The sequence below is a fragment of the Papaver somniferum genome, unplaced genomic scaffold (assembly GCF_003573695.1).
Source record: "Papaver somniferum cultivar HN1 unplaced genomic scaffold, ASM357369v1 unplaced-scaffold_133, whole genome shotgun sequence".
NCBI lineage: Eukaryota > Viridiplantae > Streptophyta > Magnoliopsida > Ranunculales > Papaveraceae > Papaver > Papaver somniferum.
Genome location: NW_020622492.1, coordinates 2382773 through 2454861, shown reverse-complemented (window position 1 = coordinate 2454861; position 72089 = coordinate 2382773). Strand labels below are relative to the sequence as shown.

Genomic DNA, 72089 nt, shown 5'->3' with positions numbered 1-72089 from the left:
AATTGCTTCCGGAAATTGTTTCCTTGGTAACATATCAAAACAAAATTACTTTGTAGTTTCGTTTTTGATATTGGTTATCTAAAATGGTGTGTGGAACCCTCATGCTTAACTTTTATAGGTTACAAGTCTCTTTGTAAGATTTGTAAGATCCTTTCGGTTTGTCCTTTATTTGCTCATACCTTTGTCATTTTGTGACAAAAAGGGGGAGAAATATATGGAGTAAACAAGTGATATTAATATTGATTTGTATTGATTTGGTATCACTAAGGGAAAGGACAATGGTGCTTAAACGTTATATCTAACGAAAGAGTAAAGCATAGACTAAGAGGGAGTAACATATCATATGATGATGGAAATAACAAAGACGTGCGGATTGAAAATATACATATCTTACCTTTAGGGGGAGTATTAGATTTGTTATTATAATGTCCAACGGCATTTAAAAGATTGAATGTATACAGGTTATTGTGCTATTGAATTTGGCAATCAAGCATATGTGTAATGAATTCTTGTAATTTTTTTATCCATATGATGTAAGAGTTTTGTCACTAAAATTGACAAAAGAGGAGATTGTTAGAGCATAGCTCGGTTGAACCCACCAAGCGTTGGTATGTCAAGATTGGTTTGTCATATTTTAGTGAACCAAAAATCATTTAAAGAGTCGCTTGATTATTTACTAGAGTCAACTTCGTATAGGTTTGCTTGAACGTATTAGGATATGAGACATTACAAGTATTACGTGAAGACTTGAAGAATGTGAAGAAGTAAGGAGCTTCAACGACGACATCATCCTTCCACTTGAGGTTAGTAATATTTGACTTGAACTGTTTCATTCCCTAACATATCTTTCAAGTGGTACATATTGAAAACGTAACTGCGAAGCTGTGAAGGATTATACTCTAGTTAGACATAGTATTAAGGATTGAAGATTTCGTCCTAGGAGACAATGTTTTACATTCGTTTAAAGGAAGTAAATTCATAAACTTGTTTTGTGAATAGAAAGGGAAATCGCCAGGCTTATTGGTATTGTTATTCATTGCAAATCTTTTGAATTACCAATATGTGTGTTTAGTATAACCGCTCATAACTTGTTTATGTATATTGGTAAAACTATTCACAAGGCCTGACGTTTTTATTGGTATGACTTTTATTAGTGAAACAAATCTTAAGTAATCACCTAAGATGGTAAGATCGATATCTTGAATTTGATATGACCAATTACTAGCCATTGGGTAATTGATCCTAGTAAGAGGTGTGACCAATCACAAGAGAGAGTATAATCGATCCTTGTAAGAGGTTTAACAAGTTTTAGTAAGTTGGTGTAACCGATCCTATAACTTGGTCAAACGATCACAAGTTTTACCATAAGAAGTGGTAAGCGATCCTAGTACTTAGTTAGACATTTTATGGTAACTAGTGTAACCGATCCTAGTACCCACTTGGAGGTAGAACCGAAACTTTGTGTTGAGGTAGAACCGTGAAACCCATTAATGGTGATTTGATAGGATAATCAGTCACATAGTTCTTAGAAGTCAGATGAACCAATTCTAAACTTGTTTGGAAGTGTGGCAAATCGGTTCCAAGATTGTAAATATGGTAAGGATTTACAAAGTAAAGATGTCGACATACTTTGAACATGTGCAGTAACTCTTATCTTTTATTGTTCAAAGATATTCCTTAATAGCTAAAGGAGAATCCCGGATCGAAATAAATTGAGAATCTTTTAATTAAGGTTTTTAGTTTTTATATGCTTTTAATTTCCAACAATTAAAATGCATATCTTTAGAAAATAAAAATTAGTAATGTGCATTTACTAGTTTGAGATTTTCTACTGAAGGTCAATATTTGGACAAAGCATTTCCAGGAATTATGAAAACCGTTTTTTCCCTTATTGCGTATCTTTGAGAATATTCAGTTTTGGAAATTCCTTGTGTCCAAACTTCCTTGTCTATAAATACTGAAGTTTTTCATTTCTAGCAAACTAATCCTCAAAGCCAGCAAAACTACCTAGTTGCGTTGTTACTGGTGGAGCCGCCTAATCGGAGAGGAAAGTATCCTAATTAGGCGAAATCTCTTACGGCTGCTCGGTTTAAAGAATTCTTTGGGATTGAGAAGCTCTATTAGTACCGTTGGTGGGATACTAGGTAATTCCAGTTTATTATTAGTTTTCGAATGATTTGATAGACTAACAGTTGTTGAACTTTGATTGCACCTAGTTTGTTTATGCTTGAGAATCTTCTCTTCTGAAATAAGATTCACTCAAACTAGATCGAAGTTTCTACGAGGATATTTAGACTGTTTGTAGATCTAAAGACGTCTTGTGATAATCCATTGTTACCAGACTACGTTCTGTATGTGATTTATCACAAGAGATTCAAGTTTATTGTGTGCAGGTGTTTATTGAAGATTTAAGAAGATTTGAAGACGAAGAAGATTTCTGATTTGGGTTCATAATCTTTGGTGTGCACAATACTTGTTTTGGCTGGAAAAGGATCCGACTATAATCGATTTATATTTGTGATAAATTTGATTGATTAGTTGAGTAGATCGACATCAATATAATTATTTGAAATTAAAAGTATTGGTTGCAATATATAGATACAATTACTTTGGTAGTTGTTATTGGATAGATCTAAGGACCTGACAAACGAGTTTATTGGGATAAATGGAAGAGCCTTTTGTCAAACTCATATCACGTTGTTTGAAAAGAGTTGTTACCGAACATATATGTTGTTCCTTTACTGTTTGGAATACGAACCAAAGGAATTGTTCCAAGTGTGTGACTTATTGTGGGGATACAAACGGAACTAGGTGAACTATAGGTTTAGTTTCTTGGTATCAACTATACGAAGTTGGTTTAGATTTTGTATAACGGCTTAATCCTGAGAGTATTCAATTCTGGACAAGGTCCCGGGGTTTTTCTGCATTTGCAGTTTCCTTGTTAACAAAATCTTGTTGTGCCATTTATTTTTAATTTCTACATTGTAATTGTTTTATTATGATTTAAGTAAATTGCACTTTGTACGTTAACAGGGCACTTGAAATTGATCCCATTGGTTTCGTTTATTTTCGTACCTTTTATCAAGTGATCACTTTGTTGTTGTATTGTCTCGATTCCATATCCATAGATAATCACACAAAGTGTATTGGTTTTCTCAACTTTCCTTTGATATTTAATTCACGAGTTAGGCCAGTTCGGACTAACCCTATATCAAGTGGACATTGTGTTGAAATATTCCTTGAGTGATTGTATCTCCAAGAGGTTTATACACAGTGGGTCTTGTATAGGTTGTGATCTAAATAAAAGATTGTGGTGTATTTGGGTATCCTCGTCTTTTCAGTATCGTCTCGATCTTGTATCCATAGTCAATCACACAAGTGACCTTGTTGTTGTATTATCTTGATTTTGTATCCATAGATGATCACACGAATTGTGAACCGAATTTGTTGTATTGTCTCGCCTCTGTCCATAGACGATCACATTCGGTAGATGACTGATAGGTTGACAAATAAAATATTGTGGTGTATTTGGGTACCCTCGTCTTTTCAATTGGTATCAGAGTGGGCAAACACGAAAAGATCTAAGAATCTGTGTTTGGTGCCCCCCAACCTATAAGATTTGAATCTAATGTCTGATTCAGTTAATGTTATGCAAGATAGCGAATACTCAAAAGTTGAAGATGTCACTACATCGTTAACTCATGATCCATGATCTAAGGAAATTAAGAATAGATCTGAGTCTATCTATGATGATAAATAAGATGCTGACAAAGAGTTGGTGAAACTCCTAAAGCCTATCAGATCTCTGTCTAGTAGGATGTTATTATTAAAGACAGAATCTAATCTTCTTAAGCAAGAGATCAGAGAAAAATACATTCAACTAAATATTCTAGAAAAAGAGAATATGGATCTCTATGTCAAAGTAGAAGCTTTTGATGAAAATTACTGAAAAGAAAGAGATTCATTCGAAGACTCTAACAAATGATTCTGTTGTAATTTATTCTGGAGAAGAAACTAAAAGTCCTTGCTCGACTTGTACAGATCGTGAAAACAATACTTGTTTGATCACATCTTAAACAAATCAAGATAATGGTAGTTTATCTAACTACATCAAGTCATAAGAGAATGAAAAACCATCTTCTACAACCACTGATGATCAAACGAAATCTTGTCCAAAGGAAACTTTGAACCAGTTCCATGAAAAAGATCTTAAGGAATACAACTTTCAGTCACTTGATAGGAAACTTATACTTCTTCAAAATACTCTTAAAAGTATTAAAAGAAGTACCTTGTCTTAAAAAAATGAAAGATCATTCCTTAGAAGAAAGACAGAATATATCCCAACTCGATAAAATCAACTCAAAAGGATCAGATGAAAGAGTTGATTATCACTTCTGAAAAAAGGTTCCACCTCATCATGTCCGAACAACCTCTGTTTACATGAAGGTAGTTCACCTACTGAGTGTTTTCAGAAGAAAGGGAAGGAAATAATTTCTGCCAAGAGAAATTGTTAGAGCATGGCCCGGTTGAACTCACCAAGCGTTGGTATGTCAAGTTTGGTTGTCATATTTTAGTATCAAAACTCATCCAGAGTCCCTTGATTAAATACTAGAGTCAACTTTGTTTAGGTTAGACTAGAATGTCTAGGAATGTTGAGACTTACAAGTATTACTCCGAAGACCTGAAAAATGTGAATAAGTAACGAACTACAACGACGACATCATCTTTCCACTTGAGGTTAGTAATACTGACTTGAACTTGTTTCATTCCTAACGTATGTTTCAAGTCGTGCATATTGAAAACATAACTGCAAAGCTGCATATTGTATATATTGTATATTATACTCCAGTGATGTGACATGATCATAATAGTATGATCATAGTATTAAAGAATTAGACTACGAAGTATAACGCTTATATTTTGAACTTCGTAGATATGACATCGACATAATCTCTTATATATTATCATGATTATGTGTATGGGTTATGGTGAAGATTTCATCCTAGGAAACAATGCTTTACATTTGTTTAAAGGAAGTACATTCATAAACTTTGTTTGTGAATCGAAAGGAAAATCAATAGGATTATTGGTCTTGCTATTCATTGCATATCTTTGGATGACCAATATGTGTGAGTTGGTAGAACCGATCTTAACTCATGTTATGTATCTTGGCATAACCAATCACAATGCCTAGACTTATGATTTGGTATGGCCGCTCCTGGTAATTGGTGTAACCGATCCTAAATAATCACCATGTGATGGTATGATCGATCCTTGTAATTGGAGTGACTGATCGTAGTAATTGGTGTGACCAATCAGAATAATTGTGTGACCGATCCTTTTAATTGGTGTAACCGGTCCTGGTAGCTGGTGTGACTGATCACACGTAGGTACCATATTTAGGTATAATCGATCCTAGTGATTGGTATAACCGATCCGAACCCATGTATGTGACTTGGAAGGACCGATCACAACTAACCATTGTGATTTGGTATAACCAATCACATAATAGTTTTGGAATACTGGCAAACCAATTCTAAACTTGTTTGGAAGTGTGGTATAACTGATTCCAAGAAAGCAAATCCATGTAAATATGAAATAAGGATTTGCAGTAAAAAGATAGAAACATACTTAGAACACGAGCAGTAACTCTTATCATTTATTGTTCAAAGATATTCCTTGGTACTCAAGGTGATCATGTGTTGAAATAAATTAAGAATCTTTTAATTAAGGTTCTTGATTTTATATACATTAATTACCAGAATAATGCATAGCTCTAGAAAATAAAAATTAGTAATGTGCATTTACTAATTGGAGATTTTCTATTGAGAGATTTCAGAAATATTGGACAAGCATTTATTGGAATTAGGAAAATCGAATTTCGTCATTTATTGCATATCTTGAGAATATTTTCGGTTTTGGAAATTCCTTGGTGTCCAAACACCCTTGGTCTACAAATATCTAAGTTTGCATTTCTTGCAAACTATCCTAAGAGCCGGGAAAAATTCATTTATTGTTGTTTTTGGTGGAGCCGTCTATTCGGAGAGCAAAGTATCCTAATTATGTGAATTCTCTTACGACCGCTCGTTTAAAGACTTCTGTGGGATCAAGAATCTCAACTAGTACCATAGGTGGGAAACTAGATAATTGCAGTGTTATTAGTTTTTGATTTGATTTGTGAAAAGATGAGGGTACCCCAAATATACCTCAATCTAAAAGAATTCCACCTATAAGTCCTTTCTCCAAAAGTGATTGTCTATGGACTGAGTCGAGACAATACAATGACACTTTCTGTGATCGTCCATGGATACGAGATCGAGACAATACGACAACAACATACTTTCGTGATTAACTATGGATACAATATCGAGACAATACAACAATGAAGTATGATTACTTGATAATAGGTTCGGACTTAACCAAACACTATAGGATTTCTATCAAATAATTAGAAATTAACGTTTGTGTATTTTACTTCTAATTATAATGAATCAATTATAATTGCGGAAATAGAAAAGTAAAAGACACATCAAGATTTTGTTAACGAGGAAACCGTGAATGCAGAAAAACCCCGGGACCTTGTCCAGAATTGAATACTCTCTGAATTAAGCCGTTATATAAAATCTAAACAAACGTCGTATAGTTGAGACCAAGCAACTAAACCTATAATTCACCTAGTTCCCTCAGTATCCCTGCACCTCCAACTTGTAATAAGTCACGCACTTGGAACAACTCCTTTGGTTCGTATTCCAAACAGTAAAGTAACAACAAATCTGTTTGGTAACAACTGTTTTCAAACAACGTGATATGAGTTTGACAAAAGGCTCTTCCGTTTAACCAATAAACTCCTTTGTCGGTTTCTTAGATCAATCTATTCAACAACTACCAAAGTAATTGTTTAGACTATGCAGTAAAACTATGAATAACAAAGAAATGTATTGATGCCGATCTACGAAACTAATCAATCCACTCTATCAAAAGATAAACCGATTATAGTTGGATCCCCAGCCGATCAAGTTTTGTGCACACCAAAGATTATGAAGTCAAATAAGAAATCTTCTTTGTCTTCAAATCTTCTAAGATCTTCAATACACACCTGCACACAAACCACTTGAATCTATTGTGATTAATCACATGCAGAACGGAGTCTATTTACGATGGATTATCACAAGACTTCTTTAGATCTACAAACAGTCTAAAGATCCCCGTCGATACTTTGATCTAGTTTGAGTGAATCTTATATCAGAAGAGAAGATTCTCAAGCATAAACAAACTAGGTGCAATCAAAGTTCTCCTTTAGTTATTAAGGAATATCTTTGAGCAATAATAGTTACACGTGTTCAAAGTATGTCGACATCTTTACTTTGTAAATCCTCTTTCATATTTACAATCTTGGAACCGATTTTCCACACTTCCAAACGAGTTTAGAATGGTTCATCTGATTTCCAAGAACTATGTGATTGATCAAAAAAATTCAATCATCATTCATGGGTTTAACGGTTCTACCAAACACAAAGTTATGTTCTACCTCCAAGTGGCTACTAGGATGGATACACTAGTTTCCATAAAATGGCTAACTAAGTACCAGGATCAGTTACCACTATCTCATGGTACTACTTGTGATCGGTTGCACAAGTTATATGATTAGTTACAACAATTACTAAAACTTGTTAATACTACAAGGATCGATTACACATCTTGCGATTAGTCCCACCAAGTGCTAGGATCGCTTCCCCAATGACTAGGAATGGTCACACCAATTAAAAATATCGATCATACCATCTCAGATGATTATTTAAGATTGGTTTCACTAATAAAACTCATATCGATACATAAGTCAGGAATTGTGAATAGTTTTACCAAGAACACAAACAAGTTATGAGAGGTTATACTAAACACATATGTTGGTAATCCAAAGATTTGCAATGAATAACAATACCAATAATCCTAGCGATTTCCCTTTCGGTTCACAAAACAAGTTTATGAATTGTACTTCCTTTAAACGAATGTAAAAACATTGTATCCTAGGATGAAATATTCACCCATAACCATACATAATCACAATAGCATTCATATGATTATGTCGATGTCTTATATACGAAGTTCAAAAGATGTGCGTTATACTTCGTATTATAATTCCTTAATACCATGTCGAACTAGAGTATAATCATTCACAATTATGTTTTCAATATAGCTGATGTAATTTTTAATTGTTGTAGTAAATAAGATTCGAATTCTAAGACTTGTGAAGATTGAATTTAAATATTTAATGAAAGTAAAATAATATAAACAAAAGCGAGAGTTACTGGGACTAGGATTCCACCGAATTCATATCATAAGGCTCAATTATTTATTCTTCAGCAAATATCGCTCAATAAATAAAATAATATCGACTCTTATTTTTACCAAGGTAGATTCTCAAAATATTAGCTATAAATCCTAAGCACGGGACATCAAAACATCTAAGCAAGCATGACCCATCAAATGAAATGATAACTAATTAATCAAAATCATTATTCTATTTTAATTAATGCAAAAGTCATTTAGAGAATAAAATAAATCTACCATGTATGAAATTCGGATTCCTCTGTCGACCCAGTGTAGGGATCTAGCTCCATGTCGTAAAAACACACTCAAAAAAATATCTCATAGCTCAAATGATGATTTTATTGAAGAAGAGTAATAATACAGGTAATTTGCATCGCTTTATTGTCGTCACAGAATCCACCGTTACAAGAGTTGTTGCAAATTTAAAATAAGCGTGCCAAAATGACTGTTACGAGTACTATTAATAAATGATAGTTCTCTGCGACAGTCCATGGAGTTAGATTCTTCTTCTTCTTCTTCCTCCCTGGAAATGCAGAACTCGTCTGCAACTTCTTCTATGAACCAGAACTTCACCCCTAACTCTCCATGACCTCTCCTATGACTTCCACCGATTATTTATAGCCCAACAACACTGAGAAATCTATCGTATTCAATGCTGCCATTTACGGTAGAATATTTTATTTCCTCTTCTCTGCATATTACGGAGATTTTTATTCTCCTTTCCTCATCTTCTATACGTAAACAGGCTGTCAAAATATTCCCATCAATGCAAAATATACTCCCATGAATATTATCTCATCCAAAATTCTTTGATTGAACTTCGAAATATCTTCTTTCATGTTTTATTCTTTTTCCGGCCAGCCACGGGGAATAACTTTTATTGCTTCTTCACATGTTTAGGTGGTGTTGATTTCTCCCTTTTTATCTCCTTCCTGCTGTAAAACTCCCCAAACACATGAAGCGGTTACTTTGTCACACGCAGAACACAAATAAACTCGAGAAATCCCGTGAGATTCTCTGTTTTTTTCACTCGGCAAATGTACTCCTTTTTTCTCGAACCGAAAAGATTACCATCCCTGTATGGTTTCCACACGACACTACCAATCAAACTGCATGAGAAAATATCTGAGAAAATCGATTTATATCAATCCAGGAAACTCGCAGGAGTAAACAAACTTTCTCGCCAAAAGTATGTTTTATGTTTTGCTTCAAATCGACCATTCTAGACAAATTAGGTCCAATCAAACAACCTCACCAAGCATTTTTAACCCAGAGGAAGATACCCATTAAGTTTTAGCCATTGATTCTTACTCGAACACTTCCAAAATCCAAACCCTAATTCTGCCACCATTTTTCCCGCCATTTTCCAATTTTGAATTTGGGAAGAAGATGTCCTCCCCCTAATCCTGTACGGGCGTCCCTTTTGCACTTGCCTAATGGGGTGTAAATAGTCAGGAAGGTTCCCCTTATCTGTTGAGGTGTCCCTTAGACAACATCGAGAGTCCGAATAACACGTGTCCTCCGGGTGCAAATAACATTTTTTCGAGCCAATTCTCCACAAGAGCTTATTCTTCCAAAAACAACTAAAACAAGTTTATTAGAGAAATAGTGAGTCCTAGCTATTTTAATTATGGGTGAAAAAGCATCGCACTTTAGTGCTTATCAAATCTTCCACACTTGCATTTTGCTAGTCCTCGAGCAAAACAAAAGAAGACCCGCTTCACAGCTGGTCATATAACAAGAGAGAGAGACCCGCTACACAGCTGGTCAAATCATATTTTTTTCCTGACCCGCTCAATAGGTGGTCATAAAATGAAAATTCGAAAAAGAATGAAAAAGACCCGCTACACAGCTGGTCATAATCTTAACAATCATAATATTTTTTTTTTGGACCCGCTAAAAGCTGGTCATAACATACAAGGCAAAAAAAAAAAAAAACCCGCTACACAGCTGGTCATAACCCTTACAATTATAATAATAATTTTTTTAGACCCGCTCTACAGCTGATCATAATATACCTACAAAACTCCGCTCGACAGCTGATCATGATTTGCAACGAAATTCCTAAAAAAGAAAAATAAAAAGTTAACCCCTCCCCCACACTTAAAAATTACATTGTCCTCAATGTAATTGAGTCATCCAACGCAAAAATTAAGATGGGAAATGTAAAAAGTAAACGAAAATATATATGAAAAATAAAATAAAATGAATATACCTACTGGAATGTACAAAAAGGATCCCCATACACTAATAACCTGAAAATTTTGGGATCAACCCAAAATACAGTATTTACAAATGACAGCTTCGCACTTATATTATGATATCTTGAAGAAGGTGAAACTACCAAAAAGAAAAAGTTACCCCCAAACCTGGTTTTTACTTCACAAGGAAGTGCATAAATAACATAATATGGGGATACTATTGGGACTGGGAAATTGTCAATTGGCTCATACACGGTATCAGAAACAGGGACGTCCTCTGGGTATTTGGATGCAAAGTAATCCAACAAAATTTTAGAAGCACATAATTCTAACCCTAAATTAGGTAACTTTCGTAAGTCTAGGGGTCTAGAAACAACCTTTAAGTCGGGTGAAAGATCTTGTGAGATAGATTCTTCTATGAAATTAGACAAATCATCTACACAATCATCCATAGGGTTTATAAATTCTGTCTGGAACAAAGAGTCACTACAAGACTGATCATCATCATCATATAATTTTTGGCATTCCAGAATTCTCAATCTTTATTCCAAGGTAAGTAGTGTGTGTTTGTAATACTTCTCATATATCATTAGAGGCGACTCTTCACTGAACTCATGTGGAGTAGGGACATCCCTATGCCGTGACGCAGTCATATACTCCCTAAGTGTCATTTCAGGTGACGACTTCTGAGAATGTTTACTTCTATGCATATATTCTCCAAGCGTCATCTCAGAAGAAGTCATCATCCTCAAAAAGTTCTTAAAAAGAAACGCATAAGAAGGAAAAAGAAAATCTAAAATGAAATGAAAAAACTGTACAAATAAAAATAAACTTAAAAATTAATCTAAAAACAACTCTGGGTCGGCGACGCCAAAATTGATGTAATTTTTAATTGTTGTAGTAAATAAGATTCGAACTTTAAGACTTGTGAAGATTAAATTTAAAGATTTAATGAAAATGAAATAATATAAACAAAAGCGAGAGTTACTGGGACTAGGATTCCACTGAATTCATATCATAAGGCTCAATTATTTATTCTTCGGCAATTATCGCTCAATAAATAAAATAACATCGGCTCTTATTTTTGCATAGGTAGATTCTCAAAATATTAGCTATAAATCTTAAGCATGGGACATCAAAACATCTAAGCAACCATGACCCATCAAACGAAATGATAACTAATTAATCAAAATCATAATTATATTTTAATTAATGCAAAAGTCATTTAGAGAATAAAATAAATCTACCCATGTATGAAATTCGGATTCCTCCGTCGACCCAGTGTAGGGATCTAGATCCACATCGTAAAAACACACTCAAAAAGATAACTCATAGCTCAAATGGTGTTTTTATTGAAGAAGAGTAATAATACAGGTAATTTGCAACGCTTTTATTGTCGTCACAGAATCCACCGTTACAATATTCGTTGCAAATTTAAAATAAGCATGCCAAACTGACTGTTACGAGTACTATTTATAAATGACAGTTCTCTGCGACAGTCCGTGGACGTGACTTCTTCTTCCTCCCTGGAAATGCAGAACTCGTCTGCAACTTCTTCTATGAACCAGAACTTCACCCCCTAACTCTCCATGACCTCTCATGTGACTTCCAGCGATTATTTATAGCCCAACATCACTGAGAAATCTCTCGTATTCAATGCTTCCATATACGGTAGAATATTTTCTTTCCTCCTCTCTGCATATTACAGATATTTTTATTCTCCTTTACTCATCTTCTACACGTAAACAGGCTGTCAAAATCTTCCTATCAATGCAAAATATACTCCCAGGAATATTATCTCATCCAAAATTCTTTGATTTAACTATGAAATATCTTCTTTCCTGTTTTATTCTTTTTCCGGCCAGCCACGGGGAATAACTTTTAAAAAGGCGAGGGTAACCAAATATACCTCAAGTTAAAACTTTTCCTATCTATAAGTCCATTCTCCGAAAGTTATTGTCTATGGACTGAGTCGAGACAAGGCAACTAATCTGTTCACACTTTGTATGATCGTTTATGGATACGATATGAAGACAATACAACAACGAAGTATGTTTACTTGATAAAAAGGTTCGGACTTAACCAAACACAATAGGATTGCTTATAAAGTAAATAGGAATTAACGTTTATGTAATTTACTTTAATTATAATAAAACAATTATAATGCGGAAAATAAAAGTAAATTACACAACAAGATTTTTTTAACGAGGAAACCGCAAATGCAGAAAAATCCCGGGACCTTGTCCAGAATTGAATACTCTCAGGATTAAGACGCTACACAAAATTAAACCAACTTCGTATAGTTGAGACCAAGCAACTAAACCTATAGTTCACCTAGTTCCATCTGTATTCCCGCGCCTCCAACTTATGAATAAGTCACGTACTTGGAACAATTCCTTTGGTTCGTATTTCAAACAGTAAAGGAACAACAAATCTATTTGGTTACAACTTTCTTCAACCAAGTGATGTGAGTTCGACAAAGTCTCTTCTGTTTATCTCAATAAACTCATTCGTCAGGTTATTAGATCTATCTTATTCTCAACTACCAAAGTTAATTGTTCAGATTTTGCAATCAATACTTTTAATCACAAAGAATTATATTGATGCCGATCTACACAACTAACCAATCCAATTTATCACAAGGATAAACCAATTATAGTTGGATCCTCTATACCGAAACAAGTATTGTGCACACCAAACATTATGAACCCTAAATCAGAAATCTTCAATATTGTCTTTGTCTTCAAATCTTCTTAGATCTTCAATAAACGTCTGCACACAACAACTTGAATCTCTTGTGATCAATCAAGCACAGAACGGAGTATGTTAACAATGGATTATCACAAGACGTCTTTAGATATACAAATAGTCGAAAGATACCCGTCGAAACTTCAATCTAGTTTGATTGAATCTTATATCAGAAGAGAAGATTCTCAAGCATAAACAAACTAGGTGCAATCAAAGTTAAACCACCGTTAGTCAATAAAATCAATCGAAAACACAAGATAAACCGCAATTATATAGTTTCCCACCAACGGTACTAATAGAGCTTCTCAATCCCAAATAAAACTTTAAACTGAGCGGTCGTAAGAGATTTCGCCTAATTAGGTTACTCTCCTCTCCAAATAGGCGGCTTCACCAGTAACAACACAACCGCGGAAGTTTGCTGTCACGAAGGATTAGTTTGCTAGAAATGCAAACTTCAAGTATTTATAGACAAGGAAGTTTGGACACCAAGGAATTTCCATAATCAAAAATATTCTCAAGATATGCAATATATTCCAAATTCGGTTTCCATAATTCCTGGAAATGCTCTATCCAAAATAATGACCGAAAATCTCTTTGGAAAATCTTCAACTAGTAAATGCACATTACTAATTCTCATTTTCCTAAAATAAAATTAAAAATCTTAAATAAAAGATTCTTAATTTATTTATGTTTCGATCCTGGGATTGTCTTCCTTTAGCTATTAAGGAATAACTTTGAACAATTAAAGATAAGCATTACAGCACATGTTCAAAGTATGTCGACATCCTTACTTTGTAAGTCCTATTTCATACTTACAATCTTGAAATCGATTTGGCACACTTCCAAACAAGTTTAGAATTGGTTCATCTGACTTTCAAGAACTATGTGATTGATCAAGAACACTCAATCACAAATCTTGGATTTAACGGTTCTACCAAAACAAGTTTCGGTTCTACCTCGATGTGAGTACTTTGCATAGTCACACTAGATTTCGAAAATTCGGTTGACTAGGTACTAGGATCGGTTCCCCACATATATACGGTATCTAACTTGTATGTGTTTCACATTTCCATAGGATCGGTTCCCCTTTCTACCAAACCATGCTGCACCTCATACAAGGATAGATTCCCCTTTGTGATGTGTTGCACCTCTTACTAGGATCGGTTCCCTTTACCCAGAGACGGTCTCACACAAAATCACAAACTCGATCATACCATCTCAGGTGATTACTTAAGATCGGTTTCACTAATAAAAGTCATACCAATACATAAGTCAGGCCTTTGTGAATAGTTTTACCAAGAACACAAACAAGTCATGAGCGGTTATACTAATCACACAATTTTTTTGTTCACAAGATATGCAATGAATAACAATACCAATAACTCCTGGCAATTTCCTCTTCGATTCACAAAAAAAGTTCATGAATTTACTTCCTTAAAACACATGTAAAACATTGTTTCCTAGGATGAAATCCTCACCTCATACCCATACACAATCACAATAGCATTTAAAAGATTATGTCGATGTCTTATCTACAAAGTTTAATGGTTAAGCAATAAACCTCGTATTGTATTCCTTAATACTATGTCTATCTATAGTATTCATGCTTCGCAGTTTTGTTTTCAATATGCACGACTTAAAAGATACGTTAGGGAATGAAACAGTTCAATTCAAATATCACTAACCTCAAGTGTAAGGATGATGTTGTCGTTGTAGCTTCTTACTTCTTCACTTCTTCAAGTCTTCGCAATACTTGTAATGTATCATGTCCTAATACTTTCAAGCTAAACTATAGAAGTTGACTCTAGTACATAATCAAGCGACTCTTTAAATGAGTTTTGATTCACTAATATTGACAAACAAACTTGACATACCAACGTTTGGCGGGTTCAACTGAGCTATGCTCTAACAAGTTTTATTGCTTCTTCACATGTTTTGGTGGTGTTGATTTCTCCTTTTTTATCTCCTTCCTGCTGTCAAACTCCCAAAAACACATGAAGCAGTTACTTTGTCACAAGCAGAACAAAAATAAAATCGAGAAATCCCGTGAGATTCTTTGTTTTCTTCACTCGGCAAATGTACTCCTTTTTTCTCGAAACTGAAAAGATTACCATCCCTGTTTGGATTCCACACGACATTACCAATCAAACTGCATGAGAAAATATCTGAGAAAATCGATCTATATCAATCCAAGAAACTCGCAGGAGTAAACAAACTTTCCTGCCAAAAGTATGTTTTATGTTTTTCTTCAAATCGAACATTCTAGACAAATTAGCTCCAATCCAACAACCTCACCAAGCCTGTTTAACCCAGAGGAATATACCCATTAAGTTTAAGACATTGAGTCTCACTTCAACACTTCCAAAATCCAAACCCTAATTCTGCCACCATTTTTTCAATTTTGAATTTGGGAAGAAGATGTCCTCCCCCTAATCCTGTATGGGCGTCCCTTTAGCACTTGCCTAACGGGGTGGAAATGGTAAGGAAGGTGCCCCTTAGACAACATTGATAGTCTGAATAATACGTGTCCTCCGGGTGCAAATCACATTTTTTCGAGCCAATTCTCCACAAGAGAATATTCTTCCAAAAACAAGTTTATTAGAGAAATAATGAGTCCTAGCTATTGTAATTATGGGTGAAAAAGCATCGTACTTTAGTGCTTATCAATAGCACGACTTGAAAGATACGTTAGGAATGAAACAATTCAAGTAAAAATATTACTAACCTCAAGAGGAAGATGATGTCGTCGATGTAGCTCATTACTTCTTCACATTCTTCAAGTCTTCGAGTAATACTTGTAAGTCGCATATCCTAATAACTTTCTACTAACCTATACAAAGTTGACTCTAGTAAATAATCAAGCGACTCTTTAAATGATTTTTGGTTCACTAAAATATGACAACCAAACTTGACATACCAAATGTGAGAGCACTGCTCGGTCGAACTCGCATGCGTTGCTATATCAAGCATGTTTTTCAATGTTAATGATCAAAACTATAAGTCTTGATTTCTAGTCTATTATATCTAAGTCTTCGACTAGGATAGTAAGTGTAGTTGAGCTCAAGGACTTCATGGCGATTCATCATACAAGTGGAAGAACTACTCAAGGAACCGGTGGAACTTCTCGACAAAAAGGTATGTGAAGACTTGAAGTTATCTGTCACTCAAAAGTATATCTATTCTATCTCCTACTTATTGAGACAAAAGTCATATTCTATATATATAGACTTATATTATACACATTTGGCATTTCGAGCCGAGTATACCTCTCCTATCTATATCTCGAAATATGTGTTTGTAAGTGTTTCTCTTTAACAATGTTTTTCTTTACCTAATGACTCAAGTCATGATATGTTTTAGTCATCTTGAAAATTGCTTTGACGAGAAACAGTGTAACAACTATATAACGTTATCTAAGAATGTTTCAATGATTGGAATGAGAGTTTAGATTACATAACCAATGATGGACATAAGTATGTTGTGGAAACACATATCTGCATAAGTCTTATACTGGAAGAATGGATAGTAGCCAAGTCCGCAAACTGCCGAAGTTCTGAAACCCGAGAATTTCTGCTGGAGTTAACAAACTGCTTGCATGAGCCAAGTCCGCGAACCCAGTCCGTGAACCGGCGAAGTTCTCGAACCCGAGAATTTCTGCTAGAGTTTGTAATCTCTATCCAGTACCTTAAGTCCTCGAACCTAGTATGCGAACTTGAGAAAGGTTATATATCTGAAGATGATTTCTGAACTTAAATTTATAAAGACTACGGAATTCTTTTGCAAACCGTGGCTATAAAGTTTATGAACCGATTCATGTGAATCAAATCATCTTTGATTCAATTGTGTCTTGTGTGGTACATGATATTTCCTTGCAATTGAACAACTCTTTAACTAGTTCATATGAGTCATTTGAACTAGTTATGGGGAAGAAGAAAATTGTTGGTATGAAATGCTCAAATTGCTAACCTTTTGGTTGACTATTGTTGAACCGACAATGCACACGTTTGGGTACGGTTATCAAACCTAGAAGCGTGCACTTCATTTGTGTATAACAATCTAAGATTTCGATCTAATGGTTGAGATTTATTAGCTTGAATCTAAATCAGGTTTTCATCTAACGGTGGATAGTGTTTGCTTTGTGAGCAAGGCGAAACCCTGATTTGAAAGACTATATAAAAGAGACATCTACCTTGTGCAAAACTAACCCCCACACCTTACGTGTGATACTAGTTTGCGTGCTAGAGTCGGTTCTCCTTTAATGTTTGGTTTTCTTCTTCTAAAAACAGGTTAACGACTTAAAGACTTCATTGGGATTGTGAAGCCATACCGATACTACTTTTATCGTAGTTGTGTGATCTGATCTTGCATCTTCTATCATATGAGTACAATAAGATTGATTGGCTTGAGATTAATATCTCCAATAGGCAAGATATAAAAAGTAATCACAAATATCTTCGTCTCATTGTTTGTGATTCCACGACATCTTGTTTCGCTACCATACGATCAAGATTGTTGTGAGGTGATGAAGCGTGTCGTAACCACAAAAAATTAATTAATGTTTTTCCACATAATTAACAAGTAATATAGTGTAGTCAAGTTCGTTCCCACAAGGATCAAGAGGTTTTAGTTGTTTAGTTGTCACAAAAAAGGGGCGATTGGTTTTAGATTTAAAAAAAAAAAAAGTAAATAAAACAATAAAAGTTTATCTTGAAATTAATAAGAGAGATTAGATCAAGGAATCCTTCTTCGTTGCAAAACAATGATTCAAGTTATGTTCTTTTCCACTTTTTATTAGCCACAGATTATCACCATCCGTAGGTAAAGCATCTAGCTCAGTGCTAAACCCCTAAATCCCTAGTATCACCGGATACGGAAGTTCTCGACTACCGGATTACATTCACCAAACCACCTAGTAGTATCTCACTCAAGATGTAATTTAGTTAAACGCATTAAGATTTATGAATTTATTAGGTTGATATTAGTATTTAGACTCTTAGCTCAAGGTCTACTTTCTAACATTGTTTTCACACACAATTGCTCCACGGAATCCCTCCGCAAGGTCTCGTGTTTGCCACTTGTGTAAAGAGTCAAGAAACGATTACTTATCCCCTAACTTTCACTATCTTTAGATCAATTAACAAATCAATTTAGTATGCATCCTAAACGACCTATCAATCAACCATGAATGTATAAACATTCCTATTAGTAAAAACAAACGATAATCATGTGAAAAACTTCAAAGTAGATTTAAAAAAAAAACTCAAAACATGTTAAGAACTACGAATTCATCCTCAATCAATAAAATTAGATAATCATGCTAAGGAGTTCACACAAAGAATAAAGAAAAGAGAAGTGTTGTATGTGTAAAAGTTGTGTAGAGAACTTCTCTATTTATAGGCTTCAATTTTCTAGCAATCCTCTTAGGAATAGAATCCTCATTCCATAATAACACCACTTTCCCTTTATAGCTCAACTTCCAAATCCAAGTCTTTCTCAAATCTTCCATCTTCTCTTTTCAAATCGAAGCCCAATTCTTCAAACCCATGAGTCTAGATGAGTCTAGAAAATTCTTCATTAATTGAGTCGCCTATGAAATGATAATATTTCCCATTTCGCACAAATTAGGTGATTTCTTCTTCTTTTCTTCCGTGCGACTCCAAAATACCTAATAACTCAAAAGCATGCGTAAAATACATAATTTACAAAAAAAATAGCAGAGAAAGCATAAACAATAGATAGTAAATAGGGCGTATTCTACACCCTATCAAATTCCCCCACACTTAGACTTTGCTAGTCCTCGAGAAAATCAAACTAAAACTTACAACTTCAAAGCGTTTCAGCGTCCCAAGCATCCAAAGAGTTATGAGGACATAGAATTTCTGCATGCTAGTAATAAGAAGTTAGAAATACTAAAGAACATATTCTCATTCTTAAATGTTGAGTGAGAAATAATCACACCATAATGAGAGAACGCGTGTTTGATAAGCGATCAATAAGCATTTCTCCTCGACTTCTGCCTCACCAAAAGGATTTTCTGATAATTGCACTCAATAAGACGGCTTTTTTTATGGGTCTCACATGTGTGCAAGTAGGAATGAAGAGAGAATTCCTGCAACACGTTGAATGGTGGGAAGGAAAACTTCCGAAATATTTTAAAAACCCACATCTTTTAACATTTTGAAAAACCATTTTTCTGACGATCTCTAAGAAAGTAAATCAACCACTATTATTGAGGATGAGATTACTTACTTACCTTCACATCTGATTGCCAATTATGATAACACCACTCTCACGGCATCCAATAGAAACGTCGTCGCTCCTCGTTTTCATCTTCGGATTCAACTATTGATGGTAAACTCTTGAATTTCGTAGATCCTTGACAATTTGTAACTTTTTACCTTAAATCCTTGTCGCTTGAAACTTCCTTATAGATTTTTCTTCCCCACGGCTTATTAAATAAAAGATAAAAAAAATAATTCTCTTGCCATCATTTTTTTTTTTTAAAACAAGAGAGATAAAATACAAAACAAAGTGAAAATAAAAACAAACCATGGCCGTGGGAAAAGTACTTTACCGCTTGATTCTTCATAACTTGTATCGTCTTGAAATCATAAACTTCAATAACTCTCATATTTTTCTTTTCTTTGCTCTTGTAAATAAGTCTTCAACTTGGATATAAAATTACACTCCTTATATGTAAGTCTTCAACATGTATATATAAAAATCCCTTCATTATATGTTGCTTTACTTGGATATGAAATTTACTCTTTTCTTGTTCCGTTGCTTGTAAACCTTGAACGTTTTTAACTTTCCTTGTAGATTTTGATGTCTCTCCCTTGTTGATGATGATGGTGTTTCTATGGATCCGTTGTTTTCGAGAGAGAGAGAATGGTGCTAACTGCAAATCGAACTACAAGAAGGAGGATTTCATCTATAGACGTCACCCTCATGATTGACAAAATTAGCAATCAAGAGATCAAAGAGTAGTTCTTCTATTGGTGGGAGGTTGGGTAGCTCACCATTCTACCCGGAATTAACGTACAGTGACACACACTCAAAAGAAAGCTCTTTAGTTATTTATAAAGAAATCTGGTCGGTGCCTCGCATGACATAAATAGGGTAGTCTCCACTAATGATTGATCAACAACTCTAATAATGCATGTCTCCCTGCTCCTAATTTGCATCACCGACATGATTAAATCCATTATTTAACACTCTAACAAGCAAGAAATCCGAACGTAGTTCCCTAACACTTCCAAGTTCAGTTAGTAGGTCAGAATTCTCTATGTAAACATACCTAGAAGTCTGCTAGTGACTCTAAAATCTCTACAAGTTGGACGTTTTATGCAAATATTTGTTGTTTTTTTTAATATGCTTAACCACTCCCCCACACTTAAACCTTACATTGTCCTCAATGTAATTGAATCGTCCAAGTAAAGTCAAGGTGGGAAATCCTAATATGATATGGAACAAGAAAAAATAAATAAACAAAAAAATAAAATAAAATAAAAAGTAAAAGGATAAGAAATACAAAACCTATGGGTTTCCTCCCATTAAGCGCTTGTTTTAAAGTCGACGGCCCGACTTGGCTCTTGTAAGATTCATTCCCCATATGCTAACAATCTGAAAATTTAGGGATCCACCCATAGTACCTGTTTTGCAAACAATAACTCCATACAAATGTTAGCACAAGAAAATAATAATAATGTTATTGCTCGATAGAAATTTCCCCCACACTTATTCTTTTCCACACTCGGAAGTGTATAAAGAACATAGAATTTTGGAATTTCTATAGATTCCTCTTGGCAAACCTGCATAGTGTTAGTATCAAGTGTTTCCAATGGTGGATATCGAGAAATAAAATCATCCAAAAATATTTTCGAAGCACATGCATTCAACCCAATAAGAGGTAAAGGAGAAGAATCAATATGCAAAGGGTTAGACAAACCTTGCAAAAACTCTTGTATTATGTAATCCTCTTCATCCTTAGAAAATTCAAGTGAATTACTTACCTCTTGTATATCGTGGTCCTCTATCAAATCTTGCAACCATTCTTCGTTATTTTTTACCTTCACCAAAGTCTCGGCATCATTAAAATCATTGGAAAGTTCAATTGGGTCTTCCACAAAATCAATGAATTTGGTTTCATCCTCTAGCATCATCTCTTCAACATTCTCATCATCGGAATCGGGCCATTCACTAAAATGATTTTCATCGGTATAAATTGTAAGATCTTGTGAGGGTGTTACACCGTTTATAACAATAGGTAAGTCACACCAATATCCTCCTTTTGAATAGGTGAAGAATAGTTATTATGATCCGGAGTTGGAATAACTTTATCCTTGTTACAATAATTTTCATAAGGTTCAAAATCATCATCGTAACCCATATAATAACGTTTTTCACGCTCTATTCTTAAAGCTTTTTTAGCTTCAAGAATTTCTTCATCCGATGCTAGGCCTTCATCGATCAATTGATAAAACCTTCTCTCAAGTTCCCTCAAACTAGGTTGCCTTACACCGAGGAGATCACACATAGATTTAGAAGCATAACTATCCTCCCCTCCTAGTGATTGTTAACTTACATACCCGTCATAAGGTTGTTGATATGTATGAGAATATCCATAAAGTCTGTATCCTAAGGATGGTTGGAAGTTGACATAATGTTGAGGTTTAAAACTGTATTGATTGTTGTAATATGCTTGCTCTTGTCCACCGTACATGGAAAACTGGTACCTGAAATAAAAATTCTAGAAAACAAAGTTACAAACAAAAATAAAACGAAAATAAAACAACTAAAGCTGCTCCGCTGCTCCCCGGCAGCGGCGCCAAAATTTGATGCGTGTCGTAACCACAAAAAATTAGTTAATGTTTTTCCACCTAATTAACAAGTAATATAGTGTATTCAAGTTTGTTCCCACGAGGAGCAAGAGGTTTTAGTTGTTTAGTTGTCACAAAAAAAAGGGGGGATTGGTTTTAGATTTTAAAAACAAAAGAAAGTAAATAAAGCAATTAAAAGTTTTAAGTTGAAATCAATAAGAGAGATTAGATCAAGGAATCCTTCTTCGTTGCAAAACAATGATTCAAGTTATGTTGTTTTCCACTTTTTATTAGTCACAGATTATCACCATCCGTAGGTAAAGAAGCTAGCTTAGTGCTAAACCCCTAAATCCCTAGTATCACCGGATACGGAAGTTCTCGACTACCGGAATCTATTCACGAACCACATAGTAGTAGCTCACTCAAGATGTAATTTAGTTAAACGCATTAAGATTTATGAATTTATTAGGTTGATATTAGTAGTTAGACTCTTAGCTCAAGTTCTACTTGCTAACGTTGTTTTCACACACAATTGCTCCACGGAATCCCTCCGCAAGGTCTCGTGTTTGCCACTTGTGTAAAGAGTCAAGAAACGATTACTTATCCCCTAACTTTCACTAGCTTTAGATCAATTAACAAATCAATTTAGTATGCATCCTAAACGACCTATCAATCAACCATGAATGTATAAACATTCCTATTAGTAAAATCAAACGATAATCATGTGAAAAACTTCAAAGTAGATTTAAAAACAAAACTCAAAACAAGTTAAGAACTAGGAATTCATCCTCAATCAATAAAATTAGCTACTCATGCTAAGGAGTTCACACAAAGAATAAAGAAAAGAGAAGTGTTGTGTGTGTAAAATGTGTTGTAAAAGTTGTGTAGAGAACTTCTCTATTTATAGGCTTCAATTTCCTAGCAATCCTCTTAGGAATAGAATCCTTATTCCATAATAACACCACTTTCCCTTTGTATCTCAACTTCCAAATCCAAGTCTTTCTCAAATCTTCCATCTTCTCTTTCCAAATCCAAGCCCAATTCTTCAAACCCATGAGTCTAGATGAGTCTAGAAAATTCTTCATTAATTGAGTCGCCTATGAAATGATAATATTTCCTATTTCGCACAAATTGGGTAATTTCTTCTTCTTTTCCTCCGTGCGACTCCAAAATACCTAATAACTCAAAAACATGCGTAAAATACATATTTTACAAGAAAAATAGCAGAGAAAGCATAAACAATAGATAGTAAATAGGGTGTATTCTATACCCTACCAGGTGGTTGATTAATCTAGGTTGTTCTTCAGGAATATAAGACCGGATTATCAATTGATTCTGTTCAACTTGATTTTATATCAAAAGATGAAACAAAAACTTTAGGGTTTTTCTGTGGGAGACAGATTGATCCTTTGATAGAGTCGTCTGTGTGAGACAGATTTGTTTATTGTCAAAGCCTGCGATGTTGTGTCGTAGCAACTCTTAGTTATGGGTGAGATCAGCTAAGGGAATCAAGTGCGTAGTATCCTGCTGGGATCAGAGGCATATGGGTGCAACTGTACCTTAGATCAATGGGAGAATGATTATGGTTCAACTACAGTCTAGTCCGAAGTTAGCTTGGAGTAGGCTAGTGTCTGTAGCGTCTTAATACAATGTGTATTCAATCTGGACTAGGTCTCGGGGTTTTTCTGTATTTGTGGTTTCCTCATTAACAAAACTTTTGGTGTCTGTGTTATTTGTTTTCCGCATTATATTTGTTATATAATTGAAATAATACAGGTTGTGCGTTTAGATCAATCAATTGGATAGTCCGACCTAACGGTTGTTGATTGATATTGATTGGTCTTTGGATATTGGTCTTTGGTACCGTCCAAGTTTATCTCTCTTTAATCGAGACTCTCGGTTTGCTTGAGTAAGATTAAATCGAGAGATTGAGATATAAACTCTTTGATATATCTTTTTATTGATTGAGTCCAACTGTCTATTTGATTCTCATAAAAAGTATATTGGAGTTTGTCCATACAGATTGTTAATCGAATTGTTGGGTGTGGTTGTTAGACCCCCGCTTTTTCAATTGGTATCATAGCAGGCAAACACGTTTAAGACCTTACAAGTCTGTGTTTGTAGCGATCTGACTCTATGGATAAGAGTACTGTCTCTGATAAACGCTTTACCAGAAATAAAATTTCTATCTCTTCTAACTATAATAAAGAGAAGGGTTCTAAAATCTCGAATATAGATGAACCTTCTGTACTGACAAGACAGACTAACACTGACATGTATACTTCCGATTACCCTTCAAATGTGAGCCTCTCCATCAATGAACGGAATTCGGCTGAAGAGAGTGAATTGATTCTAAATCTTGTTAGAATACAAGCTGATAGATTCAATCGGTTGAAGCACCATGTCAATGTTCTACTTGGTGTATTAAGAGATTGCAAATCCAGAGGTAATACTGAAGTTCATTCTTCGTGTACGTCTATTGAAGCTAGCCTTAAAAGAGATGCCTTGGAAATTGAACATCGCCTGAGTAATCTCTCTATTCAAGGATGCTCAGAGAAATCTAATATGCCAAGTACTTATGACACAACTAAAGATGGTTCATGCTCAGATGTAAAAACGGAAGTCCCTTCTAGTGAAACGGATGTGCCTGAATTCACCACCACTCAAGGATGTTGCACATCAAATGGAAGAAAGAAATCTTCTAACGATGATATTAAGACTGTACTATCTAATCATTCTGATGATCAGAAAGTATGTCTTGTCTGTGAGACAAAGAGTTCTGTTAAACGAAAGGGAACCTCCGGGTTGAAGAAAAACACCTGGTTCAACTTCAACACACCTTAGATTTAATTCTTAAAGGTGTAACTGACATTCGTATGACTAAACCAATCGGTTTTCGTACCTACCATGTGTATGTTACCAGGAAAGCCAGTTCAATGAGTTCTTCGAACACCCAAGAAGAAAACATATGTCTTAATAAACATTGTCTAAAAGAAGATCGTGTCGTGGTCTCTGAAAACAACGCTGCTCCAGCTGAGAAAGGAAGTTCAGAAGAAAGAAGAAAAATTGATGAAATGAGAGATAATCTGAAAAAGATAATTGAAGGGTATAAAGAATTTGTCAACAGGTTGTCTTCCTCCTCAAACCAAAAATATTCTGGTAAGAACTCAAACTATGTCTCGTACTTTGTTGACAGTATGTTTTATGATAACTTCTCGCATAAAACAGGATCCCTCTCTAGGTTCAGGAGGAAAAAAGAGACTTGATCATAAACACAAATCTATGGATGAGCGTGTAGATCATACTTGTGCTAATTAATCACAAGGTTTAAGGAGCTTCATAAAAATCCTTGTGAGTAAGATGTGTTAATAAGTAGGTATTTGCATCTGTTAAAGTTGAGCTATTTTCTTATCGTCCATAGCTAAACAGTTGTTTGCAGACCTGTGATACTTAAAGTATTAGTCTTTGTCTGTTTGTTTATCTTGTATTCCTTTAGCTCTTTCTACAACCTCTGTGAAATTATTTTCTGTCTGAGTGTTGTTTTGGTTGGTTGCATGCAAACGTCTTTGGGCTGTTTTATGGGTTAAATGTTGTACGCGAACGGATACCTGTTCTGGCCCGAGTCAACGGTTTTAACAAACCCTAGATTTCCTCCACTAAGGTTAAATATTCGATCCTTTGAGTTACAAGTCTCGTACGTATATTCAAGGTTAGATTTCAGTTGTTCAAGAATGTCTTCCTCCTCGTCGTGCTATGGTGGTTTTGCAAAAGGATTCCTTGACAAAAGTTTGGTTATTGAATCAAAGAGGAAAAGAACGCTTGTAGAAGAATATCATCCTAATGCTTCATGTTTCTTTGCCTATGTTCATGAAGATGCTGAGAAGGACGATATGATTTCTGCTGAAGTGGTTCATGACTTTCTTAAGTACTTTGGAGAAGCAAAACAACAGCTTGTCGATACTCTAAAAGGTCTTGATGAGTTAAAAACTGAGTTGGAAAAGGTTGCCTCATACCTTGGTCTCATAAAATCTCAAATCAAGGATCTTCGCCAAGAGAATCATCTTTCCGATGATGCAAAGGAAGTTGTTGATCATATGCTCTAGGATCATATGCTCCATAAGGATCATGAACCGTCCATCTGACCCCTGACCGTGTTCAGGATAGAGCTAAAAAAATTAGTTGCCTAGTAAGTCTTCTTTTTGGTTTAGTTGGAAGAATAACTAGTGCTTTGAATAGCAATGATTGTGATTACGCATAGATATTATTTTCATCTTCTTGTATTATTTTTTAGGTTTATTGGTTTTAAATTCTAAAAATATTTGGAGGATGATGTTTTGCAGTATTAATCTTTATGATTTGTTATATTGCAATTTGTTATGGGATATTGGTGTTGACGTCCGTGAACTATGTTGTCCCATATTTGGTCAAAAGTGAAGTCGTTCATGATCGGTATTCATGTATTGATTTAAGGATGAATATACTTTTGACATTTACAAAATTTATGCCTATATTGTTAATTTTTTGATGGAAGATAGGTTAAAATCTTTTGTTTTTCAAGGATTATGTCTATTATTGTCGTTATGCAAATAGTGATTGAAGAAAGAATGAATCCTTGTGTATTCCGCAGTATTGATCATCTCTGATCCATATTTTATGTATTACTGTAAGGCTCCGTAATGTGTCTTATGTTGAGCACTATACAACTAAGTTGACTAATTGATTAGCTTGGTTGGTTGTTCCATAAGGTATTTTATGTTGAGCATTTGTGAACTGAATTAATCATCTTGTTTGGTTATTTAGTTATTGCTCCGTAAGTTCTCTTATTTCGAGAAAAACAAATGACAATTAAATCGATTACTTTTGTGTTTAGTTTAATTGTGTATTCCAATTATATTAATTATGGGTTCTCTTGTAATTAGTCTAGTTGAGTATTCATATATTCCATAAGTTTCCTTGTGTTGAGCATATGAACGGCTATCCTAATCATTTTCTAATGGTTATGTTAGTCATATGTTCCGTAAGTTTACTTATATTGAGCATAATCAATTAAGTTGATCACCTTGTGTGTTTAATTTGATTGTGTATTTCGATTAAATTAATCACGGGTTTACTTGTGATTAATTTGATTGAGTTTTTGGATATAAAAAATCATTTATCATGGTTATTGGTGTCCAATAAAAATCCTTTGTTTGTTTCGAAATTAAGGTCGCTCTTGTTGTTCCCTTGGGAATGACATCTAATGGGGGGGAGTTCTTTTAAACTTGTGCTTAATGGTCATATCTTGAGGGGTGTGCGGCTGTGGAATTTTAGAGGGGTTATCTTGTATCTTTAAAATCCTTGATGAATGCTATTAGCTTCGGCTATATGATTTCATCTAAATAAGATGATGTGTATTGTTTTCCTTTAGTCATGAAATGTCTGTTACGAAAATTTCATTATGATTCCGTTCTTGTACCTTTGCCAATTTTATTGACAAAAAGGGGACGAATTAATATGTAGTTCATACTACAAATACATATGGTTTTCAGATCATTATGTAAGGGGGAGTGGTTTCCATGTGAGATGGAGTATTGACTAAGGGGAAGTGATACATATCACTATAGTACTATTGTTAAAGTTGTGATACAATTGGAATTTAACACTATGTAATAATACTATGACACTGTATAACAATGATCGAGACCAATGCTTTCTCATTGTTATAGCTACGGATCTTCAACAACGGCGATGCTAAACTTACAACCTTTAGGATCATTGGAGTACTTGGAATGACGAAGATTTCAAGGAATGTTGAAGATTAGACATGTGGAATAAGAGCTACTAAAGGTTCATTATCTTTTTTTTTTATTTCATATGTATTGATAGTTTTGTCACTAAAATTGACAAAGGGGGAGATTGTTAGAGCACTTCTCGGTCGAACTCGCATGCGTTGCTATATCAAGCATGTTTGTCAATGTTAGTGATCAAAACTTTAAGTCTTGATTTCTAGTCTATTATAGCTAAGTCTCGGACTAGGATAGTAAGTGTAGTTGAGCTCAAGGACTTCATGGCGATTCATCATACAAGTGGAAGAACTACTCAAGGAACCGGTGGAACTTCTCGACAAAAAGGTATGTGAAGACTTGAACTTATCTGTCACTCAAAAGTCTATCTATTTTATCTCCTACTTCTTGAGACAAAAGTCGTATGCTATATATATAGACTTAGGTTAAACACATTTGGTATTTCGATCCGAGTATACCTCGCCTCTCTATATCTCGAAATATGTGTTGGTAAGCATTTCGCTTTACCCATGTTTTTCTTTACCTAGTAACGCAAGTCATGATATGTTTCAGTCATCTTGAAAATTGCTTTGACGAGAAATAGTGTAACAACTATATAACGTTATCTATGAATGTTTCAATGATTGGAATGAGAGTTTATATTACATAACCAATGATGGACATAAGTATTTTGTGGAAACACATATGTGCATAAGTCCTATACTAGAAGAATGGCTAGTACCAAGTCCGCGAACTCAGTCTGCGAACTGCCGAAGTTCTCAAACCCGAGAATTTCTGCTGGAGTTAACAAACTTCTTGCGTGATCCAAGTCCACGAACCCAGTCCGCGAACTGCTGAAGTTCTCAAACCCGAGAATTTCTGCTGGAGTTTGTAAAATCTATCCAGTACCTTAAGTCCGTGAACCTAGTCTGCGAAATTGAGAAAGGTTATATATATATGAAGATGATTTCTGAACTTAAACTTATAAAGACTAAGGAATGCTTTTGCAAATCGTGGCTATAAAGTTCATGAACCGATTCATGTGAATCAAATCATATTTGCTTCAATTGTGTCTTGTGTAGTACATGAGATTTCCTTGCAATTGAACAACTCTCTAACTAGTTCATATGAGTCATTTGAACTAGTTATGGTGAAGAAGAAAATGGTTGGTATGAAATTCTCAAATGGCTAACCTTTTGGTTGACTATTGTTGAACCAACAATGCACACGTTTAGGTACGGTTAACAAACCTAGAAGCGTGCACTTCATTTGTGTACAACAAGCTAAGATTTCGATCTAACGGTTGAGATATATTAGCTTGAATCTAAATCAGGTTTTCATCTAATGGTGGATAGTGTTTTCTTTGTGAGCAAGGCGAAACCCTGATTTGAAAGACTATATAAAAGAGACATCTAGCCTTGTGCAAAACTAATCCACACACCTTACGTGTGATACTAGTTTGCGTGCTAGAGTCGGTTCTCCTTTAACCTTTTGTTTTCTTCTTCTAACATCAGGTTAACGACTTAAAGACTTCATTGGGATTGTGAAGCCAGACCGATACTACTTTTATCATAGTTGTGTGATCTGATCTTGCATCTTCTATCATACGAGTACAATCAGATTGATTGGCCTGAGATTAATATCTCCGATAGGCAAGATATAAAAAGTAATCACAAACATCTTCGTCTCATTGTTTTTGATCCTACGACATCTTGTTTCGCTACCATACGATTAAGATTGTTGTGAGGTGATTGATTAATCTAGGCTGTTCTTCGAGAATATAAGACCGGATTATCAATTGGTTTCTGCTCACCTTGATTTTATATCAAAAGACGAAACAAAAACTTTAGGGTTTTTCTGTGGGATACAGATTGATCCTTTGGTAGACCTGTCTGTGTGAGACAGATTTGTTTATTGTCAAAGCCTGCGATTTTGGGTCGTAGCAACTCTTAGTTGTGGGTGAGATCAGCTAAGGGAATCAAGTGCCTAGTGTCCAGCTGGGGTCAGAGGCGTAGGGGTGCAACTGTACCTTGGATCAGTGGGAGACTGATTGGGGTTCAACTACAGTCCAGTCCGAAGTTATCTTGGAGTAGGCTAGTGTCTGTAGCGGCTTAATACAGTGTGTATTCAATCTGGACTAGGTCCCAGGGTTTTTCCGCATTTGCGGTTTCCTCGTTAACAAAACTTCTGGTGTTTGTATTATTTCTTTTCCGCATTATATTTGTTATATAATTGAAATAATACAGGTTGTGCGTTTAGATCAATCTATTGGATAGTCCGACCTAACGGTTGTTGATTGATATTGATTGATCCTTGGATATTGGTCTTTGGTACCGTTCAAGTTTATCTCTCTTTAATCGAGACTCGCAGTTTGCTTGAGTAAGATTAAATCGAGATATTGAGATATAAACTCTTTGATATATCTTTTTATTAATTCACTCCAACTGTCTAGTTGATTCTCATAAAAAGTATATTGGAGTTTGTCCATATAGATTGCTAATCGAATTGTTGGGTGTGGTTGTTAGACCCCCGCTTTTTCACCAAAGCTTGGTGGGTTCAACCGAGAAATACTCTAACAGTCTCCTCCTTTGTCAATAGTGACAAAACTCTTACATCATATGGACAAACAAATTACAAGAATTAATTATACATACGCTTGATTCCAAGTTTCAAAGACACAATAACCTGCATATATTCAATCCATAAATGCCATTGTTGACATTATAATAACAAAGCTAATACTCCCCCTAAAGATAATATAGGTATATTTTCAATCCGCACATCTTTGTTATTTCCTCTTGTAGTCCATATAACTACAAATCATCATATGATATGTTTCCCCCCTTAGTCAATGCTTTGCTCTTTCGTTAGATATAACGTTTTAGCACCATTGTACTTTCCTTAGTGAATCACATCACTTGTTTACTCCATATATTTCTCCCCATTTTGTCACAAAATGACAAAGGTACGAGCAAATAAAGGTCAAACCGAAAGGATCTTACAAATCTAAAAGACTTGCATAACCTATAAGAGTTAAGCACGAAGGTTTCACATACCATTTTAGATAACCAATATCAAAACCGAAACTACAAAGTAATTTTATTTTGATATGTTATCAAGGAAAGAATTACACGAAGAAATTTTCCCTAATAGTTTAGCAAATTAAAAATTGACTAAGCGCCTTATTTCTTTTGCTAAACCGATTGTACAAATATAATCGCTTGTTTGATAAGACCAAAATAAAGATCAGATTTAACTCTATTTTTCTCATTAGGTTCTAATTATTCGAACAATAACTTAGACCTCTCACTTTAAACAAGACAAGTACTAGGTTAGTTAACTAGTATTTCTTGTTAAGGCATTCGGTTAAACTTGAATAACTGAATCCTCTACTTTGATAAGTCTAACTAAGATCAAAATTAACTTAGTTTCTCTTATCCGGAATCGAATTGGACTAAACAAATGATCCCAATTTTTTTTGTTAAGCCATAAACAATTCATACAAACCAAATAAATCAACTTGCATAATTATTTATCTTAACTGGAAGCAATTGAAACAAAAATAGACATTAAAACACCGCAATTGCACCGAAATTTCGTTAAGCCTAAACAATTGATACCAAACAATAAAGCAAGATAACAATAGTTTTTTTCAACCGGAAACAATTGAATCACACACACATCCATACATACCGAAATTTTGTTAAGCAAAAGAAAAATATATGCAATAAAATCAGGCTATTCTTAAACAGGAAAACGATTAACTAACAAATTCGTTACCTCAAGTTCCGCATCCTCTTCTCCTTTTCTTCGCATCTTTCCAGGGAGGAATATCATTGTGTTGTCATCCTATCCCAAGAAAAAAAAGAACAACAACAACAACAACCTTTACCAGAGAAAGGTTGAAATCGGTTTTAACTAATGTAAAGAAAAAGTTGAAAACCACGAAACACAGATGCTTTTATGCTAAACCAAAAACGATTCAACATATTGTGACTTTTTCACACATGAGTTTCATTCGGAACCCCTTATGATCCTTTGATAAAGCCTACCAACATGGGATAGAACTCAATCCCACTAAATCAAAAAGCCACCCAAACCATAAGGGTTCACACTGAAAAAGCGGGGGTCGAACAATACCACCCAATATTTTGCTTAGCAATCTGTATGGACTAACTCCAATATACTTTGATAGAGAATCAACTAGACAGTCAGACTCAATCTAGATTAAAGTAAATCAAGGAGTTAATATCTCTCTCTTGTTTTGATTTACTCGATCTAATAGAAATCAGCGAGTCTTTAATCAAACACATGGAATAACTTGGATGGTACCAAAAACCAATATTCAAGGATTAATCAATGAAAATCAACAACCAAAGGTTGGACTACTCTAATTGATGATCTAACGCACAACATGTATTATTTTAATTATAAAGATAAAAAAAATATAATGCGGAAACTGAAATAACACAGACACCAGAAATTTTGTTAACTAGGAAACTGCAAATGCAGAAAAACCCTGGGACCTAGTCCAGATTAAACACACATTGTATTTAGCCGCTACAGACACTAGCCTACTCCAAGCTAACTTCGGACTGGACTGTAGTTTAACCCCAATCAGTCTCCCACTGATCCAAGGTATAGTTGTACTCCCTACGCCTCTGATCCCAGCAGGATACGGCGCACTTGATTCCCTTAGATGATCTCACCCACAACTAAGAGTTGCTACGACCCAAAATCACAGGCTTTGACAATAAACAAATCGGTCTCACACAGACAAGTCTATCAAAGGATCAATCTATCTCCCACAGAAAAACCCTAAAGTTCTTGTTCCTTCTTTTGATAATAATCAAGGTGAACATGAACCAATTGATAATCCGGTCTTATATTCCCGAAGAACAGCCTAGACAAATCAATCACCTCACAACAATCTTTATCGTATGGTAGCGAAACAAGATGTTTCGGAATCACAAACAATGATATGAAGATGTTTGTGACTACTTTTTATATCTTGCCTATCGGAGATATCAATATCAAGCCAATCAATCTGATTGTACTCGTATGATAGAGGATGCAAGATCAGATCACACAACTAAGATAAAAGTAGTATCGGTATGGCTTCACAATCCAAATGAAGTCCTTAAGTCGTTAACCTGGTTTTGGAAGAAGAAACCAAAGGTTAAAGGAGAAACTACTCTAGCACGCAAACTAGTATCACACGTGAGGTGTGGGGATTAGTTTTGCTGAGTTGCTAGATGTCCCCTTATATAGTCTTTCAAATCAGGGTTTCGCCTTGGTCACAAAGAAAACAATATCCACCGTTAGATAAAAACCTGATTTATATTCAAGATATCATTTCTCAACCATTAGATCGAAAACTTAGCTTGTTATACACAAATGAAATGCAAGCTTCTAGGTTTGTTAACCGTACCCAAACGTGTACATTGTTGGTTCAACAATAGTTAACCAAAAGGTTAGCCATATGAGCATTTCATACCAATCATATTATTCTTCACCATGACTATTTCAAATGACTCAAATGAACTAGTTAGAGAGTTGTTCAATTGCAAGAAAATCTTATGTACTACACAAGACACAATTGAAGCAAAGATGATTTGATTCACTCGAATCGGTTCATGAACTTTATAGCCACGGTTTGCAAATTGCATTCCTTAGTCTTTATAAGTTTAAGTTCAGAAATCATCTTCAGATATATAACCTTCTTAAGTTCGCACACTAGGTTCGCGGACTTAAGCAACCGGGCAAAGTTTACAAACTCCAGCAGAAAATCTCGGCAAAGACTTTCCGCCGGTTCACGGAATGGTACTCACGCAACTAGTTTGTTAACTCCAGCATAATTTCTCGGGATGAGAAGTTCGGGAGTTCGCGGACTTGGCAACAAGCCATTCTTCCGGTTTCTCTTGATCAACAAAGTTCACAAACTTTGGTTCAAGAGATAGGACTTATGCACATATGTGTTTCCACAATAATAATTATGTCCATCATTGGTTATGTTATCTAAACTCTCATTCCAACCATTGAAACATTCTTAGAGGACGTTATATAGTTGTTACACCATTTCTCGTCAAAGCAATTTTCAAAGTGATTGAAACATATCATGACTTTGGTCACTAGGTAAAGATAAACACGGTCGAAGCGAAACACTTACCAACACATATTCCGATATATAGATAGGCGAGGTATACTCGGATCAAAATACAAAATGTGTATAATCTAAGTCTATATGTATAGCATACGACTTTTTTTCTCAAGAAGTAAGAGATAGAGTAGATAGATTTTTGAGTGACAGATAAGTTCAAGTCTTCACATACCTTTTTGTCGAGAAGTTCCACCGGTTCCTTGAGTAGTTCTTCTTCTTGTATGATGAATCTCCATGAAGTCCTTGAGATAAACCACACTTTTTATCCTAGTCCGAGACTTAGCTATAGTATACTAGAAATCAAGACTTATAGTTTTGATCACTAACATTGACAAACATGATTGACATAGCAACGCATGCGAGTTCGACCGAACAATGCTCTAACAATCTCCCCCTTTGTCGATTTTAGTGACAAAACTATCAATACATATGGAATACAAAAAAGATAAATAATATTTAGTAGCTCCTATTCCACATGTCTAATCTTCAACATTCCTCGAAATCTTCGTCACTTCCAAGTACTCCAATGATCCCAAAGGTTGTAAGTTTAGCATCACTGTTGTTGAAGATCCGTAGATATAACAATGAGAAAGCATCGGTCTCGATCATTGTTATATAGTGTCATAGTATTATTACACAGTATCAAAGTCCAATTGTATCACAACTTCAACAATAATATTATGGTGATATGTATCACTTCCCGTTAGTCAATACTCCATCTCACATGGAAACCACTCCCCCTTACACAATGATTCGAAAACCATATGTATTTGTAGTGTGAACTACATATTAATTCTCCCCCTTTTTGTCAATAAAATTGGCAAAGGTACAAGAACGGGATCATAATGAAATTTTCGTAAGAGACAGTTCATGACTAAAAGAAAATACATACCATCTAATTTAGATGCAATCATATATCCGAAGCTAATAGCATTCATCAAGGAGTTTAAAGATACAAGATAACCCCTTTAAAATTCCAAAGCCGCACACCCCTCAAGATATGTCCATTAAGCACAAGTTAAAAAGAACTCTCCCTCATTTGATGTCATTCCCAAGGGAACAACAAGAGCGACCTTAATTTCAAAAGAAAAGAAGTATTTGTTGGAAACCAAAAACCATGAGAATGATTTTCTATATCCAAAAACTCAATCAAATTAATCACAAGTAAACCCATGATTAATTTAATCGGAATACACAATCAAATTAATAACAAAAGTGATCAACTTAATTGATTATGCTCGACATAAGAGAACTTACGGAGCATACTAACATAACCATTAGAAAATGAATAGGATAGGCGTTCATATACTCAACATAAGAGGAATCTTACGGAGTATGAAAATACTCAACTAGATTAGTTACAAGAGAACCCATAATTAATCTAATTGGAAAACACAACCAAACTAATTACAAAAGTAATCAATTTAATTGTCATTTGTTTTGCTCGACATAAAAAGACTTATGGAGCAGTAACTAAATAACCAAAAAAGATGATTAATTTAGTTCAAAAATGCTCAACATAAAGTACCTTACGGAACAACCAACAAAGCTAATCAAAAATTAATCAACTTGGTTGTATCGTGCTCAACATAAGACACATTACGGAGCCTCACAGTATTACATAGAATATGGATCAGTGAAGATCAATACTGTGGAATACACAAGGATTCATTCTTCTTCCATCACTATTTGCATAATGATTTTTAATAGACATAATCCTTGAACACAAAAGATTTTAACCTATCTTCCATCAAAGAATTGACAATATAGGATTAACTTTTGTATATGTCAAAAGTCTATTCATCCTTAAATCAATACATGAATATCGATCATGAACGACTTTACTTTTGACAAAATATGGGACAACATAGTTCACGGACGTAAACACCAATATCCCATAACAAATTGCAATATAACAAATCATAAAGATTAAATACTGCAAACTATCATCCTCCAAATATTTTTAGAATTTAATACCAATAAACCTAAAAAAAAGAAACAAGAAGATGAAAATAATAGCTATGTGTAGTCACAATCATTGCTATTCCAAGCACTAGTATTCTTCCAACTAAACCAAAAATAAGACATAATAGGCAACAATAAGAACACGTATTACTCATCTTCTTCCTCATCATAGATACTCCAAGATGCTTGAATTCCGTTCAAATCTTCCTTGAGCTCGGGAAACTTTGTTGCAACCAAGGACAATTGTTCTTGAACACACTTTACTCTTAAATCAACCTTACACACACCTTTATGAATTTTTTGAAGAAGGCTTATGGTGGTAGGGTCACTAAAATCAAGAGAAGCAATTCTCTGTCGCTTGCAAGCATTTTCCCTTATGCGCCTAAAGGTACATGGACGAACCGGTTTGGGGACCCCAAGAGAGTTTCCAATTGAATCACACCCACGATCACGGCAAATTTGCAAGCAAGGGTAACCCAACATTTTGACGGGTGAAGTCATCGAAATCATTTGAAGGATAATGAAACCACAAATATCGAGACTTCAAATACCCGAATTAAAAAAATAGACCAATTCTGCAAACTCGTGATTCCACCAAAAAATTTCAATGGTGGAAGGACAAAGATTGGGGATACCAATCTTTCCAAAAGCCATCAAATTAATACTAAGATCATTAGTAGGGAACTTTCCTTGACTCCAAACGACCTTCTTGCCACAAAGCCCAACCGAGATATCATCACAGGATGAACGTCCATACATGGTCTAGGGAGCCGTACGTTCCCAACGGGATTTTGGTAATCCTTGAAATTAATTCTCTATCAACAAGGAACCTCTCTCTACCAATCATGGATTTGAATTCCATCTTGTTGTAATCAACATCATGAATATTGGCATAGAAAATCCTTGTAAGAAAATCAAATCCTTGACCAAGACCATCAAAGATATTTCCAAGCTTGAATTTTGTAAAGCATACCAAATCCTCTTCATACCCATAGAGAAATCCAACCTCTTTTCTAGAATGAAACCTTTTGAAGCAATCCTATCAAATATTCTAGCAGAAGAATCATCCACAAACCTAATTCTAAGAGAGTTTTGGTCACAAGGAGGATTCAAGCTAGAGGATTTTGAGTTCTTAGAACTCCTTTTTGTCCCTTTAGAATTCATCATAGGTCTAAGAAATTGAAAGGAGCAAGTGATACGCACGTAAATACTATATTTTATACCCATATTTATATTAGCTAGGACTTGGTATTTTGGCTAATAATATTATTTTATTGCTTTTGTAGAAAGTACAAGTGAGTTTGATCACAGAAAGAAGACATAGCTAAATGGCAGCCGAAAAAGCATTTGTGACTCAAAGCAGCAATATCACAGTTCACACGGCACCAAAAGGAGACTGGGCAAATATTGGGGCAAAGGAATGGTTTCGTTTGCCAAACACATCCGCTACACAAGAGGAAGCTCAGGGTGGCATTTGCTTTCGAAGATCAGGTAGATAAAGGCGCTGGTGGTGTTTATGTGTTTGAATGGGCAGTGGCCTGAGTTGGAGTATTCGCTGGAGTTCATTGTGTGTCGATGGAGCAAACAAAAGAGCTGTTGTTGCCGAGATGAATGATCTCCAGTGGTTTTGGCTGAAATCAAATGGTGGTTGTATGAGGAGACCTGCAGGCGTGAATATTGGCTCAGCTGGTGGTGATTTCATCTGCATATCTCAAATGGAGTTATGGTTCAGTCAACTCAGGGTGAAGATATGAGAAAAACAAAGATGATGGTGCTGACGGGATTGAATATGGTCAGATGATCCGAATAGAAGGTGGCGCTGGTGATGTTTAATTCATTAACAACAGCATCAAATCTTTACAAGTTCGATGGCCGTGTTGCTGGAGCGAAGCAAGGTCGTTATGTGGACTGAAAATCGAGAAGGATGGAATCAGCTGCCGTTGCATGCAACGGTAAGTAGAGGGTTAGAAAGCGAGAAGTGTTGTTGTGATTTGAGTTGGTGCAGTGGCTTGAATTGTAGTCGATATGCAAGCGCTGCTGTAAAGGGTTAGTCGACCTGCAATTGCTGTGAAGGTACAGATGATGGAATCGAACTGGAGTGGTGGTTGCTTATACAGAATATGGGAGTTTGCCGTGGTTCGAGAAAGTGAATGATGGGTCTGTATTGGAAGTTCTGACTTCCAAATCTGCTGGTGGTATTGATCCATGGTTGTGAACAAGGTTGGATCGCTATCCATGAATGATGTGGTGAGAAGTCTCGGCTTTTCATGCTGGTTTTACAACAAAGGTTCTTAGTTTGGGAAAACAAGGAATGAAGAGGAATTGATTGGCAGCGAGCAAATAATGGAGACGTGTTGACTTATTGGAACTGAATGTAGATGATGTTCACTGTAGCAATGAAATTGAAGTTCTGACAGCGTTATTTCGGTAGTGGCTGAGAGAATGGAAAGAGGTGATGTGGCCGGATTCGGGAAATGGCTGGAACTTGGAAACATGAGGTAGTAATGGACCGGGATGGACTGGGCCTAGGCAATTCTACTAGGTCTTGGTCGGATTTCTATAACAACAACTGCTATATAAACAAAATGGGACATAGAGAGGAGGAGGCCGGCTGTAGAGCCGGGAAGAAGAGAAAGAACAGTGGTCGGCGAGTGAGCCGCAAACAGAAGAACTAAAAAGAAGCTGCGGCTTCGGAGCCTGGAGAGATAAACAAAGGGAGGAGTGGCTATAGAGACACGGAAAAACGATTTTCAGTTTGAAGTTTCATTTTCAATTCCGTTTCTGATTAGCTTGTGATTTTCTTTATTTTGTTTATGGTTTTTGAGAAAGCCATGCTTCACTAGATTTCTTGTAACTAGGGTTTTTATGGTTGAAACTACTTGGGTATCAGGCTATTTGAATTGATTAATTGAGCAAAAGACCATCATGATATGAATATATTAATCTTTGAATATTGTTATTGATTGATTGAAAAATTAGTTGTTGCTTCACCGGTTTTAAAACCTTTGTACGTAATTGATGGTTCTACAAATATATTTGTTCTTATTATTTGATAATATATGCTTGGGTTAATGTCTTTGATGGGTTATGCTTAGAAAAGCCAGATAATATTTGTGAATCAATATTTTAGTTTCGTATAACTTTCTCACTAACGCAATTTGATGGTGCATGCTTGGGTTTAGTCTTTTGATGTGCCATGCTTAGGGTGTCCCAATGATATTTGCGACGCTATTATATATAATAGGTGATGTTGATAGAACGAAAAATAAACATATATTCATAATTATGTTTCGTTTCAGGATTTGAATAGAGATAGTAGTGGATACCATGAAACCCTGGTTACGACTTTTCCATTGAATTCATTTTATTAGTTTAGTTTATTTCTTTGTTATTACTCTTTCAAAAATCCAAAAACGTCATTGTTAATTGATTAAGAATATTGATTATTGGAATTTCCACCACTTTTCGTGGGAACGACCCGTACTTGTCTCTGTCTACATTGTAGATACCGTGCGATTGCGGTTATTACATATAGGCAATCCCGAAAGCCTATCAATTTTTGGCGCCGTTGCCGGGGAGCGGTTGTGGAATATTGTAATTAGTATTTTGTACATATTTTTTTTTTCTTCTGTACATATCTTATTTTTCTTTTATTTTTATATTTTCTTTTAGTTCTTTTTACGTAGATTATTTGATTTTTTTACTTAGGTACCTTAGTCTGAAGAGCGGTTATTTGAGTCAACAACATGCCTAAGTAAGTACTTGATATTCTCACAAAGCTTTTGCAAGGTGAGTTATTGGGAAAATATTACTCTGTATAATGGTTTCCAGTGAGTTGACTTCTTTTATAGCTTTTTGGAATCTTACTAAAAGAGCTGAGACAGAGGAGTCATTCGATATTTCACCTGAGGAGTATGCATATGCACCTTCTCATTATCAAGAACCTGCCGAGTGTGTAAATAATGATTGGAATTATTCTCATAGGTATGATCATTCCGGACCTTGTGAAGGTTATGATCATTACCAACCTTACCCTGGTTATGAGCCACAATTTGTTGATTCCAATTATTATTCACACATTTCTCCGTCACAGTATGAGAGAGATGATCAATCTTACTGTGACCCATCTGCATCACAACTATCTTTGTTAGAACGCCTCAATATTGAAACTGCTGAACAGACCAAAGCTAATGAGTTATCTTTTGCCGAGCTTAGTAAAAGCCATGATTATATTGCTCAACTTGCTGAACAAACTGATTTATCGATTGCTCAACTAACACAGTCGGTAAAAGATTTTGGTCTTACCGAGGAGACAAGTTCTAATTTTTCTAATACTCTTGATATTTATGATGTAAATGCTTTAACTAATGAATCAATATGTATGGAGAATGATAATGAACTTGATAGTTGTGATCATAGGAATAGAGACATTTTCATACCAAGTGAAGGTGGTGTATTTAGTCCAACTCCTGATCATGATAATGATCACTCGCCTATTCAAAAGGATGAGTTTAGGATTGAGGACACCATTCTTTTAGACGGTGTGACATATCAGTCTATAAAAATGATGCTTATGAAGAATGTGTTAATTCAGAGGAAACTGTGGTTAAGTCTAACGACTTAGAGACATTACACTCTATCTATAAGGTTACTTCTAATCATCTTTGTTATGATATTCCTATTGATTCCTTGGTTGATGATGATTATGATGTGTTGGATAAAATGAGTTTTAATTAAAAAGATTTTATGGTCTTGGTATGGTTTGATCTAATGACCTAAGGGTCTAAGGATACTCACTCATTTTTGGGTGAATGAAGTGGAACTTTTAGTCCCACATTGTGGAAAACTAAAGAGGAGCTCCACTATATAATCATACACTTATGTATGAATTGTAAAACGTGGGTGGAGCGGGTGGGCAAAAATACATATTTTGACCCATGCGATATACGCGTATACCATGCACCAAGTCCCTTTCCTATTCGGATTTACTTTTTGGAGAATTTTTTCTTTAGGAATTTAATTCCAAAATTATTTTTTAAGAGTTTTATTTGTGGGAAATTCCTTTTACGAGTTTTACTTGTTTTTGAAGAAAACAAAAAAACCTAACTTGATTTGCAAGTATCTCATCCTATAAATATGACTCGAAATTCTGTTTTTAAAAACACACAAGCAGCGACTATCTCTAGGTCTACTTTTCTTCTTCTTCTTATATTTTGTGCGGCGTTTTGCTTCCATCCCTGTTGCTGAGTTCAAGAGTGGGTAACTTGCGTTGTGCTAACTCAAGTTATATCGGGCAGTCTTATCCTGGACACATCTTCGCACGTTGGGGTTTAGCATTACTTCAGAGTATACCCGCGAACTAATGTGTTAAGGACAGCTTGTTGAACCTGTGATTCTGCCCTCATCAATTTGTTCGTGGTAGAGTTGTTTGATACTGTTCTTTATATTATTGTTTGATACATCTGACGTTTCTTCAATTGTTGCAAGATTCCAACAATCTTAACACATTATTATTCCTTGTAACAATGGGAAAGAACGATGTTGAAAGACCACAGAAGTTTAACGGAAAGGATTTCAAGAGATGGCAATCCAAGATGCTATTTTATCTAAGCCATCATGAACTGGATTATGTACTTGTTCCACATGCTGAATTGATGAATGCTGAAGGTTTAACTGAGGAGGCGATCGAGTATAACAAGAGGTGTAATTTTCTGGCGAAAAATCATATCATGAATGGTTTGGAAGATGCGATGTATGATTTTTACAATGCTAAAGAAAATTTCAGTGCTTATGATTTGTGGACTGCGTTAGAAGCAAAGTATCAAGCGGAGACTGCAGGGAGCAAGAAATTTCTGGTGGCGAAGTTTATGGACTTCAAGATGACGAATGATAAACCTGTTGTTGATCAATTTCTCGAATTTCAACAGATCATTAATGAGATTCTTGCTGAAGGTATGGTCATTGATGAGACGTTTCAAGTATCTGCGGTAATTGAGAAGTTACCATCTTCTTGGTCTGAATACAAGAAAAAGCTAAGACATGAAACTGGCGAGATCAACATGGTTGAATTAGGAAAGAAAATTCAAGTGGAAGAGATGCTGTGCACCAAGGATAAGAACGTGTCTTCTGCAAGGGACATGAGTAACAAAGCTCATATGACTGAACACAGATCTTCCAAAGCTGGAAAAGGTGAGAGTAACAATCGTAACTCTAAGCGTGGTCCTCCCAAGAAAGGTATGTTTCGAAAACCAGAGTCTAGCATTACTAAAATTAAGGGTGCTTGTTATGCGTGTGGAGTTACTGGACATATGGCAGTTCACTGTAGACATCGTAAGGACAAAAAGGATAGTGCTAACTTGGTTGAAAAGAACAAGGACGAGTTTTCTGCAGTAGTGTCTGAAGTTAATTTGGTGACCAATGTGATGGACTGGTGGGTAGACTCTGGAGCTACCAAGCATGTTTGTGGGAACAGAGACCTGTTCACCTCCTACCAGAGGGTAGGGGAAGGCGAGAAACTCTATATGGGTAACTCATCTGCATCAGAGGTTGCAGGAAAAGGAAAGGTCGGTCTGAAGCTCACATCTGGCAAGACTCTCACATTGAATGAAGTTCTTCATGTTCCAGACATCTGCAAAAATCTTGTTTCTTGTTCTGTTTTAGATGATAAGGGTTTTAAAGTTTCAATTGAGTCTGGAAAACTTATAGTAACTAAGGGCAATGATTATGTGGGTAAGGGTTATAAGACTGGGGTCTTTACAAACTTAATGTAACCTGTCCTGAAGTGAAATTGAATGATTCTTCTGCTTACATGTGTGTGTCATCGAATGTTTGGCATGGTAGACTTGGTCATGTAAATTACAAATCAATGCATAAACTGGCTAGCGTAGGCTGCATACCCAAATTCACTTTGGATAAAAGTTATAGTGTGAGATTTGCGTAGAATCTAAGCATGCTAAGAAATCATTCAGGAAGAATGTCCAGAGAAACACTAAACCCTTAGAATTGATTCATTCAGACGTAGTTGACATGAAGTCAGTTCAAACTAGAGGTGGTAAGAAATGGTTTGTCACTTTTATAGATGATTGTACGAGGTACTGTCAGGTTTATTTGCTTAGAGGGAAGGACAATGCCTTAGAAGCCTTTAAGATATATAACGTGAAGTTGAAAACCAATTGAATGCTACCATTAAAACTTTTAGGTCTGACCGTGGTGGTGAGTATCTAATTCCTATTGGAGATTTCTGTGAAGAACATGGGATAATACATGAAACTACAGCCCCTTATTCACCTCAATCCAATGGTGTAGCTGAACGAAAGAACCGTACCCTTAAGGATATGATGAATGCCATGTTGATTAGTTCAGGATTACCTTCGAATTTGTGGGGGGAGGCTATCCTCTCAGCCAATTACATCCTGAACAGAGTACCCTTTAAAGGATCAGATAAAAGTCCATATGAGTTATGGAAAAGTAAACAACCATCTTATGATTACTTCAAAGTGTGGGGGTGCTTGGCAAAGGTGGCCATCCCTCCTCCTAAGACAAATAAGATAGGACCCAAAACCGTTGATTGTGTTTTTATAGGGTATCCTGAGCATTCTAGTGCTCATAGGTTTATGGTTGTGAGTTCTGAAATTTCTGACATAGGGTTGAATACTATCATGGAGTCTAGGGATGCTGAGTTCTTTGAGAATGTTTTTCCTATGAAACGTGATTCTCGAAAGAGATGTTTAGATGATCCCCTAGAATTTACATCATCCAGTCAGTCATTACCTTTAGAGGAAGATGAACCAGAAATAGAACCTAGAAGAGGTAAAAGGGTTAAAACTATGAAAACCTATCCTGGTTGCATTACATACCTAGCCGAGTCTGATCCTCAGACTTACAAAAGCCATGACTTGTCCTGAAGCTCCGTGGTGGAAAGAAGCTTCAATTAGTGAAATGGATTCCATTCGAGAAAACGGTACTTTTGAACTTGTAGATTTACCTCCAGGGTCTAAGGCCATAGGTTGTAAATGGATTTTCAAGAGAAAACGTAATATAAATGGAACTATTGAAAAATACAAGGCTAGGTTGGTAGCGAAAGGCTATAAACAGATAGAAGGTATAGACTTCTTTGATACATATTCACCAGTAAGTAGAATTAGCTCCATTAGGATGTTAATTGCTATAGCTTCTGTCCATAACCTACAGATACATCAAATGGATGTAAAGACAGCGTTTTTGAATGGTGAATTAGATGAAGAAATTTATATGGAACAACCCGAAGGATTTGTAGTTAAAGGTTGTGAGAAGAAGGTTTGTAAACTGAAGAAATCTTTGTATGGATTGAAACAAGCACCTAAACAGTGGCATGAGAAATTTGATCATGTGATGATTTCTAGTGGTTTTAGAATTAATGAATCTGATAAGTGTGTTTATACACTAAACTTGTCAAGGATGCCTGTGTGATTGTATGCTTGTATGTTGATGATATGCTTATACTAGGTACAAACATGGATGTTATTAATACCACTAAGAAAATGTTGAATGAGAACTTTGACATGAAAGACTTAGGCCCCGCTGATGTCATATTAGGGATGAAGATTAGAAAAACTTCTAATGGCTATAGTCTGAGTCAGTCTCATTATGTTGAATCCATACTTAAGAAATATAATCAGTTTGACTGTAAACCTGTTTGCACTCCATATGATTCTTCTTGCAAACTCATGAAGAATAAGGGTGTGAGGTGTTAACCAACTTGAATACTCGAGTCATAGGAAGTCTGATGTATTTGATGAATTGTACGAGACCAGACATTGCTTATGCTGTGAGTAGGTTAAGCAGGTATACTTGTAATCCAGGGCAGAAACATTGGGATGCACTTAATAGAGTGCTAAAGTACTTGAAGTACACAATGACCTTTTGTTTGAATTACGAAGGGTATCCGGCCGTCCTTGAGGGATTTTGCGATGCGAACTGGATAGCAGACTCAGAGGAGTCTAAGTCTACGAGTGGATATGTATTCACTCTAGCAGGTGCGTCTGTATCTTGGAAGAGTTCCAAACAGACATGTATAGCTCGCTCAACTATGGAGTCGGAGTTTATTGCGTTAGATAAAGCAGGAGAGGAGGCCGAATGGCTAAGAAACTTTTTAGAAGATATTCCTCTCTGGCATAGGCCTGTGCCAGCTATATCTATACATTGTGACAGCAAATCTGCAATAGGTAGAGCTAAAAATAGCTTCTACAATGGAAAGTCTATACATATGCGTAGAAGACATGATTCTTTGAAATTACTAATCTCAACAGGCGTTATTTCCATAGATTGGACAAGGTCCAAGGAGAATATCGCGGACCCTTTGACGAAAGGCTTGTCCAAGGAGATAGTTAGTAAAGCATCGAAGGGGATGGGGCTTAGGCTCAAATAATTAAACTTGCCATGAAGGATACTCAACCTTGCTGACTGGAGATTCCAAGATCAAGGTTTCGAATGAGACAACTAATTTGTGGTAGTTAAAGGTAAACACTATCAGATAATTTTATTATCTGTCCCTTCCCTATGGTGTTGATGTGATAGTGTGACTGCATGTGGAGGATGACTTTTAATTAAGTCTTAATGAGTTCTATAGTTTCAATTTAAGATTGAAGTGAGGTGTAGCAGTAAACACTCTTGATGGAACTCACCTATCTGAATGAGGAAGTGGGTCGCTTCCTATGAGAATGGAGCCAATTCTTTAGAGCATTCTGAGAAACAGGATATGTCCAGGGCCAAAATGGACAAAACGACACGAACTTAGAAACACTTGGAGGATATCATGCGTGGATATTATTTGAACTACACCAAACGCTAGCAGTTCAAGACATCGCGTTCACTGTTTAGCTAGTAGTTCCGGTAACTTCTCACTAAGCAAGGTTCAAGACCTCATGGACACCTTTGCCTAAATGGTATTTTCCTTACTCTGATTTTTTCGTTTTCCGACATTTCATTCATGTGGGGGATTGTTGGAGAAAATGAGTTTTAATTAAAAAGATTTTATGGTCTTGGTATGGTTTGATCTAATGACCTAAGGGTCTAAGGATACTCACTCATTTTTGGGTGAATGAAGTGGAACCTTTAGTCCCACATTGTGGAAAACTAAAGAGGAGCTCCACTATATAATCATACACTGATGTATGAATTGTAAAACGTGGGTGAAGCGGGTGGGCAAAAATACATATTTTGACCGATGCGATATACGCGTATACCATGCACCAAGTCCCTTTCCTACACGGATTTATTTTTGGGAGAATTTTTTCTTTAGGAATTTAATTCCAAAATTATTTTTTAAGAGTTTTATTTGTGGGAAATTCCTTTTACGAGTTTTAATTGTTTTTGAAGAAAACAAAAAACCTAACTTGATTTGCAAGTATGTCATCCTATAAATATGACTCGAAATTCTGTTTTAAAAACACACAAACAGCGACTATCTCTAGGTCTACTTTTCTTCTTATTATTATATTTTGTGCGGCGTTTTTCTTCCATCCCCGTTGCTGAGTTCAAGAGTGGGTAACTTGCGTTGTGCTAACTCAAGTTATATCGGGCAGTCTTATCCTGGACACATCTTCGCAAGTTGGGGTTTAGCATTACTTCAGAGTATACCCGCGAACTAATGTGTTAAGGACAGCTTGTTGAACCTGTGATTTTGGCCTCATCAATTTGTTCGTGGTAGAGTTGTTTGATACTGTTCTTTATATTTATTGTTTGATACATCTGACGTTTCTTCAATTGTTGCAAGATTCCAACATGATGATGATTTAGTACAGGTTCGCTAACCTAGTGGAGAAGTTAATACACCTAGAATTGTTAGCACAACTTTTCGGAAGATTCCTAATTTAGGATTAGAATTGCATGCTTCTCCAGTATTACTAGATTATTTCGCATCTCGTGACTTCTCTTTGCCTGTGCATGACTCTCAGATTGTTTCAGCTCCTATCTCTAGAGAACCCTTTGAATCGTTAATTTTTGATCAAAATGATACATCCTTTGCAAAAACTAGGTTTGGGGGTCGCTCTTTCCTTTTGATAATCTCTATATCTTTATGTGGCTTCAGCGAGGATTTGAGGTTGTCATCGATTATATATATTGTGATATGGGTTGATCCCCAAATATTTAGGTTGTTGATATATGGTGAGTCTTATTTGTATATTCCAGTAGGTACATCTATGTTCTTGTTTCATATTTATTTGTTTACTTTTAGCATTTTAGGATTTCTCAACTTAATTTTTACATTGGATGACTCAATTACATTGAGGACAATGTAACGTTTAAATGTGTGTGTGTGGGGGGTGGCATTTTCGTTAGGAATTTTCATTAAAAAATTGCATGATGACCAGCTGTAGAGCGGATCTTAAAAAAAATAATATGACCAGTTGTTTAGCGAGTCTACAATAAAAAAAAAATGATCAGTTGTTTAGCGGGTCTCTCTGTCTAGCTATTTAGCATACATCTCTATCCACTGTTTAGTGGACCCGTCTAGTTGTTTAGCAGACATTTCTAAACCACTGTTTAGTGGTTCGTCTTGCTGTTTAGCAGACTTCTCTAAACCATTGTTTAGTGATTCCGTCTTGCTGTTTAGCGGACATCACTCTTTATCCAGCTGTTTAGCTGATATATTGTTTATTTTGCTCGGGACTAGCAAAATATAAGTGTGGGGGTGTTGATACGCACGTAAATGCTATATTTTATACCCATATTTATATTAGTTAGGACTCGATATTTTGGCTAATAATATTATTTTAGTGCTTTTATAGAAAGTACAAGTGAGTTTGGTCACAGAAATAAGACATATCTAAATGGCAGCCGAAAAAGCATTTGTGACTTAAAGCAGCAATATCACAGTTCACACGGCACCAAAAGGAGACTGAGAAAAACTTGGGGCAAAGGAATGGTATCATTTGCCAAACACATCCTCTGCACAAGAGGAAGCTCAGGATGGCATTTGCTTTCGAAGATCAGGTAGATAAAGGCGCTGGTGGTGTTTATGTGTTTGAATGGGCAGTGACCTGAGCTGGATTATTCACTAGAGTTCATTGTGTGTCGATGGAGCAAACAAAAGAGCTGTTGTTGCCGAGATGAATGATCTCCAGTGGTTTTGGCTGAAATCAAATGGTGGTTGTATGAGGAGACCTGCAGGCGTGAATATTGGCTCACCTGGTGGTGATTTCATCTGCATATCTCAAATGGACTTATGGTTCAGTCAACTCAGGGTGAAGAGATGCGAAACAAAGATGATGGTGCTGACGGGATTGAGTATGGTCAGATGATCCGAATAGAAGGTGGCGCTGGTGATGTTTCATTCATTAACAGCGGCATCAAATCTTTACAAGTTCGATGGCCGTGTTGTTGGAGCAAAGCAAGGTCGTTATGTGGACTAAAAATCGAGAAGGATGGAATCAGATGCCGTTGCATGCAGTGGTAAGTAGAGGGTCAGAAAGCGAGAAGTGTTGTTGTGATTTGAGTTGGTGCAGTGGCTTGAACTGTAGTCGATATACGAGCGCTGCTGTAAAGGGTTAGTCGACCTGCAATTGTTGTGAAGGTACAGATGATGGCATCGAACTGGAGTGGTGGTTGCTTATACAAAATATGGGAGTTTGTTGTGGTTCGAGAAAGTGAATGATGGGTCTGTATTGGGAGTTCTGACTGCCAAATCTGCTGGTGGTGTTGATCCATGGCTGTGAACAAGGTTGTATCGCTAGCCATGAATGATGTGGTGAGAAGTCTCGGCTTTTCATGCTGGTTTTACAACAAAGGTTCTTAGTTTGGGAAAACAAGGAATGAAGAGGAATTGATTGGCAGCGAGCAAATAATGGAGACGCGTTGACTTATTGGAACTGAATGTAGATTATGTTCACTGCAGCAATGAAATTGAAGTTCTCGACAGCATTATTTCGGTAGTGGCTGAGAGAGGACCAGAGAATGGAAAGAGGTGATGTGTCCGGATTCGGGAAATGGCTGGAACTTGGAAACATGAAGTAGTAATGGACCGGGATGGACTGGGCCTAGGCAATTCTACTAGGTCTTGGTCGGATTTCTATAAAAACAGCTGCTATATAAACAAAATGGGACATAGAGAGGAGGAGGCCGGCTGTAGAGCCGAGAAGCAGAGAAAGAACAGTGGTCGGCGAGTGAGCCGCAAACAGAAGAACTAAAAAGAAATCGCAGCTTCGGAGCCTGGAGAGATAAACAAAGGGAGGAGTAGCTATAGAGACACGGAAAAAGGATTTTCAGTTTGAAGTTTCATTTTCAATTCCGTTTCTGATTAGCTTGTGATTTTCTTTATTTTGTTTATGGCTTTTGAGAAAGCCATGCTTCACTAGATTTCTTGTAACTGGGGTTTTTATGGTTGAAACTACTTGGGGTATTAGGCTATTTGAATTGATTAATTCAGCAAAAGACCATTATGATTTGAATAGAATAATCTTTGATTTGAATATTTTTTATTGATTGATTGAAAAATTAGTTGTTGCTTCACCGGTTTTAAAACCTTTGTGCGTAATTGATGGTTCTACAAATATATTTGTTCTTATTATTTGATAATCTATGCTAGGGTTAATGTCTTTGATGGGTTATGCTTAGAAAAGCCAGATAATATTTGTGAATCAATATTTTAGTTTCGTATAACTTTCTCGCTAACACAATTTGATGGTGCATGCTTGGGTTTAGTCTTTTCATGTGCCATGCTTAGGGTGTCCAAGTGATATTTGCGACGCTATTACATATAGTAGGTGATGTTGATAGAACGAAATATAAACATATATTCATAATTATGTTTCGTTCCAGGATTTGAATAGAGATAGTAGTGGATACCATGAAACCCTGGTTACCGACTTTTCCATTGAATTCATTTTATTAGTTTAGTTTATTTCTTTGTTATTATTCTTTCAAAAATCCAAAAACGTCATTGTTAATCTATTAAGAATATTGATTATTGGTATTTACACCGCTCCTCGTGGGAACGACCCGTACTTTCCTTTGTCTACACTGTAGACACCGTGCGATTGCGGTTATTACATATAGGAAATCCCGAAAGCCTATCAGCAAGAGGATTTTACTTGCTTGGAGTGAGATTTGAACACCCTTTCTTTCAATTTCTCCAAGGAGGCTTTAATGGAGGAAATATACAAAATCCTAGGTTCACGTACGCGGACGAGTAAAGAAGAAGACTAGGGTGCGCGAACTTCTTCTTTATAAGACCACACATGGGCTTGGACCCGTTTATGAACCGCGACCCACATAAGAAAAATGGGATTTTCTTAGCCATTTGCACATTAAAGGTTATGCATTCAGAGACAACACACACGTGAACAACAACAGATGCAATAGAAATCTAAACAACGAATAACAAAACTGTACACAACTCAAACCATTTCTTGCCCCATTCCAAGATATATACAAATGGGGAAATGCCACCTTTGTTATCAAGAGGCGCAATGCGCAGAGGAATTCTCATGCGACATTTCTGGTTGATATGTGTGAACAGTCCCTGTAGTATAATCAAAGTAATGATGATAGTCAGGGAAGTTAGAGCTTTCTATCCTTCGTTTGTTCTGGCTAGAAGAAGGATACCTCTGATTTATGGGTTGCACAGTATTAACAGATTTAACACATACAGAACCCTTTTCGGAATGATTCTTAGACTTAACATATTTAAGTTTTTCTAAGAATTTAAAAACGCCTTCGAACGCTTTGAACAGATCTTTATCAATTAATCCATTACGATAGTATTCCTCAAAGATATCAAGAGTTAATCTAGTGAGGTTCCATATCCTTGAGCGTTTTCTCAATCTTTCCTTCTTTTTATTTTTTCCTTCTGATTGATTCTTAACATCTAAATCTGCCCTTTTAGATGAAGTAAGATTATCATGAGAAACCAGAGATTTTAGCCATAATAATCTTTGAACAATCTTTAAGGATTTCTGCCAAGAGCAAGTTTTCCAAAGAAATTTCCCATAGGAAAATTTATAAGGAACGAACAAACACAAACTTATCAGGTTTACGGTGTTTGCCTGCTCTGATACCGATTGAAAAAGCGGGGGTCTAACAACACCACCCAATATTTCTCTTAGAATTCTGTATGGACTAACTCCAATATACTTTGCTAGAGAATCAACTAGACAGTCAGACTCAATCTAGATTAAAGTAAATCAAGGAGTTAATATCTCTCTCTTGTTTTTATTTACTCGAGCTAATAGAAATCAGCGAGTCTTTAATCAAACACAAGGAATAACTTGGACGGTACCAAAGACCAATATCCAAGGATCAATGAATGACAATCAACAACCAAAGGTTGGATTACTCTAATTGATGATCTAACGAACAACCTGTATTATTTCAATTATAAAGATAAAATAATATAATGCGGAAACTGAAATAACACAAACACCAGAAATTTTGTTAACGAGGAAATCGCAAATGCAGGAAAACCCCAGGACCTAGTCCATATTGAACACACACTGTATTAAGCCGCTACAGACACTAGCCTACTCCAAACTAACTTCGGACTGGACTGTAGTTGAACCCCAATCAGTCTCCCACTGATCCAAGGTACAGTTGTACTCCCTACACCTATGATCCCAGCAGGATACTGCGCACTTGATTCCCTTAGCTGATCTCACCCACAACTAAGAGTTGCTACGACCCAAAATCGCAGGCTTTGACAATAAACAAATCTGTCTCACACAGACAAGTCTATCAAAGGATCAATCTGTCTCCCACAGAAAAACCCTAAAGTTTTTGTTCCGTCTTTTGATAATAATCAAGGTGAACATGAACCAACTGATAATCCGGTCTTATATTCACGAAGAACAGCCTAGATAAATCAATCACCTCACAACAATCTTAATCGCAATGTAGCGAAACAAGATGTTGTGGAATCACAAACAATGAGAAGAAGATGTTTGTGACTACTTTTTATATCTTGCCTATCGAAGATATCAATCTCAAGCCAATCAATCTGATTGTACTCGTACGATAGAAGATGCAAGATCAGATCACACAACTACGATAAAAGTAGTATCGGTCTGGCTTCACAATCCCAATGAAGTCTTTAAGTCGTTAACCTGGTTTTAGAAGAAGAAAACCAAAGGTTAAAGGAGAAACGACTCTAGCACGCAAACTAGTATCACACGTGAGGTGTGGGGATTAGTTTTGCAGAGTTGCTAGATGTTCCCTTATATAGTCTTTCAAATCAGGGTTTCGCCTTGGTCACAAAGCAAACAATATCCACCGTTAGATGAAAACCTGATTTAGATTCAAGCTAATATTTCTCAATCGTTAGATCTAAAACTTAGCTTGTTATACAAAAATGAAGTGCACGCTTCTAGGTTTGTTAACCGTACCCAAACGTGTACATTGTTGGTTCAACAATAGTTAACCAAAAGGTTAGCCATATGAGCATTTCATACCCCATCATATTTTTCTTCACCATAACTAGTTCAAATGACTCAAATGAACTAGTTAGAGAGTTGCTCAATTGCAAGGAAATCTTATGTACTACACAAGACACAATTGAAGCAAATATGATTTTATTCACTCGAATCGGTTCATGAACTTTATATCCACGGTTTGCAGATTGCATTCCTTAGTCTTTATAAGTTTAAGTTCAGAAATCATCTTCAGGTATATAACCTTGTTAAGTTCGCACAGTAAGTTCGCGGACTTAAGCAACCGGGAAGAGTTTACAAACTCCAACAGAAAACCTGGCAAAGACTTTCCGCCGGTTCACGGACTGGTACTCACGCAACTAGTTTGTCAACTCCAGCACAATTTCTCAGGATGAGAAGTTCGGCAGTTCGCGGACTGAGTTCACGGACTTGGAAACAAGCCATTCTTCCGGTTTCTCTTGATCAACAAAGTTCGCAAACTTTGGTTCAAGGGATATGACTTATGCACATATGTGTTTCCAGAACAATACTTATGTCCATCATTGGTTATGTAATCTAAACTCTCATTCCAACCATTGAAACATTCTTAGAGGAAGTTATATAGTTGTTACACCATTTCTCGTCAAAGCAATTTTCAAAGTGACTGAAACATATCATGACTTTCGTCACTAGGTAAAGATAAACATGGTCGAAGTGAAACGCTTACCAACACATATTTCGAGATATAGATAGGCGAGGTGTACTCGGCTCGAAATACCAAATGTGTATAATCTAAGTCTATATATATAGCATACGACTTTTTGTATCAAGAAGTAGGAGATAGAGTAGCTAGACTTTTGAGTGACAGATAAGTTCAAGTCTTCACATACCTTTTTGTCGAGAAGTTCCACCGGTTCTTTGAGTAGTTCTTCTTCTTGTATGATGAATCTCCATGAAGTCCTTGAGCTCAACTACACTTTCTATCCTAGTCCGAGACTTGGCTATAGTAGACTAGAAATCAAGACTTATAGTTTTGATCACCAACATTGACAAACATGCTTGAGATAGCAACACATGCGAGTTCTACCGAGCAATGCTCTAACACACACAATATGAGATTAAATATCAAGGTTATGAAAACCGAAATCAAACATCCCATAAACACATAGCAATAATATAAAGCATTCAAGCACAGGCTATGTAATCGAAAAACTATCACAAGAAAAATTATAAAATTACAATTTTATTCATTAGTAATAGACAGTTTTATTCAAAATAGACCTTATACAATTATTGAAAGAAATCAAAAACTGACGTCTACTTTTCTTCTTGAAGACAATTATTCAAAAAGACATTCCTTGTCATCAAGTGTTTTTCGATAGTCTTCTTCTATTTTCGATTCTTGATTCCAAAACACTGATTCAATCTTTAGAATACTTTTATGAGTTTCTGGATCTTTTCGAGTAGCAAATGATATCTGTTTTTGAAAACAGTCAAGATGTTTTCCAAGAGTTTCCAGATGAACTAGAAGAGACTTGTTGTTGGAATTTGGTGAAACTCTTTCAACATTGTTATTGCAGGTTTGACCCCCAATCATTTGACATATAGTCTTTGTAGAGACAATAGTAGTGTTTTTCATGTCATCAAAATCATCTCCCATTATAAATTCACAAATATTTGTAACAATACATGGAAAACCTAGATGTCTCTTAATTCCTGAAGATGAAAAAGAATCTGAGATCTTGATCATTTGGCTGACAATAATTCCGCAGAGATCAATTTGAGAATCTTCTTTTAACAAGAAATTGACGAATTCTGCAAAATCCTTCCCAAACTTACTTATCTCTTGTACTTGTGATGTGGTTGTCAACCTATCAATAATAATTCTCTTATGCTACACAATTCTATAAAGGAGTAGTGAGGCAAGTCGAGTTCGTATCCACAGGGAGATGTGAGTTTTAAGTTATTATATAAGCCAAATTGATGTTGTTGAAAGACACAAATTCTAAGATTGAAAAGATTGTAATTCAAATTATGAGATAAAATTGACTAGAGATTCATTCGTCACTACCAAACAAGATATCATTAATCATACAAGTTCTACTTCCAATTAATTTCGATTGTTAACAACTTTAAGACAAGTTATAAGTTCAACTAATCTTTAGACCCCAAAAATCACCGCATAGAATAAGTTCTCTGGCGGATTCTAATTAAATGAACCACCCAAAATAAGAAGCTCTTTAGGTGTAATTCAAAAAATTGCATTAATATTTGTGAATCAAGCTACTCCTAGCCACATGCTCGTAAGTTCGACACGTTAACCTAGGGTTATCTTTTACACACTATTGCATACAAAATCCCTTTGCGACAAATAGTGCACCGCTACTTTTGTAATGATTACTCCAACAATTAAGGATTAAAGTTCTCTATACTAGCATTAGAGTTGCAAACGAGTTACCTAATTGCGCACTTAGATACCTAGCAAACACCTCGTGGTCATATTAACGGTAAAAGACAATCAACAAAAGATCTTTATCGGAAGAATAACTTGCATAAAATTGATCAATAAAACATGTTCGGAGTTTTGAAATCCTCCCCAATCAATAAGATTATTAGCTACTCATAGTTTTGGTTTAAGCACAAAAATATATTGAAAATAAATAAGGTTTCAAGGCTTAAACAATTGCGAAAGCAAACCACTGTGAGATACTAAGCAGCTGCAGGAATCAGGTCTGGAACTGTTGCTTTTGTGTAGCTTCTCTTTCAGGAATTCTCTCGAACAGCTGCAGGCACAAAACTGGTGAGGAAGAAGGTAGGTCTGTTGTGTTTCTGCACCTCTCTTATATAGCTTTCTTCTCCTCCAATGTCGTGACCTAAAACTGCTCCAGCAATCCTTGTTCATTACAAACTCTGCCACTTCCAAATCTCAGCCATACATCACACAAAACTGATGGCCAAGTTAGCAGTTCTCTGGCTGTTTTCACGGCAACAAACTCCTTCCAAATTTAAGATAAATTTGCGCCCAAGTCTCCATATCATGTGGCCTTCTAAGTCTGATCCTAGCCAATGCCAAAGTACCCCTGAACTGAGCCCATATGCTCAAAGCAAACCAACGGACTAAGGCTAGCAGCTAACCTCTTTCAGTGTCTTTTACTGCCAAGACTCGACCTGTAAGATCACCAAAAGCCAGCCACTCTTCCAGACCTGCCATGGACTGCTTCCATCGAACCACAGCTATCTCAGTTTCGCTGCTGGCTTTGAACAGTTCTTTCAACCCTTGACAAATTGCCACAATGAACGGCAAAACATCGGCAACCTTCAGCTTGACTACAGTACCACCAGCATCAGTCCCCAAACTCACATTCTCTTCCTCTCCAGCTCAATCCAGGCTTCATGTTTGAAAACCCATTTGAGCTCACTTGCCTTGTTGTTCTTACTCGACATAAACCCTGTCCATCTTCTTCATATACAATCCATATGGTCACCTCAACTCAATGGTAGGTAACACATCTCCATTCCACTGGAATTCCAGAAAGGAACTCGACCAACAAACATCACATACCAGAGTAATTTTACCTGTTCAGACTCTTGTGAATAACCACGTTGTAGTTTGCTGGCACTGAACTTTGACAGAAAACTGGTCGTCAATCAAGCATTTTTACGAACACCATACGAGCAGAAATTGATGTCATCATTATGCACCAAGAAACCCCTTTCTCTAGTTCTCAAATTCCTGTAAATTCAAGTTCACTCAAACCCATAACTCCATTTCTTCCAGGACTTGTAAACTAGTCTCAATCATTAACATATACTTCAACACTCAGTCATCATCATCAATAACACCATCTCCTAGCTGTACGGACAGAGAAAAGAGAGGATGAAACGAAACCTTCTTTCATGGCTCTCTTGAGTTCAAATACAACCCGAACTTCTTCAATGGCAATGACCCATCTTATCCATCTCGAGCTCCTGATTTCTCAAATACAGCCATCAAAACCCATTTACTCCACAATCTCAGATCTCCTTTTCTTCCTGATGATTTTGTCTCACATTTCACCCACAACCGATAACAGCAAGACCATCTTCTCGTTCTCATTCTCTGCTTCAGTTCACCTCAACCTTTGGCAGACTAGCATTTAGTCGTGGCTAGCAGTGACGGCAACGAGTCTTGGAACAACGGCAACTGGTTTTCACTCTCCTTTCTCTGCTTGTTAATTAGTTTCTCAAATTGGTCCAGGAGAGACCTAATTTCCCTTTAGCGCCTGTACTGGACGTGCCACCACTTAGGTGTTAAAATCTTCCAGGCTCCAGCAGTATGAAGCATACAAACTTCAAACGGTCTTAGCACCACTGATTCACTTAGCCCAGCATCACTCTTTGTTGAGAATTGATCAGACTTCAGCTCCCTGACATGAAATATGAAGAGAACAAAATTCTCTTATAACTCCAGTGCATAGCCAATATGACCAATTGTGTGGCTTTTCGTTTCTTTATGTAAATCCAAGCCATTGTACCTAAAAATACAAAAACCAAACATAATATACAAATTTACGCGAAAGATAGCTAATAAAAGTGTAAGGATTCGTTATTAAAATAGGGTGTTTAAGACACCTATCAAAATCCCCCACACCTAGTCTTTGCTAGTCCTCGAGCAAAAAAAACAAAACTAAAATACAACAACTCTGTTTCGTCGAGGCTACGGTTACTCTTAGCATAAATAACAAGCCTTTAAACCTCTAGATGTCCCTAGTGGACGAGTTATAGTCCGTGAGGGCTTACGAGAGATATACCCACAAAACCTACTCCAACTTCAAAGCTTTCCAGTGTCCCAAGCATCCAAAAGAGCTATGAGGACATAGAGTTTCTGCATGCTAGTAATAAGAAGTTAGAAATACCAAAGAACATATTCTCATTCTTAATGTTGAGTGAGAAATAACCACACCATAATGAGAGAATGCGTGTTTGAGAGCAATCAATAAGCATTTCGCATCGACTTCTGCCTCACCAATAAGGGTTTTATGATAATTGCACTCAAAAGACAGCTTTTTTATGGGTCTCACATGTGTGCAGGTAGAAATGAAGAGAGAATCCTACACACGTTGAATGGTGGGAAGGAAACCTTCCGAATTATTTCTGGAGACTCCACAGAATCGTGGAAAGTAAAGACATTTTTCTGATGATCTCTAAGAAAGGAAATCAATCATATGCAAGGATGAGAGTACTCACCACCTTCACATTCGATTGCCAATTATGATAACACCACTCTCACAACATCCAATAGAAACGTCTTCCTTCGGCTCTTCTTCTTCATCTTCTTGGTCTTCGTCTTCGGCTTCAACGGTTGATGATAAACTCTTGAACTTCGATCCTTGACAATTTGTAACTTTTTCCTCAAATTCTTTGTCGCTTGAAACTTCTTTATAGATTTTTCTTCCTTCCCCACGGCTTATTGAATAAATAAAAACTAAAAACGATAATAAAAATTTTCTCTTGTCTCATTCTTTTTTTTTTTTATCGAGACAAGAGAAAATATAAAATACAAGGTGAAAATAAAACAAAATTTTGAAATATGGCAGTGGGAGAAGTATTTTACCATTTGATTCTCCACAACTTGTATTGTCTCGTATCATAAACTTCAATAACTCTCATATTTTGATTTCCTTCGCTCTTGTACTTAGTTTACCACTTTGATATAAAATTCCATTCCTTGTATGTAAGTCTTCAACATGTATATGTAAAAATATGCTCATTGTATGTTGCTTTTACTTGGATATGAAATTTGCTCTTACTTGTATTGTTGCTTCTAAAGCTTGAACGTCTTCAACTTTCTTGTAGATTTTGATGTCGCTCCCTTGTTGATGATGATGTGTGTTTCTATGGATCTGTTCTTGTCGAGAGAATGGTGCTAACTGCAAATCAAACTACAAAAAAGTGGTTTTCATCTATAGACGTCACCCTCATGATTGACAAAATTAGCATTCAAGAGGTCAAAGAGTAGTGCTTCTATCGGTGGGAGGTTGGATAGCTCACCATTCTACCCGGAATTAACGTACATAGACACACACTCAAAAGAAAGATCTTTAGTCATCTACAAAAAAAGAATTGGTATGGTGCCTCAGTTGATATGAAAATAGGTAGTCTCCACTAATGATTGATCAGCAACTCTAATAATGCATTCCCTTTGCACCTCATTTGCATCACCGGATGATTAAATCCATTATTTAACACTCTAACAAATAAGAAATCCGAACTTAGTTCCCTAACACTTCCAAGTTCAGTTATGTCGGTCAGAATTCTCTATGTAAACATGCCTAGAAATATGCTAGTGACTCTAAAATCTCTACAAGTTGGAGGTTTTTTATGCAAAATTTTGAAAAATTCTATATGAAAAAATAGTCAAACACTCCCCCACACTTAAACTTTACATTGTCCTCAATGTAATTGACTCGTCCAAGTAAAATCAAGGTGGGAAATCCTAATATGATATGCAAAAGAAGAAAAAAAATTTAAAAGCAAAAGATAGAAATACAAAACCTATGGGTTGCCTCCCATTCAGCGCTTAGTTTAACATCCGCAGCCCGACTTTCAACTCCAATTACTCCTTCAGAGGGAGTGGATCACTCAATTCTATGACTTCTTCATTCTCTGTCACGAACTGCTCATAGTATGGTTTCACTCGGTGGCCATTCACTTTGAAAATCTTCCCTGTTTTGGGACTAGAAAGCTCAACTGCACCATGAGAAAACACATTACTAACAACAAATGGGCCAACCCATCGAGACCTAAGTTTACCGGGAAACAACTTAAGACGAGAATGAAATAAGAGAACTTTCTGCCCTATAACAAAACTTTTCCGAGAAATCATATTATCATGAAAAGCTTTAGTTTTCTCCTTGTAAATGCGCGAACTTTCATATGCATCATTGCGGATTTCTTCTAACTCATTGAGTTGAAGCTTCCTTTGTTTCCTCGCGGCATATAACTCCATGTTGCACATCTTGATGGCCCAAAAAGCTTTGTGTTCAAGTTCTACGAGAAGATGACAAGGTTTTCCATAAATCATCCTAAACGGAGACATTCCAATGAGAGTTTTGTACGCTGTCTGGTACGCCCATAAAGCATCATTGAGTCTAAAGCTCCACTATTTCCTTGTAGTATTCCCCGTTTTCTCTAGAATGGACTTGATCTCCCGGTTGGAAATTTCAGCTTGTCCACTTGTTTGCGGATGATAAGGTGTGCCAACTTTGTGAGTAACGTTGTACTTCTTGAGAAGAGCATGGAAGGATCTCTGAAAATGGGAACCTCCGTCACTAATCACCACTCGAGGTGTGCCAAACCTAGAGAATATTTGTTCCTTCACAAACTCACAAACAACTTGAGAATCATTAGTCTTGGTGGCTCTAGCCTCCACCCATTTAGAAACATAATCAACAGCAAGAATAATATAAAGATTCCCATTTGAATTCACAAAAGGTCCCATAAAATCGATACCCCAAATATCAAATATCTCTACGGGAAGAATTGGTGTTAGTGGCATTTGATTTCTAGCACCTAAATTGTCGGTTCGTTGACACCTATCACAAGCCTTACAAAACAAGTATGCATCCTTAAATAAAGTGGGCCAATAGAAACCACTCTCAAGAACCTTGAGTGTCGTTCTCTTGGACCCAAAATGACCTCCACAAGTACATGAGTGACAAAAATTAAGAATAGATTGAAACTCGGAGTCTAGGACGCACCTTCGCATTATTTGGTCGGCACAATGTTTCCACAAATATGGTTCATCCCATGTATATTTCTTGGAGACTTTTTTGAGTTTCAATTTCTGAAAATTTGACATGGTACTAGGTACTTGTCCCGTCACCAAGTAGTTCACAATATCAGCGTATCATGGAGTTGTGCTATCCACCATAAATATTTGCTCATCCGGAAAACTATCATGCAAAGGAATAGCTTCTTCGGATGCTATCAATCGACTCAAGTGATCCGCTACAATATTCTCACTTCCCTTCTTGTCCTTAATTTGGAGATGGAACTCTTGAAGAAGTAGTATCCACCTAATGAGCCTCGGCTTAGCATCTTTCTTTGTTAGCAAGTATCGGAGTGCAGCATGGTCGGAGAAGACAATCACTTGCGTACCCACCAAGTAAGATCTCAACTTTTCAAGTTCAAACACTATGGCCAAGAGCTCCTTTTAAGTGGTTGAGTAGTTGATTTGTGCGCCATTAAGAGTTCTAAAAGAATAATAAATGACATACGGAAATTTACCATCTCGCTGTTCCAACACGGCTCCAACGACATAGCCACTAGCATCACACATCAACTCAAAGGGCTTGCTCCAATCCGGTGGTTTGATGATCGGTGTGGTAGTCAACAACTCTTTCAAAGTGTCAAAAGCCTTGTTGCACTCCTTGTCACAATCAAATGTCACATCTTTTTGCAAAAGCCGGCACAATGGCATTGCAATCTTGGAGAAATCCTTGATGAACCTCCTATAAAAACCTGCATGGCCAAGAAAAGAATGAACCTCCCTCACATTTGTGGGGTATTGTAAGTTTTTAATCACATCTGTCTTAGCTTTGTCCACTTCTAACCCCCTAGAGGATACAATGTGGCCTAGCATAATACCGTGATTCACCATGAAATGACACTTTTCCCAATTAAGCACAAGATTTGTTTCTATGCATCTTTTAAGTATAAGTGTAAGGTTATCTAAGCACTTGTCAAAAGAATCACCATACACACTAAAGTCATCCATAAATACTTCGATGATGCTAGCAACATAATCTGAAAATATACTTACCATACAACGTTGGAAAGTGCCAGGAGCATTACACAAACCGAATGGCATGCGTCTATAATCAAATGTGCCAAATGGACAAGTAAAAGTCGTATTTTCCTGCTCTTCCGGAGCTATTACAATCTGATTATACCCTGAAAAACCATCAAGAAAACAATAGTGAGAGTGTCCAGCCAATCTCTCAAGCATTTGATCAATAAATGGAAAGGAAAATGGTCTTTTCGGGTGGTAGAATTGAGCTTCCGGTAGTCAATGCACACTCTCCAACCGGTCTGAATTCTAGTTGGAACCAAGTCATTATCTTCGTTTTTCACCACCGTGACAACGGATTTCTTTGGAACGACTTGGACCGGGCTTACCCATTTGCTATCGGATATGGGATAGATAACCCCTACATCCAACAACTTCAGGATTTCTTTCTTGACCACTTCCATCATCGGAGGGTTCAAACGACGTTGAGCTTCTCTTGTTGGTTTTGCCCCCTCCTCGAGAAGTATTCGGTGCATGCACATGGAAGGGCTGATTCCCTTTATATCGGCAATGGTCCACCCTATGGCATACTTGTATTCTCTTAGCACACAAGATTGTCTTCTTGCACCTTGGTGAGGTTTTTGGCAATAATCACCGGTAACTCTTCCTTGTCACCTAAATAGACATACTTGAGGTGATCTGGAAGAGGTTTCAATTCAAGGATAGGTGCCTGCAAAATGGACGGCAAGAGTTTCTCATTCGTACAAGGTAAGGAAATATAAGAAACATCATTTCTAGGTGAGAGTTCTTGTAATGTGGCAAGAGAGAAAATAACTTCTTTAAGCTCATCACACATTTCTATGTCATTTTTCATGTCATCATGCTTTCCAAAATCCAAACTTTTTATTATGGATTTCTCTAACGCATCATCACCGTCTAACTCAAACGTTTGTTGAGCTAAAGAATCAATCACATTCATTGAGAAACAGGAATGTACGTCACTCGGATATCTCATAGCCTCAAAGATGTTGAAACTTATGGGTTTACCGTCAAATTCCATAGTTATGGTGCCTTTAAAGACATCAATTTTAGTTCTAGCAGTTCTCATGAAAGGTCTACCCAACAGCAACGATGTAGACGAGGGTGAATCTTTGTCCCTCATATCTAGAACATAAAAATCTGCAGGAAAAATCTGCTCGTTAACCTGCACCAAAACATCTTCCACAACCCCTTTCGGGTAAGTAGTGGACCTATCAGCAAGTTGAATGATAATACCGGTATCCTTAAGAGGACCAAGGTCTAATGATTCATATATTGAGGCAGGCATAACATTAGTAGTTGCACCTAAGCCTAGCAAAGCACGATCAAACCTGGTTATACCAATTGTACATGGTATAGTGAAACTACCGGGATCCTTTAACTTTGGTGGAAGTTTCTTTTGGAAATACGCGGAAGCATTCTCACTCACATACATAACTTCATTACCGACCAATTTGTGCTTGTTAGTGCACAATTCCTTCAAGAACTTTGTGTAGCGAGGAACTTGCCTTATCTCTTCAAGAAGTGGTATGTTCACTTGAATGTTCTTGAAGATCTCATAATCTCTTTGTAGAGAGCCTCCTTCTTGGACTTTGCAAACCTAGGAAAAGGAGGAGAAGTGACATTAGTAGAAACAAGAGGTTTAGAGTTAGAATTTGTTACCAAATCATCCTTGTTAGGGGCTGTTTCATCCTCTTGTTGCTCTAAAACAGGCCCATTAGCATCCGGTGATGTTGTCGGTTGCTTTACTTGCTTCCCACTTCTTAGCTCAATAGCATTGACGTTCTCTTTATGGTTTAATGGTTGCGAAGGAAGTTTTCCAGACCCTTGTGCTTTGAGTAGATTTATATCATTAGCCAATTGATTAACTTGGTTTTGCACATCTCTCATAGCCATCTCGGATTTCTGCTGGAATTGGTTGAACCCTTGCACTAACTTCGAAATCTCTTGCATCCCTTGCATCATAAGAGTAAATTTGTCATCCACACTTGTGCTTTGAGTTTCCTGTTGTGGTCTTTGCATGAATTGGTACCCTCCTTGTTGATTGAAAGTAGGATTTGCTGCAGCTTGCTTGTTGGCGTAGCTGAAATTGGATGATCTCCCCAACCCGGATTGTATGTGTTGGAGTACGGATCATACCTCGGCCTTGCTGATTTTGGTACATAGCATTTGCGTGCTCCATATTGCTTTCATGAGATGGAACAATCACTGCAGAAATTTGTTGCATCATCCTCTCCATATTAGACATCTTTTGTTCCATATGGGAAGCTTCACCAACCTCATTAACCTTCTTGAAGAGAGTTTCTGACCGGGTGGAGAATTGCTGCGAATTAGATGTCATATTCTCAATCAAAGCTCTTGCTTGTGCGGGTGTCTTGTCAACTAAAGCTTCACCGCTTGCAGCATCAATCATTGTCATATCATTTAATAAGAGTCCTTCATAGAAATATTGGATGATAAGTTGTTCCGTGATTTGGTGATGCGGACAACTTTGACGTAACCTCTTGTAACGCTCCCAATACTCATAAAAATTCTCACCTGCCATTTGAACAATACCACATATCTCTTTTCTGATTTTTGCTACCCTGGATGCGGGAAAGTACTTCTCAAGAAAGAGTTTCTTCATACCGGTCCATGTAGTAATACTACCTGCTGGGAGACTGTAAAACCACTCCTTGGCCATATCCACAAGAGAAAATGGGAATGCTCTGAGCATAGCATCATCCGTTCCAACTTCCTTTGGCTTCACGCTTACAAGTACCATGTGAAATTCTTGGAGATGACGGTTCGGATCTTCCCCCGCTAAACCATGGAACTTGGGCAATGAGTTGAGCAAAGTTGGTTTCAACTCAATTTCTTCGTCCAATTGAATACACAAAGGTTGAATGTTCAATTGTGGTGATGCGAGATCCTTGAGTGTTGCCATAACTACTTGTTCTTCCTCTACGCCCGAATCTGCGAACTCGTTTGAAGTAGAACGAGGAAGCGGAGTGTTAACCGCTCGAATAAAGTCCTTTAGTTGAGTGCCGGATCGAAGACGTATACCAATAGGACTTGGCTTGCCCTCTTTAAACATTCACCAAAAGTATAGTACCTGAAAATAGGATTCTCAAAAATTGTATTAGTAATCTAAAAGTAAAACTAAAATCAAAAAGAATAGCTAAGAAGAAAAATAACAACTTAATACTACCACTGCCTCCCCGGCAGCGGCCCCAATTTTGATGTGGTTGTCAACCTATAAATAATAATTCTCTTATGCTACACAATTCTATAAAGGAGTAGTGAGGCAAGTCGAGTTCGTATCCACAGGGAGGTGTGAGTTTTAAGTTATTATATAAGCCAAATTGATGTTGTTGAAAGACACAAATTCTAAGATTGCAAAATTGTAATTCAAATTATGAGATAAAATTGAATAGAGATTCATTCGCCATTACCAAACAAGATATCATTAATCATACAAGTTCTCCTTCCAATTAATTTTGATTGTTAACAACTTTAAGACAAGTTATGAGTTCGACTAATCTTTAGACTCCAAAAATCACCGCATATGATAAGTTCTCTAGCGGAAATTAAGTGAACCACCCAAAATAAGAAGCTCTCTAGGTGTAATTCAAAAAATTGCATTAATATTTGTGAATCAAGCTACTCCTAGCCACATGCTCGTAAGTTCGACACGTTAACCTAGGGTTATCTTTTACACACTATTGCATACAAAATCCCTTTGCGACAAATAGTGCACCGCTACTTTTGTAATGATTACTCCAACAATTAAGGATTAAAGTTCTCTATACTAGCATTAGAGTTGCAAACGAGTTACCTAATTGCGCACTTAGATACCTAGCAAACACCTCGTGGTCATATAAACGGTAAAAGACAATCAACAAAAGATCTTTATCGGAAGAATAACTTGCATAAAATTGATCAATAAAACATGTTCGGAGTTTTGAAATCCTCCCCAATCAATAAGATTATTAGCTACTCATAGTTTTGGTTTAAGCACAAAAATATATTGAAAATAAATAAGGTTTCAAGGCTTAAACAATTGCGAAAGCAAACCACTGTGAGATACTAAGCAGCTGCAGGAATCAGGTCTGGAACTGTTGCTTTTGTGTAGCTTCTCTTTCAGGAATTCTCTCGAACAGCTGCAGGCACAAAACTGGTGAGGAAGAAGGTAGGTCTGTTGTGTTTCTGCACCTCTCTTATATAGCTTTCTTCTCCTCCAATGTCGTGACCTAAAACTGCTCCAGCAATCCTTGTTCATTACAAACTCTGCCACTTCCAAATCTCAGCCATACATCACACAAAACTGATGGCCAAGTTAGCAGTTCTCTGGCTGTTTTCACGGCAACAAACTCCTTCCAAATTTAAGATAAATTTGCGCCCAAGTCTCCATATCATGTGGCCTTCTAAGTCTGATCCTAGCCAATGCCAAAGTACCCCTGAACTGAGCCCATATGCTCAAAGCAAACCAACGGACTAAGGCTAGCAGCTAACCTCTTTCAGTGTCTTTTACTGCCAAGACTCGACCTGTAAGATCACCAAAAGCCAGCCACTCTTCCAGACCTGCCATGGACTGCTTCCATCGAACCACAGCTATCTCAGTTTCGCTGCTGGCTTTGAACAGTTCTTTCAACCCTTGACAAATTGCCACAATGAACGGCAAAACATCGGCAACCTTCAGCTTGACTACAGTACCACCAGCATCAGTCCCCAAACTCACATTCTCTTCCTCTCCAGCTCAATCCAGGCTTCATGTTTGAAAACCCATTTGAGCTCACTTGCCTTGTTGTTCTTACTCGACATAAACCCTGTCCATCTTCTTCATATACAATCCATATGGTCACCTCAACTCAATGGTAGGTAACACATCTCCATTCCACTGGAATTCCAGAAAGGAACTCGACCAACAAACATCACATACCAGAGTAATTTTACCTGTTCAGACTCTTGTGAATAACCACGTTGTAGTTTGCTGGCACTGAACTTTGACAGAAAACTGGTCGTCAATCAAGCATTTTTACGAACACCATACGAGCAGAAATTGATGTCATCATTATGCACCAAGAAACCCCTTTCTCTAGTTCTCAAATTCCTGTAAATTCAAGTTCACTCAAACCCATAACTCCATTTCTTCCAGGACTTGTAAACTAGTCTCAATCATTAACATATACTTCAACACTCAGTCATCATCATCAATAACACCATCTCCTAGCTGTACGGACAGAGAAAAGAGAGGATGAAACGAAACCTTCTTTCATGGCTCTCTTGAGTTCAAATACAACCCGAACTTCTTCAATGGCAATGACCCATCTTATCCATCTCGAGCTCCTGATTTCTCAAATACAGCCATCAAAACCCATTTGCTCCACAATCTCAGATCTCCTTTTCTTCCTGATGATTTTGTCTCACATTTCACCCACAACCGATAACAGCAGGACCATCTTCTCGTTCTCATTCTATGCTTCAGTTCACCTCAACCTTTGGCAGACTAGCATTTAGCCATGGCTAGCAGTGATGGCAACAAGTCTTGGAACAACGGCAACTGGTTTTCACTCTCCTTTCTCTGCTTGTTAATTAGTTTCTCAAATTGGTCCAGGAGAGACCTAATTTCTGAACCCTCATTTTGGACATACCAAAAACTTTGAAGGCATACAAAGGACTAGTCCTAACTTGGGTGACCTTATAAGGGGTACCCTATGAGTGGTTTAATTACCTATATGTCCTTAAATCCTATAAATTACTAATCTATCTCTAACCTTAATACAAAAATCTATAATCATAAACCTAAAATAAGTTTCAACCCCTTCTTTTTCCTCCTCATCCTCCACAGCCGAACCCACCTTCTCCTTTTTTTTTCATCGTATCATCGCCGAAATTTAATCGTCGATTCGTGAAAATTTAGTCGACGATTAAACTCATCTATATAATGGTTCGTCGTAAGCCAGTATCTCGTTCTAATCGAGCGATTGAACAACCCATTGAAGAAGAAGAAGATTTAGAGAGTGAAGAAGAATCTCAAAATCAACCACAAAATCAACCGGAAGAAGAGATTGAAGAAGAACCAACTCCGGAAATGAGAATAAGAAGGTTAGTTTTACAAACCCATCTCGTATTTGATGTTTTTGATTGGTTTGATTGATTTAATTCGTCAAAATCATGTTTCTGCGGCGGTTACAGGGTATGGTTCGGCGCAAAACAAATCTTAGATGTGCGCCGAGCTGTTCTTGAAACTGAACCCTGAAAGTGCATATGAATGGCTCGGCGTATATCTGAAATCCGTTTTGAGCCGAACTTAGTGACACAGAGACTTATATTTAGGATCGGCTTATTCGATGGTGTTAGTTTTGTGCCGAATATGTTTTGTGAATTTCAGAAATTTTGCATGTGCGTAGGATCGGCTTGTATGGTAGTATTAGTTTTGTGCCGAATAATTGTTGCTTGAATTTCAGAATTTTTTCATGTGCTTAGGATCAGCTTGTATGGTTGTATTAGTTTTGCGCCGAATAAAGGTTTCGATTCATAAGTCTAGATTCGTCTTATTCGATAGTATTAGGGTTGCGCCGAATATCATTGTTAAAATTTCATAAATTTTACTAGTGTGTAGGATCGGCTTATTTATATGATATCATGTTGCGCCGAATACATGTTTGAGTTCATAATCATAGACTCGGCTTATTCGACGGTATCGGTTGTGAGCCAAATATATAGGATTGACTTATAATTGTTTTGTGGTATGAGCCGATCCACTCTCTGTGTAAGCTAATAAAAATTTCAAGACATGATTCGGCTCATATGTGTTATTTCGGGTAAGCCGAGCCATCTTATTTTCTTACAAGTTTTTGGCTTTCCAAATCTCTTTGTTGTTCGAATTAGTCTTATAACTTTCATACTTGTGTCAGGACCAATGCAGCTACAAAGAGGAAGAAGATGGAGGTAACACCTTCTACTTCTAAAACTCCCGATCCTAGAGGAAGAGGTAAGAAAAAATTGGGAGCGGGAGGTAGAGGAGGAATTTTAGAAGAAGAAGCTAAACAAGTAAGAATTGAAAGACAAGAAGAAGGAATAGCTGAAGATGAAGAAGTTGATGATAATCAAGAAGTTCATCAAGAAACACAACCCCAAGGAAAACCCAAGAAAGACAAGAAAGGTAAGAAGGTGGCATAACCCGAGAAAGAGAAGAACGATGATGATCGACGGATCACTGGTTTACACATTCCTGATGAAGATGACGTAGTTACACCTTGATCAGATGGTTTGCCTCATGGTCTTCCGGAAGATGGAGGAAATGTGTTGATTGGTTATGCCGATTCTTGGGAGAAGAAAATTTATGAGACTCCTGATTACAACCGTGCAGTCCGAGTATTGAGACACCAGAGGGCAGCGGAATGGAGTCTTGATGAAGAGGTTCCTGAGGTGATTTCTTACGTACAACGCAGTGCTTTATGGCCTATCATCAATTATGGACATAAGGAATATGATAGTGTGTCGGCCTCTGCATTTACCGACTGCTTTTGTCCAGAAAAACTTACACATTTCAATTACCTTTTGGAGAGATGGCAATCACTCCTGATGAGGCTAGTAAGTTTACAAGCCTTAAAGCAAGGGGTGTAAGTGTGGATGCTGGTTTTTATGACATGAGTTGGGATGAGCTATACAATTTGTACCTGGAATGCCTTGGTTGGGGTTCAATGAAAACTGAGTTGGAGATTTGTCGATCAGTTAAAGATGTCGATACCGTTTGCATACCAGGTGGCAGAAATAAGAAGAATAAGAAGATCAAGTTGACTAACTTGAAAAGGGAGTTTGAGAACACAAAGGAAAGAGTCACACAAGGTTTGTTGATAATGGATCCCGTCAAAGTGAAGCAAATCAGAACTGCCTACTTGCTTTATACTCTTGATAGAGACATCTTTCCCAACACTACCGGAAACAAGGTAAATGCTAATCATCTCAAATTGGTAAAGAATCTTGAAACTTGTAACAAGTTTGCTTGGGGAACGGCTACGCTCGCTTACATGCTAGACCAACTTGCCACCGCGTCTAGGTTGACAAGTACAAACATCGGAGGGAAATTCACTTAGCTCCAGGTAACTTTTGGGAGTTCAGAGTATGGTTCGGCTTATAACCATAAAATATTTTAAGACGAAGTTTTTACTTACTTGGTTCGGCTTATAATACATGATCCATATAAGTCGAACAGTTCTCTGAGTTTGCAAACTTTAGTCTTACTTTGATGTTTCCAAGTAAAACTTGTTTCTATCAATTCAATTCCTTTGATTTTTTAATGTGGTTCTTTGGATGTAGGTGTGGATATATGACCATTTCCCAATTTTGAACTTGGCCAAAGTATTTGAGAAAGATGTCGATTATGTTGATACTGAGCCAACTGCAGCACGGTACGCGTACGAGGACTCCAAGAAAAGGAACAAAAAGAAGTTGGTGGCAAGTTTGAGAGAGACGTTAGACCGTCTTGGTGTTGATGATGTCACTTTTCAACCATATGAGAAGTAAGATGAAGTTGTTGAAGATGAGGATATGCCGGTAGGTATGTATCATGGGCCATTGTGGTATCCCGATGGTTATGTTATATACGATCCTAGGCGAGTACTCCGTCAATTAGGATGCGTCCAAAAGGTTCCTTTGTTTGACGAGAAATTCAGGTTGTTACCAAAGAGTGGTAAGGGAACTAAAAGCACCACTTCATCTTGGGAACCAAAGTATGATCTTGATCCCACCGTTGAGTTTTGGAATAATTTAGACAATCAAACATTAGATGCGTCCAAGTTAACACCTTTACTTGATGATCCATGTAAAAAGGATCCGGGCTATATGGATTGGTATAACCAAATTTCTCATCCCTTCATTATCAATAAAAAAAAGGCAAAAGATAGCTGATAAGTGGAAGGCGAGGCCAATCAAGATCACCAACAAGTCTACTTCCGAAGATGTAGTCAAGGCTTTCAAGATTATGGTAAGAATGACTTCACTTTATACTATTTTCATATATTAGTTATGGTAAAAATGTCTTCAACCTCATGGTTATAAGTTGTTGACAAATGAAAAAATAGGTTGCCGCGGGTAGGGAGATGTTGAAAAAAATGAAGGCCAAACTTGGTTGCAAAACACCAATGACCGTGGAAGAACAAAAATACCTCATCAACAAGTGGGATGCAATCATCAACAAAGTATAAGGACCCGAGGAACCCGAACAAAGGCCTACCACTAAGAGGTCTCGACAAGTTGGTGAAGGTACAAGCCAAGGTGGTGCTACCGTCCAACCCGGTAATGATGCGTCGGAAGATGAAGACCAAGGTGGAAGAAGAGGTGGTCATGCAACTAAGAAGAAGGGTCGTGGTTAAATGCCCTTTTATGTACACTTTTATGGTACACTTTTATGGTACATTTTTTCTTAAGTTTTAAGTACACTTTTATGGTGTTGCAAACACCTTTGATTTTAGTTCCTGAACTTTGTTTTTAATGGTGCTGGGATTGGGTTATGGACACCTTCAATTTCATGTATTAATGAATAGCTTAACAGTTATGCGCCGAATTTATAGAGTTCGGCTTATCCTCTAATGTTAGTTACGCGCCGAATCATTTGTCCTTCAGGTTCGGCGTATTCGATAATCAGCTTATGTGCCGAACTATACACATTTACAGGTTTCGGATTATACGATATCCTCAATATGTGCCGAACCACGAACAATATTTTAAATTAACAAATTCATGTTCGGCTCAGACGATAATCATATTATGTGCCGAACCTTGAACTTAAGAGGTTTCGGCTGATACGATATTCTCCATATGTACCGAACCAGTAACAATATTTCAACCCATAAATTAGAAAATTATGTTCGGCACATATGATTTTGGATATGTAAGCCGAATTAGTAATGATTCTATTCCAGGCTATTCAGGATGTTGTTCGGCTTACTATGAAACTTTCATATAAGCCGAACTAGTGTCTAGCAAAAGGGTTGGAACTGGAAATTATAGGTTCGGCGCATGCAGTAAAAGGATTCAATAAGCCGAACCGTTCATCAATTGGTAGATTCGGCTCATAGATGTGAGCCGAACCTCAACCTGTTTCGCCGAACCATGATTCAAAAAAACCTAACTTTTGATAATTGAGAGCTATAGAAGTGAGATTAAGTATAGGATATAAGTGTACATGTGTATTAGAAACATTGGGTTCCTCATCAATGTCTTCATCATCAGGATTTGGCTCATAAAAATCATCATCTTGAGTTTGTGTTTGAGTTTGAGCTTGAGTTTGAGTGGGTGTAAAATCATTCTCATAATCTAAGAAATCAGCCATTTGGGAATCATTGGTGTAGTTGATGTGTATTTTCCTAGGTTTTTTAGATGATATATGACACTCCTCATCCTCCATTGAATCAAGAATTAGAATTTTCTCACTTTCTCCTTCTCTTTCTCTCCTTCTTAACCAAACCAAAACTTTGATTTTTTTCCTCAAATTTTTCATCTAAACAACTCTTATAATTCTGAAAATTATTTTAATCACGAAACAAAATATTTAATCATTAATCAAGATTATTAACACTAATACGTAAAGGGAAGATTTGCCATTAAAAAATTTTTGGATTAAGGGGTTATCTGATTTTGCTATTTCACAACCTTTTTTGTCTTCATTCAGTATGCCTTGGAAGATTTTTCTATGCCCAACCATGATTCAACCTGTTTCGCCGAACCATGATTCAAAAAACCTAACTAGTTTTAGGAAACTCTACCAAAATCGGAAACCGAGGCTTGGAGGGAGACAATTCCCATTTTATATCCAGATTTTTCTTTTGGAAAAACAGTTCTTCAGGGACTGGATCTTTATTTCGGATTGATTCTGTGTTTTTGTCCAGAAATATGTCTGCTCTTTTATTACCGAAATTTGATAATTCATTTA

At 36.6% G+C, this 72089-nt stretch overlaps 1 protein-coding gene and 1 non-coding gene across 2 annotated transcripts; one reads left to right on the top strand and one right to left on the bottom strand.

Moving 5' to 3' along the window:
• Positions 1 to 61733: 61733 nt before the first annotated feature.
• LOC113333806 lies at positions 61734 to 63067 on the bottom strand. Its single transcript, XM_026580210.1, has 2 exons — positions 62834 to 63067; positions 61734 to 62771 (listed from the first exon to the last, which is right to left on the bottom strand). Exons 1-2 carry the CDS (start codon positions 63065 to 63067, stop codon positions 61734 to 61736), a joined length of 1272 nt encoding a protein of 423 aa, XP_026435995.1.
• A 575-nt stretch (positions 63068 to 63642) lies between these two features.
• On the top strand, positions 63643 to 63749 carry LOC113333837. The gene has a single exon (XR_003352392.1). It is a non-coding gene; the product is annotated as a small nucleolar RNA R71 (small nucleolar RNA).
• The last annotated feature ends 8340 nt before the right edge of the window (positions 63750 to 72089 follow it).

Excerpts from the sequence above, each read along its gene's own strand:
- LOC113333806 (XM_026580210.1), bottom strand. The coding sequence starts at position 63,067 with ATGGCTATGAGAGATGTGCAAAACCAAGTTAATCAATTGGCTAATGAT. Across the intron at positions 62,772-62,833 it reads CCCCTAACAAGGATGATTTG|GTTTGCAAAGTCCAAGAAGG; the intron begins GTAACAAATTCT and ends TCCTTTTCCTAG.